At 41.8% G+C, this 63861-nt stretch overlaps 2 protein-coding genes across 2 annotated transcripts; both read left to right on the plus strand.

Moving 5' to 3' along the window:
- The first annotated feature begins 9606 nt into the window (after window positions 1-9606).
- Window positions 9607-41487, plus strand: LOC118771588 (collagen alpha-1(XXI) chain-like). The gene is made up of 27 exons (XM_036519595.1): window positions 9607-9688; window positions 11383-11943; window positions 13310-13475; window positions 14387-14615; window positions 15595-15768; window positions 16041-16118; window positions 16278-16289; window positions 16881-16964; window positions 17702-17755; window positions 18492-18545; window positions 18814-18867; window positions 19164-19217; window positions 19896-19906; window positions 20178-20231; window positions 20421-20474; window positions 30178-30222; window positions 33768-33819; window positions 34232-34285; window positions 34680-34751; window positions 34994-35029; window positions 35850-35894; window positions 36635-36667; window positions 37447-37593; window positions 37683-37737; window positions 40457-40648; window positions 40944-41021; window positions 41297-41487. Exons 1-27 carry the CDS (start codon window positions 9607-9609, stop codon window positions 41485-41487), a joined length of 2721 nt encoding a protein of 906 aa, XP_036375488.1.
- A 4887-nt stretch (window positions 41488-46374) lies between these two features.
- Window positions 46375-48040, plus strand: LOC118771315 (C-C chemokine receptor type 3-like). The gene is made up of 2 exons (XM_036519275.1): window positions 46375-46458; window positions 46748-48040. Exon 2 carries the CDS (start codon window positions 46758-46760, stop codon window positions 47841-47843), a length of 1086 nt encoding a protein of 361 aa, XP_036375168.1. The 5' UTR covers window positions 46375-46458; window positions 46748-46757; the 3' UTR covers window positions 47844-48040.
- Window positions 48041-63861: the final 15821 nt, after the last annotated feature.

The raw sequence follows: 63861 nt of genomic DNA on the forward strand, positions 1-63861 counted from the left end.
GCATTTGAAGTAGATTCTCAAAACATTGCATTTGTGTTGGACAATGACAGTCACATGTCCAAGGCGTACAATGACATTGCAAGCTTGTTGCCAGGTTGTTGTCAGAATCAATTAAAACCTACAATAAACTTGAATGAATCTAGAACACTGCCACAGCAGATGCACTGTATTGACAGAACAATGAAACGCCCAAATGTTCAAACATGCAATGGGGTTGCAGAAAAGCTAACGGCATATTACGGCTGCCATCATTTTCAAATGCGTTTCAGCAAACCAACTCACAACTTTCTTACCATTGCCGGGATTTTTTCCCCCTTCACAAATTTATTCTGGAATAAATCTTTCACATATATTTCACAGGCTAATATGGAGAGCTAAATGATACTTCCCAGAGATTATCAATTCTGTCAATGCTGAGGAACGTGTGTCTTTGTATAGGCAAGTTTTCAAACAATATCAGCACTCCATGAAAGGAAAGACTAAACCAGTTGGTAATGATTACATGTAACCAGAACTATAGGATACTGGACCCTCTTTCACTAAACTGTATATGTGACATTCCTGTTCCTCTTTTATTTGTATCTTTCATAGTCTCATGCTGCAACCTGACTATTTTTACTCTATACTACTTTTATATGCTTCCACAGAATAATATGTTACTGAATTAATTTAATACAGTCAACATTTTATCATTCCCTTAAAATACATTTACATTTACATTTATTTATTTAGCAGACGCTTTTATCCAAAGCAACTTACAAAAGTGCATACAGCAAGTATAGCGACAGTACGGGGACAGGATGTGTACAGTTCCACAATGACACAGTTCTCAGCTGAGAGCAAGGTCTGTTTGAGGACACAGTACTATCAGATTTGTACAATTACAGCCTATAGGGCAACTAATACAATGCACCTTCAAATGGCAAACTTCAACAACGGCGGAATGAGCGTCAGGGTAAAGGCGGCAACAAGAAACAATTTAAAAAGCACAGCAATTTACGACAGCACTGATTGGGGGGGCTGGCTGGCAGCAGCAATTGTGTGCTGGGTCAGTCCAGGTAGAGTCTGAAGAGATGCGTCTTCAGACCCCATCTGAAGGAATGGGGTGATGGAGATGTTTGTAGCAGGACAGGGAGTTCGTTCCACCACTGCGGAGCGATGTAGGTGAAACGCCGATGTCTGGCAGAACGAGCACCTCCTGCCTACCATGCAAGGAGCGAGGCGTCCAGTTGCTGCTGAGCGCAGGGGTCGGGCTGGTGTGTAGGGCTGGATGAGTTCCTGGAGGTAGGTAGGGGCTGTCCTGTGTCTGTACACACGTTCCTTGTGAATGTTTTAATTTATTGCTTAATAGGCCAAAGGACATAAACATTACTATCAATCTTCATGCATCTGCACTTAATTTGTGGCAATTAAATGATTAATTGAGATTCAGGTACTACAATGGAATAATTGTTTAACAACTGGCCGGAAACTGGGTCTATGGATATGTTGATTGAGACAGAGGCTATATTGATGTCTTTGTGTTGAAGGATTAAAATATATGCACTTAAACAAGAGGAGCAAAACTCTGTGCCCTAGTAATAGGGTAGCCAAACTCCTCTGGGATGCACTTGAGCGGAGTTTACATGCATTCTATTATATTCATTTAGCAGACACTATTGTCCAGAGTGACCTACATAGGTTTCAGTTTTTATGTTATCCATTTATACAGATGGGTATTTACTGAGGCAGTTGTGGGTGAAGTAACTTGCCCAAGGGTACAGCAGCAGTGCCCCAGAGGGGAGTTGAACCAGCAACCCTTTGGTTACAAGCCCTGCTCCTTAACCACTATGCTGCACTGCCACGTGCATCTCAAGTCTGAATCAACACTGCTAAATGTTGGCCATTTGGTCCTGAAACGGATCTGACGCAGATTGGCAGGTCTGGGATGTGTGCATTCATTATTCATTGTTTCTGGACAAGCAGATAGTTTTGTGCCAAGATTCAGGTAAACTCATTAAATGTGCTTTCAGTCACATGATAGGATGTGATGTTCCAAGATGTCACAAATGCGCTTTCATGTGTTTGACGCTTTAATTTGGGGTGTTCTGCAAGAGGACTTCGGGGAATTTCCATGCAGCTGCAAGAGGAGAAAGCTTGCTGTTAGCCACATTATTTCAACACAGAGATATTCAAAGAACTGAGTTAAAACATTTACCAAGGCATAGTAAACTAGGATTATTTTATCATTTGCAATTAATGACAATAAAAGTAGAGAGTGGAGTATTCAAATTCATATAAGAAAATGTATATTGTTGCACTGGGAGAGTGTAAGTGCAGCACATGCTGTTTTGGGAGGTGGGATAAACTGGTATATTTGTAGATAAAACCAAAGACAATTCCACTTAACAACACACAGGATAAGCCAAACTGCAGCACAGTGTCCCTGGGACAGCAGACAGCGCAGTGGCTTACAGGGGAATGAGCAGGCCAGCTTACAGAGTGCTGGCAGGCACACTGGGCCATCACACATCAAAGCATTTAAAGCTGCAGAAATCATCCAGAACATCTCTCTATACAGGAGAGACAATAGACGTCTATGAAGAGCTCGGTCAACTGGTGACCACTGGCGAGGTTTTGGGGGACCTTTAATGTTTTGTTCTGATGAATTAAGGGTTGGTTTATCAAGATGGGTGTGACGTTTTTTTTTTTTAATTCTCGACCTTCATTATGTTACTGCTTTCTGTCAAGAACATGGAACTCGTCAGTTAAAAGAGGATTCTTATCATATATGGCCACTAGAGGGTACTGTTTCATCACACACCACTATTCCTTCATAAAAGACATTTTTTCTGTTACTCAAAAAACACAACTAATAGACATCAAGAAATCCATCTTACAAAAAGACCAATAAGAGGGGGACCACAGTGAGTGACAGAGGAGGAAAAGAAAGAGGCACAAGACATTCAGCCAATAAAAATAGCTTTCAATCCCCAATGTATACAACTCACTGCACTCTCATGGTGAATATTAATAAAAAGATCTGCATACAGCAAATACATTAGTCATTTTCAATGTCCATTATTATAATTATCTAACTTCTCCATGTTCCCTCATTGCACTGGTCTCTGGATGATATCAGGAAGCTGTGCCTATCCTCCAAATAGCATCTGCTTCCTAGCGCACCATGAGAGTTGTGGTGTGAAAAATAGACACTGGTGTGCATGTGTATTAGAAGACTGCCCTTACTGTTCCCTACATTAATTTACAAATGCAGAAGTTGTCACAGTAAGACAAGACTAATGTACAACTGGTGATCACAAAATGATTGGTGAAAAAGTAAACAAATGAAATAAAAAAGGAAAAAATACAGCCGATTATTACAGATGTTTTTTTTTTTTTAGAACAGTCATGAATTAGTAAGCTACAGTGAATTCTGGTAAATGCACAGGGGTGAAGGTCTACATGTACAGGCCAGTGCAGTGAGTTGGGATAAAAACTCTCTCTCCTATAGAGGGCAGACATAGGAACAGCATCATCACTTACTCACCTGACTGCTGCATGAGGGGTCCTGCAGTAACAGTGTTTTACCACTAATGAGCAAAAGCACCAGCAAAGCATTCAGACAGTGTCTGTTCAGTTCTGGGTTTTGGTAGTCCTCCGCTGTTGAAAAAGATATAAATAAAATATACATCCAGGATTTGGGCAAGAGACAAGGGATGATGGATGCGTTTTTGGGTGGGGTTGTGTTATGGCAGACCAGAAAAAGAAAAGACACTTGGAGCACATTCTGAGAATAAGGACATTAAACAAATCAGCCACACTCAAAGAGTTTTGATTGATATTGTATACCCTGTTGTGTGCTTGCAGTATATTTTTAAGTGTTAGCAAAGTCACAAGTGACCATCACATTGAAATATCCTTATTAAAATAAAGCTGAAATGTGCTGGAATTGTAAGTGATGTGGAAACTTAGTGGAAGCGATGAAGAGGCACCACCTGAAAATCTCATAGTGGAGGCTATAACCTAGCGAATAATTGCTCTCCCTGAGGAGAAGAACTCAGTCTGTTACGAGGCACTACAGATTGAGGAAGAACATCAACCCCCAGGGCTATCTTTCAGTTGCTTTTGCTGCATGCGGTTGGGTTCTGAGTGACAGGATTCCTTTTAGAACTATAATTATAATTTACAACTACAGGGACGGAAATGTTTCATATTCACAGGTAAGAAATTTCTGCTGGCAGCATTCTACTCAAATACACCAAAAATAACTGCTTTCAAAGCAAGGAACATTCTAATATAACATGTCAACTAACATTTGAATTGGCTTAAGGCAAGGAAAACAGCTTTGATATTCGAAATACCTACCTTGGTGTTGCTGTGCATTTTTGTAGCTGAGGTAGTGTTACTAAGTTTATTCATCCCTCAGGTTCACATGTCTTGAAGATATTTTTGGAACCCACAAGATTCCTGGTATTCATACTTTACACATGTAACACTTAGCCTACTATTTATAGGTTTCAGATAGACTTGTTGTGACTATTCATTTAATAAATTCTGCAACAGTTTTTAATGAACTTTTCATGTTTTCATGATATTTGTGAAATACATTAAAAATGCCCAGTATTTACACAGTGAATTACACAGTAACACGGTTTCTCCAGATTTATTTTAGATTCATAAAGTACTCCAGAAGTACTGTTTTAAAGTTATTGCTGGATACGAGGGATACTACATGAGATGAAAGATTATATCGCCTTCCCAGATCCTCAGTTAAACTTATTAACATATTTCATTAACCATCTCTCCCCCCCTCTCTCTCTCTCTCTCCCTCTCCCTCACGCACATACACAGTAAAACGTATAACTTGATAAATGATAATGATAAATTTAACATATGTTACATTCAACAGAATCTCAACAGTCCTCAAACATATCTCCGTGCTCCACGACATGTTGGAGAAGTGCCAGATTATATCTATGCTATAATTACACAGTTAAGTCACGTAGTAATTAGAGAGATCAAACTGTACGAACATATTTTCAGAGATGCTACATGGAAAACATGTGGAGATAGAAGCAAGATAAATTATACGAAGACACTTCAGTGCATTTAACATCGATCAGCTATGCTCGTCGATCGCTTCGCCAGTAGCTATGTTCCGTTACTTTTTTTTCAGATTTGGTTCCTATCCCTATTTAGGGAGGGTTTTAGATTTCTTGCGGTACCTTTGATCGAAAATAGTTGAGTTAATTTAGGGGTTGTTTGAGCAGCGAGTGCGTGCGTGGGCGTGGAGTATTCGTGGTGTTTCGGCGGTGTGCGCGTCTGAAAGCCTCGCATGATGTGGTGGAGCAGGAAACCGTTGAGTAAAGCGTACCTAAAACCGCACGAACCCAGCCCATGTGTGAAGCGTACGCTGGCGTTTGCTTTCCATCTGACAGCCTAGCGACATATCCTCTCTGCTCTGTGCTGGAGAAGAGTCAAACTACTGTGAAATAATCCATTTAATAGAGGTAAACCCACCTGGTACAAACCAAAAAAGGTCAAATATCCAATTTATTCCATATCCAACCAGCACGAAAGTACGCATATTTAAGCCGGTAAACATGAAGTAGGGTTATAGCGCCGTGCGAAATGATAATGGGATAAATAGCGAAACTAAAACAATTTTCAATGATCGTGTCTGTTATTACAGATTAAAACATTTCAGTATCAAAATTTAAAGCATCCCTGAAACAACTGGTATTTGAATATGGAATGCTTAAGATAGGGTTATTAGCAACAGAAATAGTACACTTTTTTCCCCTGCAGGTGGTAAGCAGGGTCTTTCAGGGTCTCTGTCACAGCTGAAGGACCCAGCTCTCTCTTGGGTGTGGGGCTAAAGCGGTATAAAAGGGTTGGCAGCCATAAACTCTGGTTGGATAGCTGAGACTCAGCCCCCTCCTCTCCAGCGGTACCAGCTGAAGCTTTTACACCTGCGGATTGCATACCTTACATTTACTCCAAAACTTTCCGTTTTTCCCCGGACTTGCTGCAGCTGGGAACTTTAACGGAGGTGAGTGGCAATGGTTTTGACACACACACACATATACATGCTGTGTGTGTGCTTATTTATTTATAGAACATAATAATTTAGATCTGGCTTCGACATTTTTGTTTATTTCTTAAATGACAAACCTCAACAACAGCTACATTTATACTATAATATATATTATGATATTACTGCATACAATACATATTTTTTACACACCCAAGCTGATGGTTAAACCTCTGTATTTAATAAAAATAAAGAGGAAGATTCTGGCAAACAAGGCAGTCCTCTTAAAAGGAGCCCGTATCAAGAGTGGTGTTTGAGTTAGTTAACTACTTTAAAATATTTGGTCTTAAACGTTGCAAGGGCACAGATACAGTGATGGTGTCTTGATGCGATGGACACTCTGTCTCCAGTCATGTTGGATATAAATCTTATACATGGTGTAGTCATAGTTTCAGATCAGGGTTTGGTCGTAGCTTTTGATATGGGTTGGGCATTGAAGATATGCTGTGGTAATTGTTTCAGATTAAGGCATGGCTTTGGATTTGGAAGATGTCTCAGACCACTCAGCCTAATCTTGGCTTTGAGTATTGACAATACTTCTCAGTGCTGTAAGGATTATGAATGCATTCTGACAGGCATTTCTCCCACATTCTCCCTCCACAGCTTTTTATGTTGTGGAGTATAAAACGATAAACAGTATGCCGTAATTCTGTTCAGACTATACTGTGATTTTGTTTACAAAATACCATATTGCAGTTTAGAGTATACTTTAACCGTGTTTAGAATATTTGTACATCTTGTTTAGAGCACACTGTTCAGAGTCCATATTAATGTTATTTAGAATGTACCTTAACACTGTTTAGAGTAGAGCTTAATACGGTTTAGGGTTTACTTCAAATCTGTTTAGAAAGCACCTTAATGCAGTTTCATGTTTACTTTAAACCAGTTTACAGTGCACCTTAAAGCAGTTTAGAGTATACTTTAATGCAGTTTCAGGTATATTTAACCTGTTTAGAGTAAATCTTAATGCAGTTTAGGGTATACTTTAAACCTGTTTATAGTACACTTTAATGCAGTTTAGGGTATACTTTAAACCTGTTTAGAATGCACCTCAATGCAGTTTTTTTTGCCTCCTGTCACCTGTCAAGTCATGAATGACCTTCTTCTTTTTCTCTGTGTTTTTGGTGGAGGATTACCCCTCACCCATGTCAGTGTCCAACTTAAGTTTTCTGTGTTTTTGTGATTTAAAATACTAGGTCCTTATTAACTTTTGTGTGTGGTTTAATGATATTTGCAAATTGTGCAAAATAAATTATCTCCCTTGGTATAGTGTACCAATGTACCAGATGGATATTGTTGCACTTGTTCACTCAGAGCAATATTTCTTGATGCTGCTTGTTTGTGCATATTTCATGTCCTCCTCATTTTCCTTCAAATGTGTCATTTTTTTGTTTTTTTTCCACCGATGAACTCATAATTTATGTAAGTATGAAATTGATGACTATATAATCCTTTACATAGCTGAGCTGATTGTTCCCAGGTTGCAATGCCTATAGGGTCACATAACAGGGGATTTTAGCTTTAAAACAGTCTCAAAAACACTTTCAAAGTTTTATTCGTGGAAACAATTTCCGGGTACACTCCCTGCTCTTGCCACAGGTCTCAGATTAGTACAGTAACCTTCATGTTCCTAAAATGAACTACAAATCAGGACACAGGTGCCTGCATGTCCTCTTAAAATGGACACTTGAGTACAATGACAAGAATGTTTTTGTGTTGAAATTCTAATTCTTCTGAAGAAAGAGTTTGTCTTTCCACTCACTGACACTTTGCCTGAGTATTTATACATTATTCGGCTGATTGGTTCAATTTTGCAGTGTCTGAAAAAATCTTAGTCTAACTCTATAATCTAAATTCCTACAAAATGCTGAGGTCAGGTATGGGATTTCTTTGCTAAGGACTGTAGCAAGGACCACAAAGGCAAAACAAAGTCAAATATAGGCTAAATAAGAATTCATTTATTTTATGTCTGAATCAAAACCAGACACACAATCCAGGAAAATATTAATAAATATCACTGCAGATGGGGAAGGACACATGGGTGAGGAATGAAATCTTCCATTGTGATGGATGTACAAGTAAAAGTCTGTTTGCGTAGTCTTATGAGTGGCTTAGCTGAAAATATCCTCTGTGAAGAAGGGAAATATTAGTGTTTCTGGTCCACGGTTGTGGTCACTTAATGACCACAACATTTTAGGCCAGCTGGACCAGAATGGAACCGTGAGAGCCCCTCCAAGCCAAAGCTGGCTTCCTTTTGAGGGGATGTGGGTCTGTTTGCTTTTGTGCCTTAAACCACAGTTTCCCTCCATGGTGAGTCATGTGTAAGTGACATACAAGTATATGGCCATGTCCACATGCTGCAGGGGCTCTGGGGGTCTGCTCACAGAAAGGGGCTTGATGTGTTTATAGAACTTTAGCATTTTCAGGGCTTCTGCTTATGTTAGCACTTTAATCGGTCGAATGCAGTGGTGCTGCTGCAAAATTTAAAAAACCATCCAGTATATTTAACTGAAAGGGAGAAAAATAGCAACAGTACCTCAGAGCCTGACGGCGCAGCCCAGAATGAAGCCTCACCAAGGCCATTTTGACGAGGCAGAAATAAGAGTTGGCACCACGTGGCACGTCTTTTTGTCTTAATCACAAGGTGTTTTTTTTTCAGATGGGTGTAGTATTTGGACTATCCCGACATGACCCTGTGTTTTTATTTTTAGTGGCAGCTCTTTGAGGTCAGACGCCTATAGGCTGAGACCTCTGTGCTATAGCTCAAAGAGCTGATTTCTGTTTCCTGTTAACTGTTTCCTACTTGCCAAGGGACTACGGATGAAAATTAGCATTATAGGTAAATCTGGTAGCCTTGCATAGATTTGCTTGCACAAATGTTGATTAGTGTCTATTGTCCCTGTTGAATAAATCTAGCAAATAAAGGAAATAAAACAGGAGCTGGTTTCTTTTAGGTGAGCAAAAAGTTGGTTGTTCTGTACACCTATATGTAGGGTTTGAGACAGTGTATTAGCTGATGGTGTGAAAGCTTAGTATGTCAGAGGAAGCCATCTGATTACTGCGACTGATCAGCAGAGATGCAGCCATAGACCATGTGTGTGAAGTTGATTAGGTCTCAGGAGCTGCTTGGTACATCACCAGAGTAAAGGTGATTCATGTATTCCTTTGCACTCTAAGAACAGGTTGGACATTGCTGGCAGTATGTGTGATTTCACTCTGGAAGAGCAGGAACTACTGTAACATATGGCTGGTGTGCTGTTTGAAATGTAGTCCCACCAAAGCCACTTTGTATTTCAGAATGCCATATCTATACCTACTTAAGAGCGCACACAATCTCTACTGAAGATTCCATTTTTATTGCTACATAGCCACAAAGAGCATATAAAGTGCTTTTCAGGCAAACAATTTGCATAATCTAAAATGCATCATGCATGGAGCTGATATGTTATTAATGTGTAATAATTGTATGCATTAAGATGGCTGCTGTGATCTATTAAGGTTCCAGAGTTCTGCACTCCAGTGGTGAAAAGATGAAGACGTGGACGTTAGGGCCCTTACTGTTGTCCCTGCTCCTGCCCTGTATGCAAGGAAATGAGGAGGATATCCGAGCAGGTATGACGATGCATGATTCATGGCTCAAATTTCAAGGCCGGTCTTCACTTAGTGCTCAGTGGTAGATGAGACACATTCTGTACATGGATATTACATTATTTTCCAAGTATACTTTCTTATCTGTAATTCATACTTTACTTACTAAGTGTTTACAAGATTGGATATTCACTATTTATCTACAATGCCTCCTGGCATACACACAAATTTGAAGGCAAGACTTCTTTACACAGGCAAGACTTCCAAAAGTTGAGAAAAAAAAAACATTTCTGCTGTTTCAAAAGACCAAAACGAACTGAACCTGGGAAGATTTTACTCTGTCTTACCAAAAGTCGTGGGACACCTCATTAGATTGCAGTGGGTGTGGCTACACATGGTATGTAGAGAATAACATCAGAAAATTGCTGTTGCCAGCACAGAGCCCACACCCTCAACCTAAAAGAACATCTATGGGTGGAATTTGAGCACAGAATGAAGGCAATGCCAAGATGTCCTTCTTCAGCAGTGGAGTTTATTAATACTTTAAAGGAAGAGTGGAGCACATACCACCATCTTTTTCCCAGAAATCAGCAGACAGTCTTTCATAATGCATTAATGCTAAAGGTTGGCCAATGTTATGTTTTATTGTCCCATGTCCCATGACCTTTGGTAAGATTGTGTACATTAGTAGATCAATACTGATCCTGGGTAAAAAGATGCACTCTGTGTTAATTGATAATAACAGTTTGATGTTTGTTACTGAAGAAGCAAATAGGCCACACAGATCTGGGAGATTTTATCAATTAAAGTGATTGAATGGTGGTAGTCTTCCTAACCCTGGTCTTTGGACTCTATCTGCTGGTTATGATGAATGAAGTTAGATTGAGCTGTTCATTAAGTACTGGCCTGTGCTTTACATTTCTCAATAGTTAAGATGTTTTGCTGGATGTGTGTTTGGACTAAACTGTACAAGTTAAGGGAATTTCTGTATTGTTGTTTTGTTTTGTTATTCATATTTTGGTTAATACTCTCTCCCTAAACAAAGCATAGGCAGCTGTTTCAAGTAAAGTATAATTAGACTTTAAATCAGATATTTAACTTAATAATGAGAACTTAATTATTTCAATGAAAGGATGCCAGGAATACCCATTAGGGGATCAGGAAGGTGCTTGTTCTGGCTGCCAGCTATGACCCAGGCTCAAAACTGACAGGCTCATCAGCCAGTACAGCAGCAGAACAAATTGGCTTCATTACACTAGGGATAGGGGTGGATAGGTTGGCCAGGGCTTCCTTGTGTCACCACTATAAGGTGCCTTTTTTCCAACTGACACACATTTCACTGTGGTGCACTGCGTGACCTGCAGCATGAAAAACAGCCATTGTGTGCGAGTGTGTCGGAGGATGGCAATCGTCTCATTTCAGTACTTCAGCAGGAGTGCAGAGGTTGTCAGATGAGATGTGGCAGATGGAGATTCCAGATAGGGTTGCATAAAGAGGAAAAACTGAAGAAACACCTTGACACGTATCTTTCTGAGGACAAATAACAACCCAATATACTTCAAGTTTTTCCAAAGATAAGTGTTCAAAGCTGCTCAATCAAACTTAATTAGTTGAGAGCTGAGATCCAGTGGACACAGTGTATTCTTAGAACCAGGGTGCTGGCTGGGATTTGGTGTGATGGATTTACATAGATGGGTTGCCTTGGTCACGCATGGCAGGTTGCAGCACGGTGGCGAACGACCTGGTGTTCCTCATTGACGGCTCTGACAGCGTGGGCACGGCCAACTTCGAGACGGCTAAGCGCTGGCTCGCCAACATCACCAGCGGCTTCGACCTGGGCCTGCACCACACGCAGGTGAGCGTGGTTCAGTACAGTGACACGCCCCGCCTTGAGATCGCACTGGGCAAACACAGGAGCACTGCCGAGCTGGTCACCGCCATCCGCGCCATTGGCTACCTGGGCGGCAGCACCCAGACGGGCCGGGCCATCAAGTTCGCCACCGACCACGTCTTCCCCACCTCCGAGCGAGCCGGCGCCACCAAGAACCGCATCGCCGTGGTGCTGACGGATGGCCGGTCGCAGGACGACGTGGTGGACGCCGCCGCCGAAGCCCGGGCCCACAGCGTCGTCTTGTTCGCCGTGGGCGTCGGCGGTGAGGTGGCCGCCTCCGAGCTGGTGTCCATGGCGACCAAGCCGCCCTCCACGTACGTGCTGCACGCCGAGGACTACGCCACCATCGGCCGCATTCAGGATGTGATGGAGCAGCGGCTGTGTGAGGGTGGGTGTTCTCCTGCTGCTAAACTCAGGGAATGTGTTCAGGGCAGTGAAGTCACCTGGGGTTGATTTTTCCATAATCACTTACATTCACATTTCTGTCATTTAGCGGACGCTCTTGTCCAGAGTGACTAACCACGCACTACTTCACTAATGTTTATGCTATTTTGTAAACAATACTAATTACATTTGCTATTTACAAAAGAGAAGATGGAGAAGAGAGGTGGGAGGGAGAAGTACTGAGAGTACTTGGAGCAAAGGGCATAGTTGATTGTATTAAGTTGAGATAGACATAGAGATGTGACAGGGCCTCCCTTAATCAAATCCTACTGGTAGACTCTCTTGTCTTTGTACAACCAAGTCTGATTCACATTTAAATCAGAAATACATTCCAAACCTCAATCATATACAATATACAATCATATACAATTCAAGATTGAAAATTTCAGGAGAAAGCACAAGATCCCAAGATGCTTCTAAGCAAAAAGGCATGCCTTCTCAGTAGCATAAACAACCCTTTAGAGTGAATCATGGTTATACAGAAAGTCCGAGAGCGAACAGCTTTTGTGTGCCCTGTTTGGAAGATGTTCCACCAAAGTGCCCACAGAGAGCATCAACCCCGCCACATCAGAGCCATGCCCTAGCAGGCTAGAGCCGCAAGGGCTCCCAGCCAAACCGAGGACCTGCGGCGAGCAGCGAGTTTCAAAGATGCCCTCATATGTTACATGTGAGAAACAGATGTAAGAAGAACACCACAGAGAAAGAGGCGATGCTAGTTGTTTCACAACAGGGCAACAGCATCTGAACTACAGAGTGGCTCCCAGAATGCATGGGGTTTGTAAACTATGAGTAGCAGTACCAGAGTGCAGGAGCCAAGAGAAGTGATTGTGCAATAGTTCAACACTCTCAGACAAAACAGTTTTGTACGTTTTATAGAAAATAAACATCCAACTTCAAGCAAAAAAGCTTCTCTCCACATAGGAACATAACTGCACTCGTTGGGTGAAGGTTGTCTCTATAGCTGGGATGCTAAGCATTTTACTAGGGCACAGCAAACAAATAAAACCTGCTAGAATAATCTTTCTCCTCTGGCTGCTAATGGATTCTTGAAATACATGACGGTACTTAAGACAAAGACAAAAGGCTTCTTCCTTTGCCAGTTAGGTCAACTTATTAACTAGCATCACATGAACAAGCTACTAGTGTTGGTGTTTTGATTTTAAGTAAAATTTCATCAAATTGGAAATCTGTTCATCACTTTGATAGTATTTGTTAAGGATGTTAGTTAAGATTAAGATCTTGGACATCCAGATGGTTGCTAACTGATCCATATCATCTGCTATTTGACATGTTTGGTTCATGTCCTCTAGAATCGGTGTGCTCTGCACGGATTGCTGTTGGATCCAGGGATGAGAAGGGGTTCGATCTGCTGCTGGGGATGAGGATCAATGAAAAGGCCAGGAAAGTCCAGGGCTCGCTGGTGTCAGAGGGAGCATACCTGCTGAGTCCTGGGATGGATATTACCATGGACACCAGGTGTGTGAAAGCCTCTGAAAGCTGCCCAATTATGGGCCCAGAGGGAGTACCAGTTAAACCACTACCTACAATATTAGCAAAAATACCTGTGCTGTGGCCCCTCCAGAACCAGAATTGGGGCATCTTTTTTCTAATATTGTAAGGGCTCAGGCAAGGACTCAGTCGCAGACCAAGAGAGCTTCAGGTTCCAGGCGGGTTTATTAATGACGGCAGGCAAGTTGCGCAACAAAAGCAGGCAGGGTCGAAAACCGGAAGGCAGTCCGTGGACAAAAGCAGGGTCGGTAACAGAAGCAGGCAGGGTCAGGAACCGGGCAGGCAAACGATCAGGCAACGGGACAAAATGGCAGGCAAAAAACAAAGACGAAGGGCAGGCAGAGTCAAACACGGAGAAATCAGACATCCAAAAAAACTGCGGGTACGAAACACACTGCAACGAACTGGCAAACAAGACAGGAACAAGCAGGGTAGAAATAGGGCTGGGCTGATGAGGAGATGGGATGCAGGTGAGCAGGTAGGCAGGTAAAGGTAATGGGGCAATCAGGTGGGCGGGGACCAGGCGGGGAGCGGGGCGGGGCTGGAACACAAGGAAAAACAAAAAGCACATGGACAGGGAAAAACAAAAACACCACAGCTAGGGGGGCGGAGCCCTGACAAATATTAGTAAAAAATCATTATACTTTATAACCCTGTGGACAAAATGGCTGCCTAAGTCATTGCTGAGGTCACCACTACCTCCAGTTCAGGGATTATTAGGAGAAATACCTGTTGGACTGTGGCCCCTCTAGAACCAGAACTGGCATCTTTTTCTATTAGCAAAAAAAACATTATACTTTATAACCCTGTGGACAAAATAGCTGTTCAAGTCATTGCTGAGTCTCCACTCAATAACTAGCTCTTTATCTGGGTTGCAGAGAGATCTTCCCAGAGGGTCTCCCTCCCTCCTACGTGTTTGTGGCGACCCTTCGACTGAAGGCCCCGACCAATCGGGAGAGCTTCCACCTGTGGAGGATCCAATCGAGGGGGGGCCTTATCCAGGCTGCTGTGACACTGCATGGGGGGGACAAATCCGTCACCTTCACCACCACCAACAGCATCTACGAGGAAGAGCAGTTTGTCATCTTCAATGACCGTGGCATAAAGGTTTGCAAAAAAAACCTTTGCAAAAAAAAAATTGCCTTCCTCATCTGCTATTGATGCATAGTAAATGCGCTGATACATTTGCACAGTACATAGGAGGCTAGCATCAGGTCTGAGAAGATTACTGCTGTCACTTAAGAGCCGATCAAGATGGTATGGTCACATGACAGGGAGGCATACAGGGAATGTTTCCTTTTGGCAAAATTCATCTTTAGACATGCACTATTGGTTGAGGTGTGTTTGCCTTATAATTACGATGCATGCCTTATACTTAAGCTTCTGATCAGGTGAATAGCTTTTTGGGCTTGTCATTGATTTCATTCATAAGAGCACAAAATAGACTGCTGATCTCTGGTCAGTTTTTACTTGGATGTAATTTTGTTACTCATGATGTTGTCACAGCCAGCATATCTTGCCATGATGTCCAAATGCCACAGTGAATCATCGTTTTGGTTTCTCTCTCTAGGAGCGCATGTGTGGGTTGACAGAATCACTTGAAATACTGAAGCACCCAGTTTAAGACAACACTGAGAAGTTAGTGGTTTACCATGTAATGGGGATGGTGTGACTGTTGGAGCTGGATTTGGTGGAATAACGGGCGTGCCTTCAGCAGTCCAGGGCAAAATCCTGGTGGTTTATTTACAGTGTAAACACAACAAATTAAAACAAAAAATAGTTCATGGAGAAGTCACTATTTATAGTCACTGAACAATGTAGACAGGGAAGAAGGAGCAATCACAAGCATAGGCAGGGTGGTAACAGCTTTTCACAGAGACAAATTAGCTGCCTTTCACAGTTATTGAGGAAATGTTGTCTAAGCATAGACCAAGTGCAGCAGTGTCTAACTGTCCCTATGGAAAGCAGTAAAAGTTATGCTCCTTATGCAGCTGCAGGGGTGTCCACTGTAGGTCAGAGATGATGAGAGTGTTGAATGTTGGGGAATTGATGCATGAACGCGTGTCCTACTCTGATGATGTCACAGAGACTCTTCGATGAGAACTGGCACCAGCTGAAGCTACTGGTCAAGCCCAGGCGCATCATTTGTTTCCTGGACGATGCAATGATCGAGGAGCAGCTCCTGGAACATGTCCTGCCCATCTACATCAATGGGAAGATGCAGGTCGCTGTGGAAACCAAGGAAGAGACCACAATCTCTGTGAGTAGAAAGACTACAACCTAGGGCACACTGCTCAGAGCAGATGCCCTGTATACGGGCAGTGGAGTCAAATAGCAGTGGACCACAAGGTTTCAGGGTCAAATCCCAGTGGAGGTGGGGAGGGGAGATTACAGATGCGCAAAAACTTTATTTGGAACATATTTCTCTCTGTGAATGGGTAATCTAGATAACATTTCCTATGAATGTCACCCTGGAAAAAGCATCTTCCAATCAGATAATGAGCCGTGTTTTGATGTTTTAACCCTTTTTAGATTGAGATTCAGAAGCTGAGGATTTACTGTGACCCTCAGCAAAGTGAAAGAGAGACAGCCTGTGAAATCTATTCTGTGGTAGGTGTTCACATCAGTGGGAACATAAATTATGCTTTTTATGAAACCCATTTCTGTCTTTATCTTATTCTGGTATTATTTCTTTCAATGTGACACAAACCATATTTCTAATATTTCATGTTTCTAATTGAAGTTTGTTTTTTCCTCTTTTGTGAACAGGAGGATGACAGGGTAAGCATGGTTATTGGATTTTCATCAATGTAGTGTTGAGTACAGGTAAGGAACAGGCCTTTGAGCCCAAGGGTTGCCAGCTCAAGTCCCAGGTAGGGAACTGCTGTTGTACCCTTTGGTAAAGTATTAACCTAGATTTACAGTACTAGTCAAACGTTTGGACACACGTACTCATAGAACAGTTTTTCTGTATTTTACTGTTTTTCACATTTTAGAATAATAGTAAAGACATCAAAACTATGAAACACAAATGGAATTATGCAGTGACCCAAAACGTGTTATACACAAATCAATATCTAATATTTTAGATTCTTCAAAATAGTCAAAATATTTTTTACAATTTTTTTTTTGGAAGAAATGCATATATGGGCATCAACTTCATCATTTACATTTGTCTAAGACAAATTTCAAGCATTGACGCATAAGTCTTTAGATCAAAATGTCTTTGAATGCATGTTTCCCACTATCTTAATTAGGTGTGTCTTAACTTTTGACTGGTACTGTACACTGTAAATATCTGGCTATATAAATATAATTGATTGAAAGTACAAACGGGGTCTTCTGCTAAGGTGTGTTGTATGTCTCCCCCAGTGTTCCCCAGACCGCTCCCTCGGTGTGGAAGAGTGCCACTGCCCAAATGGGAGCCCTGGTCCTCCCGGTCTCCCGGGACCCATGGTAACTCCACCCCCTCTGTTCCATGCCTCACTGTGCCACAGAGAAGGGAAATGTGCACTGCGCTACTGTATGGCCGCATTGAGTTATTACGTCATAATTCATTAATGAAAATTGCAGCATAACTTATCTAGAGCTGGAAAAACAGCCATTCGGTGTACAGGTAGCGGGCGTTACTCATTGGTAAATCGCAAATTGGATGACAATATTTTATCATCCCACTCTGTCCCAGTTTTCATGGGGAAACGTGAACACTGTATCTCCTGACTGACACCGAAAAACGTAGTAATGGGGGGGGGGGGGGGGGGGGTGTGCTGTTGAGCTCATTGGTTCTTAATTTGTAATGGCAAATATGCAGTTTGTAACTGCTCAGCCTGTACAGTCTTATGTTTTGTCCACTGCGCATGGTATTTCCTTATTTTACTAAAACATTGTGTCATCTGAATTTTTTCCAAAGGTGTGAGTTTGGTAGTGCTAATGGAAACCTTGTAGATGTTGGCATGACTACTTGTACCTTTAGCTCAGATTTTTTTTTTTTACTGACACTAACCAGGAAGTGGTGACTCTTCAGTCACAGGATAGTACTTTCACTTCTGTTTTTCCAAAGACAACTTGAATAAAACAGTAGACTTCACACACACACACACACACAGGCATACACACACACACACGCACACAGACACACACACACATGCACGCACGTACGCATGCGTATTTGATGCATATTGTAACCCTTGCAGGGTTTTCGAGGTGAGAAGGGGAGGGAAGGACCCCCAGGCCCTGATGGTAAGCCTGTGAGTACTTGCCGTTACCTCGTCTGTCCTGCCTTCCCTAAATTTCCAATATCCTACCTGTGCACCTGCCAACATTTCTGTTCCCAGCTTCATCTTATCAGGCCTTCACAAGCTGCAGACTGAACCAAATTTCTATCATGTGTCTTTAATCAAGGTTAAGGGAGATTACGTTTTGCCAAAGTAAACTATCATTATTGCAGTCACAGTGTGTATTTGAAGGAATCCTCATTACCCTCTGTATAAGGCATTATATTAAATTTGTCTTCATTTTTCCTAATATTTCTATGTTAACAGCTTTACATGAAGAGGATGTTTTGCATATATATTTACAATATATTTACTGTTGATAGATATGCAAATTCACATGAATCACAATGATAAATATGTTACTGCTAGATAGTACTGGCTAGATTTAACAGCACAGTGAGGCTATAGTGTAAGTGAGCAAGATGCTGGGGATTAGTTTGTCTTCCAAACACCCACATATTCACTATTTTCATGCATATTTCCATGTTTTACTCAGCTTCAGTGACAAATTTATTCAGAGCACATATAGCTGAGAGAACTTTCTGAAACACAATATCAACAGCTGCGTGCAGTGTTGTAGACAGTGCATCACAGCGCTAGTGAAATGAATATCTGGATCTATGTCTTTCTTTCACTCAAAATACTATTTTAATATCAAATCTGCCACTCATATTGGCGCATGGTTATCCCTACTTATTTTCTCTTGAAGGGGAAACCAGGTGAACGTGGAGTACCTGGAGAACTGGGGCCATCTGGGGAGAAGGTGAAGAAATGACATCACTGGCAACTGTCTGGTTATACTCAATGTTTACCTGAATGTTAATCGGTACCATACAATGGTTACCTGTATGTGAATTGGTACCATACAATTTGTACCTGAATGTGAATCTGTACCATACAATACTTACCTTAATGTGAATCTGTACCACACAATGCTTACCTGAATGTGAATCAGTATCAGACAGTCCTTACCTAAATGTGAACCTGTGCCATACTGTGTGTTCACGTGTTTGCCTTCTGTGCATATGCAGGGTGAAATTGGCCAGCAAGGGCCAAAGGGACACCCTGGCCTGAAGGGGATGAAGGTAAGTGAGCCTCTGAGGTGGTTCATACCTACATACCTTCATACCTGGTAATTGAGCCTGCAGCTCCCTGGTTATGAGCCTGGTTATCACACTGCAAACTGATGTCCTTCAACCTGTAGGCCATTTCTCTGAATGTACAGCACTGAACTGGACTAGTTTTACATGTTTGTCTACTGCGTGTCATTGCCTCCTTCAGTAGTGGCTAGGGAATTGGGCTTTTAACCAGAGGGTGAGGTAAATTAATGAATACATTACTAACTAGTGAATTGGGTTTTCGGTTTTGACTCTTTGTGCAGGGGGACAGAGGGATGCAGGGAATGCCTGGGAAGCCTGGCCCACCAGGGCCTACGGTGAGACCCGAATTCAACACTGCCTGCCTGCCAGAATGGGCCAGGACAGGGGGTCTACTCCTGTTTTTCCCTGTGGGTTTCTGTCACGGCATCAGAGTTAGCCACTGGCTAACATGTATGGCCTGTGGCTGAGGTCCAGCCACAGTCCTCACTTTGAACACTACAGATCCTCCTGGACACATTTCAACACACCTTCCAACACATTAGCGCCATGGTCATCAAAGCTTTTAATGTCATTGATATATGTGAGTATCTGAACCTCCTTAAAAGGTCCAAGCGATCATGATGAGAAATCTGAATCCCTTTCAGCCAGTGGCACTGATTTAGTCCAGGAACCTGTGGCTTGGTAGTGTGCAATACATTTTTGGACCTCTCATTCTCTAAATTCTGAATGGATTATTTTTGTGTAGCAACAGAAAATTCGGAGCAACATTTCCAATTACGACTATGTTATAGCATACTGTTTGTTTCTAAAAATAGACTTATAGGATACTGTTCGCTTTCTTTTTTTTTCCAGCTCTCATGATAGATTAATATTGTATGTGATGTAATAATTGTATGAAACAGCAAAAATGAACAGAAACCTAATATGTGTGAATATCAGAGAAGAAACAGTTATATAGAATACATATGATCATTTGTGAAACATTGGCTTTTTTTGTCCATTGAAGGGACCAGGTTGGTCACGGGTAAACTTGGGTTCCATGGGAATACCTGGGAAAAAGGTAAATGAAGAAAATTTCACCAAAAAAATAAAGATATCTGTGTACAATATTTAGGGTAAAACTAAAGCACACTGTTAGAAATTACACTGTAGTCTAGACAACCCTTTATAATCTCACCATAAAGAGATAACAAGGGTTCACCCTATATTCTACTAAACTGTAAAACCTGGTTTCTATTTGCATTTTAAAAAAGTAGGAATGTAAGAATGGTCATCTCCTGATGTTTTTCTCTCAGGGAAGTCCAGGTGAATCAGGTGTGCCAGGACTACCTGGGCTTCCTGGACCCAAGGTAGGTTTGTGTGTGTGTGTGTGTGTGCACATTTGTTTGAATATGTGTGTGGGTGAATCCCTGTGATTATTTTGGCATGAAGGTAGGTGTGTGGGTGTGTATGTCTTTCTGTATGAGTGTGGGTGAATCAATGTTTAATGTGACATAAATAAGTGCGACTGAAAAAAGATATCCTCTTGCTGGTTGCAGGGAGAACCAGGGTTGCCTGGAAACCAAGGACCACTCGGACCTGTGGGACAGATGGTAAGATTCAGATGCAACAAACCATCTTTCAGATGCAAAAAACCACCTGACCCTGCTTTTTCACTCCTTCCGAGTAGGATCCGCTTGGTGGTGTTCAGCTGTGTCACCAGGAAAATGCATGTCTGCATTTCATGATACTCTGGCATCCACCTGGGCTTCTGTTTGTGCTCAAAACGGGCCTCAACTATCTCTGCTTCTCACACCTTTCCTCCTGTGTAAGCACAGGGATCTGCTACTTTTCCTTCAACTCTATGAGGTTGACTGTACTGTGAGACATTGAGGGTAGCCAAGCTAATTCTTTAGCATTAGCAAGTGTCACAGCACCACAGTGGACAGAGTTCTGCCCCAGTACAGGTGGCACAGGGTGGTACTGAAAAAACAAAAGGTGACACAGTAAATCTAATGCTCGCCCTACCCATAACACGAAGGCCTGGACACAAGCCTTGATGTGAACATCGACAGTAGGATGCTTATTTCGGTTCCCAGGAACTCAACGCACAGTAAGCCTGTCTCCATTCCACGACTGATGTGGCTCTAAGCTTGACTGCACAAAGATCTGGGAATGTCAGTATTTTGGCCTCACTGGTAGTTGCACCTGTAATATCACCTGCAGTGATTTGCAAGTTGGAGGAGCCAGCAAGCTTGACAATTGTTTGCAGTGAAAGGATGCAACTATAAGCTGAATAAGATGTAGGATGGGATTTGCGAAGATAGAATGAAAAATTTAGATAGAGAAGATGCAGAGGAATAAAAAGTACAAGTGATCATCCAAGTTTTGATGTAGAGCCAAAACTACCTGTCACAGGAGAAGTATATTTTATGGAATAGCTTGGGCTCCCTATTTTTCAGTGAAATGAGAGAAGCAAAGTTTTTTTTTTTCCTCAAAAAAAGATTCCACCACAAAGATTGTGGTGCTGATTTTCAGTGCCCCAAATGAGATTCTCTTATACAGTTTATCAGATTAAAACATTTTTTGAGTTTTTTGAACTTGAAAATTTGCATAACATTTAAAAAAGCAGAGTAGACACCGAGTGTAGGTCGACTTAATAGCTGACTTTTCAGTTTCATACAGAATCATTGACGCCAGCTTCTCAATCAGATATAGTTTCAGCATTAAATTTTATGTTAATTATGAAATTATTTGGATGTCTGAACAAGGACAGTGTTACCATGAGAAAATCAGGACAGTTTCTTCCCCAAAGTCAAAACAGTTGATTCAAAGAGACCAGTAATGTCTCAATCTTTTGATGTGTTGGGTAAAGATTCATTGAACTTTCTCTCTGTCTGCCCACTAATTAAAATGTTTGCAATCTGGCCAGAAAAACATCATTCATTGCAGTCTACAAGTGTAAAGTCCTCCTGTCAAAACAAGATTCACATGCCAGATAAAATTAAAATAACTTTGAAAGACACATGAAAGTTGTGAAATGAGGTTCCAGTGAAATATTTGGAAATGAATTAAGTTTTTGAAAGATTCCTATAAGGTTTGTTAGGTGGTTACTTCCTTACTTGGTTTGAGTATTTAATTTAGGGACATTGCTCATTGAACTACAAGTTCAATGCACAACAGTTTGTTTCACTAAAGGGACTTTCATGAGAAAAGGGACCAATCACCTTCATTTCAAGTGCAATTTGAAAAAAAAAAACATGCGCACGCCCTCCTATGAGAAAAAAATGTAATTGTGGTTTCAAGTGCTTGATGATATATTTGTGGCAGGCTTGTGTGGGGGAGGATTACATTGCTGCAGGTCTTTAATATTTGGTTACTGACTATCCCTATGGCAGTATATTCTCTCCAAAGAGGAGCAGGATGGTGGCATTTACGAAACCCAATATTTCACTTGCTTTAAGAACATTTGTTGAAAAGAGTGTTTGTTTTGAGTATTTTTGTGGGTTGTGGGTGGCAAGATGGAAAGCATGATTTGACTGTACAGGTAATCTTTTCAGTCATTTTGCAGTGGTTTTGCTTTCAGATTCATAAATAATTTAAATTTACATCAGCAGATAAGTTGTAGGCCCGAATAGATACCAAATTCTTTCAACTGTATTATTAGATGACACCAAACCGTCTAGCAAAGCACTTAATTTGACACACTCATATTAACCGTGAGTCAGAGTTAAGGTCAATTCCATTTCAATTCAGCCAACTCAAGGAATGATTTCAATTAACAACTTGAAAGTTGGCATTTCCATGAATATTTGACAAGTAAAGAATTTAATTTCAGTTTTGTTCATGAGTTGACTGAATTGAAGTGCAGTTCACTCCTATCTGCCACCAATATAACACAAATAAAGTGAGTTTTCTGAAGTGACAGACACAGGAAGGTCAGTCAAGTGCTTAGTTGGACATACAGTACGAAGCATTTATAAAGGAGCCCTGTAAAGGCCATTGGCTTAATGTACTGTATACTTGCCACATGCAACTGAATACTTTCTCAGCAGTGCTTCTTCAAACAATTATCAGTCTATTCCCAGGAAATGTTACATTTTGAAGCTGCAAGTATAGACAGACATGCACTCAGACATAGACATGCACAAATACACACACACACACACACACACACGTTTAAAAAAGGGACACATGCTAATGAAAAAGGGGACAAAATACTCCAGCATGTTAAAATAATGCAAAAATAAGGGTGGTAAATTATGCGGGAAATTTGAAAATCTGTGAGTGGTGTTAAGCGTGCTGTGTTTGTGTGTGCGTGTGTGTGTGTGTTTGTGTGTATGTATATGTGTGTGTGTTTGTGTGTGTGTATGTGTGCATGCATGCGTGCGTGCGTGTGTGTGGAGGAGGGGGGTCATGCTTTGCTCTCCTCCAGCAGGGGCACTGTATACTCGTACACCCCATCTCTAATTTTAGACCTTACCATCTGTCCCAGCACCTGCTTACAGCTGGAGGGCACTCTCCTGCCCTCTGCCCCTCCCCGTGTTAATAACGAGCAGATCTCTGCATTTCCACTTACACTGGCTGTGAACAATGCTTGTTACCCTTCACTGCACAACTGGAACCTTCCCTTTGGACAGATTTTCAGATTTGTATGGTTCAATTAAGCATGTTCTTGAAGAACAGCACAAAGCCACTCGTCAGCTGTGTGACATCGTTCCTGCATTATTGCTCATTTGCTGATAGGATCCTTTTATTTTCTGCAGGGTGAATTGTTAGTGAAAATGCTAGTGCTATCTAAGTTGCTTTTTTAGTACATGAGAGAGCACACAGATTCAGCCATTTGATTTACTTTTAAAAGGCTGAATTTATTTGCCTTTATATGAAACTCCCCCACTGTTTGGATTAGAGGAGAGCAGATGTACCACAGCCCCATATAAACCGAGCAAACACTGCTGTCTGACCCCAAGCCCTGTTTCCAGCTCCTCAATGGACTGGCAGTTTAAAACAGCCACTGCAGGGTTTGATGTGGCCTGACAGATGAAAAGGCCTTATGTGTGAAAGGTTGTAGCACAGGGGTGTAACTGTGGCACGAGACACTGAAATACGTACACACACACACACACACACGCAGGTAAATACATACAAGCACATGCACAGAGATACGCGCACACATACTTGCACAGACATGCACACATAAGCACATGCACACACAATCAGGCAAACACGCACACACGCGCACGCACACGCATGTGCACACCCACACACACACACACACAAACACACACACACACACACACACACTCACACACACACACACACACACACACACACACACACATACTGTACACACCCACTCTGCTTTAGGGAGGTGTTTATTGAGACCCAAGGCTTTGGTGTGGATTTCTAAGAAGTAGACACAAAGCATGACTGAAAGGTATCTCTGCTCCACTATGAAGTCTCATAAAACCTCAATAATTGGCTCTCTCCAAAAATGCAATTCCTCTCATGGAAATAATTTCAGAGCTGAGAGGTGCAATTATTGCCCGTAGTAATTTCAAAGCGCCTGGTGTGGTCCTTGTGTCAAAGAGAACACACGAAATAACACATCATGCACTCCATCTCTCAAGACCTCGCCTGTGTGTGTGTGTATGTCTCTGTGTGTGTGTGTGTGTCTGTCTGTCTGTCTGTCTGTCTGTGTGCCATATTCTTGCATGCAATGCTAAAGATAAGCAAATCACACCATAATTTTATGCCAGGGTAAACAATATTATGGTAAAAAAAAAAATTAAAAATAACTTCAAAAGACAAAGTTTAAATATTCTCAAATATGCTGATTTTTGTGTTAGTCACAATCAGATGTGAAATAACCTGGCTAAGTGAAATTTACTGCATTGCCATTGACAAAGCATACAGCTCTGCTTTGGATAGATACCATACACTGAGCTTTCCTTTCATTCTGTAGCTAGAGAAATGTTGACTTGAAAAAGGCAGCGCAGTTTGATATTAAGAAGAAGAGTTGAATTGTGCATTATTTGCACAGATCTGACAGATACTGATGCTGAAGCGTAATCACTCTCACCACTAAGAACTGTTAAAACCCACTGCCACCAAAAAGAGATGCCTTCCAAAATAAGCCTCCAGAAGCTTAAACACACTACTCGCGTGGAACCGCTGGCTTGTAATTTGGCAGCTCACGAGAGAGCTGTTCTGATATAATTTGTAGATAACGCTCATTGTGGTGATCCTGATATAATCTGAGGCACGAGTGTTCACCTTTTTATATGCAATTTACATGGTTTCCATTTGCATGCTTGTTGCAGCTTTGCTCAGTCTGTGATTGATGGCATGGTTAAATGTGTTGGTTTCTGAGGTGGGCTGTGATTCTGCTAGAGGAAGTACCTCAGGATGAAACTGATGATTAATAATATGGCTATGATGTCACAGTTTAATGTCGCGTTAAATGGCATGCTGGTGTACGTAATGGATGGAAAGCTCTATTTAGGGAAGGGTTTGATTTATGGAGAATTGTCTTGACAGTCCCCAATCCCACAGGCAGCTGGCCGTATGGGATACAAAAGGCTGCCAGCTACCACATCACAGTGCAATATTGGTCCACCCCACCTAACAGATGTGAGTGCTACAGCACAAGATATGAGCTTGCAGAGGATAGAAGAATTATCACGATCACATCAGGCTTGGGAAAGTGTGTCTTTGCCTGCTTTTTCCCCTATACAGAAAGTTATACAGCTGTTTGGCTCAAATACTCTTCAGTTTCCTTTCACTTAAGCTATCAGGGTAACACAGGAGTACAAACATAGGCCAGCACAAGAGTTCACTGGCCTGAGCATTGTTTCACCAACGTGTGTCTGTGGAAATAGATTACCATACAGCGTTTTTTCCATGCCTTTAAGATGTCCTTGTCACATTTGAGTCACAGTTTGTTTGAATCCTACCTTTCAGAACGTGGTAGTGTGACTCAGCTGGCAAGGCGTATGTGCAGCAACCAGATGTTTTTAGGTTCAGATCTAGGGTAGGATGCTTATGTTGAACCCTTTGAGCTAAAGTTTGAGCTAAATTGTCTCTGTGAATATTCGACTGTGTGAGTGGATAATGTGCAAGCTGCATATTTCACACCAGAGAAGGGCTTCCTGCATAACAAATACTGTAATATCTGGAGCCATTTTGTGGTCCTGATGCTGATGCCTCCTCTTGGAGGCCACTGTCAAAAGTGCTGTGGAGGTGTGGAGGTCCTGTGAGTCCCCACAGGATAAACACTGAACTAATGGAATCCATGAAAGGACATTATTAAACTGTCAGGCAAAACAGCATTTGGTTAAAAAAATCCAGTGGGCTTGGTTGCACCTCCTAAGCAGCCTGCAGGCCTTGTACCTTGAGGTAAATACTTTCCTATATCTAATTTCCAAATACCTCTTGACTTTTTTTGAGGAAAAAAAAAACTTTGTCTGCTTCTCTCATTTCACTGAAAAATAGGGACAGAACAGTTGATGTTACAGCGTCATTACTTGGGAGTATGTGTCAAATGATCATTGTAAGATTTGCAACTAGGACGTTTTCAGGGAAAATCCCTTGTAAGTGTCATTTTAGTCATTTCAAAACGCTGAAAAAGTAAAACCCTACTGTAAACTGTCTGACTTGTCAGATGGCGTTTGATTTGTTACTGTATTTTTAGTAACAGATGTGGCCTGTAAGGTTGAGATTACCAATGTTGGCTGAGCAAAGTCCTACATGCATGGAATTTGAATTTTAATGCAGTAGTTATGTTTAGAATATTAGGTTTTACTGAAATTATGTTTTACAACTTATCGCGACCTCCCAGTGTTTTTTCTGCAATATTGAGCTGGCCTGTTTCCAAATTTTTGCCCGTCATCTGGTTATTGTAGGTTGTAAACAGGCTACATATGTCCCATGTCCGCATATGAAATATCATCACAGATGATGATGCTGAGAACATGTGTATGTGAGCGCATACATTTTCCAAGTAACTGTCACTTTTGGATATTGATATGAATGAGGTTCCTACTGTTCACTACAATCAATTAAGTTAAAAACTGAAACTTTAAAACAAAACAAAAACACATATTGCAAACTTCAGGTATAAAAGCCAATGTTGTTCAGCGATGACTCAAGTTTACGCTGTGTGTTGGCATCCATCAAACCAAAACCAGAACTCAATAATGATTTATGACCATTTTATGCGTTCGTAGAGGCATCTTTTTTTTTTTTTGAAAATTGCAGGGCTTGTTGCTTGTATGTTTTTATATGGTCCTGAAGGCAAACCACTTCAGAAGTCACTAGTTGTGGCAAAGACCATAAATGTGTGCTTTCCTTCGCTTGAGTGCATTATTGTGAAAGCATGTAGTAGGTTGAACCTGAAAGTGGCAGCTGCACAGCAAAACTGAGCACTATCAAATTTATGCATGGATTCTGCAGCCAGACTTTATCAGTCCAATTGCACATCAGTCATTTTAATGAAGACAGACACCATGTACTGTACTGTTCTTGTACATCATTACATCAGTCTTATGAAGGTTGTGCAGGTGTTGCTGTTTGGTGTGAGGGAAGGAAAGGGCAACTCTTCATCATATTTAGAACAAAGATTTACACACTGTAGGAATATTACATATTATGTGAGAAATCAGTATGGAGGCTGTTGTCTGTTTTCATAATGCTGCTGTTTGGCAATATTCACCTCTGGACCCTTAGAAAGGGCAGCTCAATGCCAGTCACAGCAAGCCACCTTTGATATACAACACTCCAAAAAGTGCATCAGGTATTTTTTTATTCCAGAGGATGTATGTATGTGTAGCAGAGCTTAAGTTAATAGCTTGTGTGAGTCCTGCGTAAAAGCCTTGGTAGCGGGTAGCAGATAGCTGAACGGTTTCAGTGGTTACGTCACTCCCTGAGACCTGGTTAGCTAGCACTGCAGGCTATGGGCAATTTGCCTTTAGCTCAACTGGCAACGATGCTGACAGTAAGGGGTTGGCAATGAGCAGTGAGAACCGCGGTTCAAAACTCGCTCGCTCGCTGACCCCTGTAACATCTAATACACAATGCAGCAAGATCCCAGCAGTTATGCATGCATTCCTGGGTTGTTATACAGAAGAACTCTGGAAAACTACTGTGACCACACGCAAAGCCATACACCTCTTTGCTGCCCCTAGTGTTCAGAGCTCGTCAATTCCAAATTGCCACCATTATCTTGGAAGAGCAAGGCTCTTTTAGTAATGTGTGTAATATACTGGATGATGAAAGATAAAGAGTAAGAAATGAGGTTATGATAATTTTACTTCTTTCCCGCTTTTTCAGGGTGAGAAAGGAAATGTTGGGATGCCAGGGGCTGACGGACAGAGAGGGGTCCCGGTGAGTCAGCATTTAGACAAAGCCATTTCAGACCAATCAGAATGGATCAAAGCCTGCAGGTCTTTTTCGCTTACTTCACTTTTCACTCACTTATCTGTGTATTAATATAAGAGTTAAATAAGTATTGACATAAGAGTTAAGTATTGATATACTTAATTACTTTATACTTTATATTTGTATGTTCAGTTTGATTGTAAAGTAATTTGAATTTGAAAGAAAAAAGTGCTTCAGTCCTGAATGGGTGAACTACAAATGGGGGAGTTTCATTGTTGCTCCAGTACATTTCCATCATGAAAACACCCTTAAGTTATAACAGTAATGAGAGTATCTTAGATCTGAGTCTTTTATCATATTCAGTAAACATCACCCTAAAAACATCTGAAATGTCTGTTTGGTATCATGTGGTAAATTGGTCAAAATAAACAGTGCCTGATATTTGCTAGTTTTTGTTTTTTCTTCTTTTTTATAGATCATTTATAAAGCCACCTAAAAGGAGTTAAAAATGTTTCTCTTAAAATATCCATCCTTCTAGTACGGATGTTGCCCTAACTGTGGAGCTCTCTAGACCACAGTGTTTGCTCACACCAGAATACTCCTCTATGATCCAGAGCGACCCCCGTGACAGCATTCACCAATCAGGAGGCTCTTAAGCTTGATGCTTGCCTTACCTCATTTATAATCCTGTGAGTTCTAAAATACTATGCAGAAATGGCTCCACAGGACTTTATGTAAAGCTTTAACTGGAGTCTCTAAAAACACAAAGTGCACCATAGCCATCTGACACAAAGTAACCTGGAAGCAGTGATGTTGCTGAGATCTCCTCCTGTGTGAGCCAGTGTTCAGTCTGTAGTATACATGGAGTCTCAGTTTAAGCTGGTTTACACTGAATAATAGTCAACCTGTTTCAAAGAACAGTGGGCCCCTCATTTTTCACTTTAGATCAGAAGTGACAAACTTTCAAGGGCGTGGCAGCCATTAAAGGAGACAATGCAGCGTTTATCATGACTGATAATTCAGAGGTTTACATCAAAACGACGTGTTTTTGTGTCTGGGAGACTCCACTAATATTCACTACTTGTGAAGATAAGCAGATTGCAGTTGACAAAGATTTTGTTCCTACTTTAGTGAAACTTTTTGTAAAGGAGCTAATTACACAAACCCAGCCGACAATAAGCTAGGAATGTTTGTTTTCAACTTCCTTAGCAACTGCTTGACGACCACTCGCCTGGGTTTATTGTGCCACTTCTGTCTGTCCCCAAAACTGATACAGTACCTTCACTAATGCAGAGAAAGAAGTACAACCACACAGAATGTTATGGCGGATGAAAAAATAGGTCATCGCTTGAAATTTTGCTAACGTGCAACAGATGTTTTCCTGTCACAGCATCTGCAGTGGGCGTGTCCTTAAACCATTGCCATGGAGTCTGCTAACATACAAGCAGTGTGGTTCTGATGATGGTTCTGTGATTGGCCCATGAGGGCTGGAGGAGGGCTATTTCAGTAATGACTTGATTTTTATTGCAATTTTATTGTTAATATTGTTTAACATCAGTATGGATTTTAAACAATGCAAACAATAAAAATGGCTTTGATGGGAGTCACAGTAGTGCCAGTTTCTCCAAGGCAAGGGTGGCCATCGCTGGTTTCAGGGTGTGATTACCCTGTAAATGAGAGATACTTCCTCACAAGTGTGGTGAATCCCACTGATAAGAAGCAGAAGCTGAATCACATCAAACACACAAAGGAATGGTCTGAAAATACCTATGCAGATGTGCAAAAATTCCTGCATGCATATTTTCTTAATTCTCACTCAGGTGGCCTCTTTCCGGTCTTTCTGGTCTTTGAGCTGCTTTTAGTTTGTTAAAAAGATATGCTCTAAAAATGATGTCATAGTACCCAGGGACAATGATGTTGTTTGTGTGCTGTCCCCAGGGAATCCGTGGCTTACCTGGACCGGCTGGACCGATCGGACCTCAGGTACCGTGAACTCAAACAGGATCCAGCGAAGAGTACCAGCGACTGTTAAGCAGGATAGTAGGGCACCTGAGTAGCACAGTGGTAAAGGCATTTGCTCAACGATGACTGAGATCCCACAGTGGCAGAGCTTGGCTGTGTTCCACGAGGAGATGGGGTGGGTAGGCCTGCCGGGTGTTTGTCTGCCTCATCCTGCTGGTGAATCAGGCGCCCACAGTCCACGGCTTCGCATGAAGTGTCTTCCTTCCTACCTTGTTTCAGTAGATTATTAGCAGAGGTTGTGTGACCGTGCGCAGCGTATCTGTGATGCAGTTGGGCTTTTCAAATTGGGGAAAAAAAAATGGGAAAAACCGTTGGGCATTGCAAATTTAAAACATTTAAAACAGGAAAAACAGGAAGCTAGCTGCACCCACCATGTTGCTGTGTCTATGAGCCTGTAACACCCTCTCCCTGATGTATTTACTGTGGGTTCTCTGTCTTACGCCAAACCTGTTCGTGGACATCCATAATGAGACAGGAAATCACAGAACTTATAGTGTCAGCGAAGACAGAGACAGACTTTTCACTGTTCAGCACACTGCGCTGGACGTATTTGGTAAATAGAATATTTTTTGGTGGACGTTTTCCAACAAGCAACCTGTGTGTCGTGGAGCAACCTTTACCCTCCTGTTACCTTAAAAGGGACTTGGGGTATTTCTGTGACGAGTCTGTGAGAAAAACAAAAACAATGAAGGAGCACACAGTAGTTGCTCTCCAGGCACATTGAGCAAAGTTCAGGACAGCAGCCTTTGTGTTTGCACCTTCAGCACATTTATGGTCGATTTTACAGGTGTAATTTCTTTTCCCTCGCACAGCACTCATACAGTATTAGTGTTAGAACAGTGGCTGTGCCTACAGTCAGTATTAGTGTACTGCATACACTGTTCTACCAAAAGCCATGGAATACCCCACCTGACCGCAGGAAAACAGGTGTGGCTACAAGCAGTTTGAAAAGACCAACGCTGGAACATTGCAGTGCACATCATAGTTTGCCCTTACAGACTTCCTTGGGAAGCGAAACTGAGTTCAGAGAAAGTGGTTGCTCTGACAGCAATCTTCTGAGTGCTGTTTGTGGGAGAAGAAAATCTAGGCATTAAATGTGTGCATACTCAATAATTCCGAGCTTGAGATGCTAAACCTCACTGGAACAACTGAACAAGTGGATGATGAAGCCCAGTGGAAAGTGTTAAGCTGGACTTGACACAAAATTGGAACATATTTCATCCTAGTGCGCCATGAGGTGGAAAGTCTCCTAAACACAATTAACTGTGAATAGGAACATGACAATTTCTAAACTCTTCAAGCTTTGCGAGTTGTGAAAGTTATTTCCGTTGAAAATATCATTATTAGGCAATCCTGTTTCTGTAAGATTTTTCATAAAATGTTGATGTGTCTTCTTGCGACATCTAACTGAACTGAAGTTTATGATTTTATACATGAACCCTAAGTGTCTGTTGATGGTCCCCACAAATCTAATCGAAATTCATATTCAAAGCTGAACCAGCTACAGTAATGGAGCTCATCCATTGTGGATGTGCTTCTTATATTAGTATTGTTTAGTCACAGCCACATGGATAATTATGATAAAACAATGTTAATATATCCATAACCATTATCCATAACCACTATCTGCAACAGGGAGAGAGAGGCCTGCCTGGAATCATGGGACCATCTGGAGTTAAAGGACCTCAGGTGGGTGACAGCATGTGCCTGAGCAACGCTGCCTCCTGCATTATAAATACTGCCATTATCATTACTGTTCCTATCAATACTACTCCTATAAATAATAATATCACTTCTGTCAATACTGTCCCTGTTACTATCTTTACTGTCATTACAAATAATGCTGCTATCTATTGTAAGGGCTCAGGCAAGGACTCAGTTGCAGACCAAGAGAGCTTCAGGTTCCAGGCGGGTTTATTAATGACGGCAGGCAAGTTGCGCAACAAAAGCAGGCAGGGTCGAAAACCAGAAGGCAGTCCGTGGACAAAAGCAGGGTCGGTAACAGAAGCAGGCAGGGTCAGGAACCGGGCAGGCAAACGATCAGGCAACGGGACAAAACAGCAGGCAGAAAACGAAGACGAAGGGCAGGCAGAGTCAAGCGCGGAGAAATCAGACATTCAAAAAACTGCGGGAACGAAACAGATACGAAACACACTGCAACGAACTGGCAAACAAGACAGGAACAAGCAGGGTAGAAATAGGGCTAGGCTGATGAGGAGATGGGATGCAGGTGAGCAGGCGGGCAGGTGAAGGTAATGGGGCAATCAGGTGGGCAGGGACCAGGCGGGGAGCGGGGCGGGGCTGGAACACAAGGAAAAACAAAAAGCACATGGACAGGGAGAAACAAAAACACCACAGCTAGGGGGGCGGAGCCCTGACATCTATACTGCCCCGGTCATTACCAATAGTGCCATTACCAATATTGCCCTTATCAATACTACCATGATGAATACTGTCCCTGTCTTGATCAATACTGCTGTTATCAATACTGCCCCTGACATTACTGCCATGGTCAATCATTGCCTTATCAATCCTACCATTATCAGTAGTTCCATTACTGTACTGCCACTATCAATACTACCATTATCATAACGTCCATTACAAATTCCGTTATCAATTCTGTCCCTGTCATTACCTCCATTGTTGGTACTGCCTCGTCAATACTGCCTTTAAAATTACTGCCCCTAGTATTACCTCCATTACCAGTATTACCCCTATCAATACTTGGCGTGATATGCTGTGAACAGCAGTTAAGAGTCATGTGTTATTAGTAAAATGGTGCTTTTTTTATATGAATAAATGGATCTGTGGGGTATAGCAGAGCCACATGTCATATCATGCTCTGTTTCATTTTAATGATCACAGACTTTTTATAAATAAAACATATGGACATTATCAAAACATAGTAGCATGTACATGGCTAAACCTGGTACGTCTAATGGGTCCCAGAGGTTACACTGTAATCATCACCAGACATCTAAAATCAATGCCAGAGAAGTGGGTTTCCATTTTGTTTAATCAGACTTCCTCATCATCTGGGTAATTAAACTGTGCATATGCTGCCTTCTTCTGGAATATTAGAGTATTGCAAGCGATATTGAGAGATATTTCATTTATATGGAATGCATTACTGAAGTATTGCAATTTAAGTATATTTCATTTTTCTCCCCTGCAGTGAATTAGAAGTTTTTTTTTTTTTTTTCTGACATTATATTTACATTTTGAAAGGTGTAATTCAACGTGCTTAACTGCTCTCTAGCTGATTTTTTTTTTTTTTACCAACCTCGGCTTCCTTCCTTTTGAATATTCATCTCTGTATTTTTTTGTTCATAAAAACATGTTTAACCCTGTTCCCTTTGCTTGGTCTGTGGCTGAAATGGCAGCATCTAACTGCTCTATGTTTTATATATGCAGGGAATGCAGGGCCCCATGGGTCCCCCCGGAATGGAAGGAAACCCGGGTCCTAAGGTGTGCAGAAAGCCCTCTCTGGCTCCCCGTTTCACCAGCCCAATGTGTAGGGAAAAGATGGTGCAGAACCATGGGGTGTTCACAGCTCCTGTGACTCATCTGTATCATCTGTTTATCATCTGTAACTTCAACTTAAACAGTATAAAATGCTTTTGTAGTTTTTGCTAATTTAGACTAACTAATGCAATTTTAACTTGAACACATATCTTGTCCACTTGTGCACCGTATGTGCACATTGCACCAGGCATGTAATTACTGTATATTTGCTCACATTACTGACATGTTAAATATGATCCATGTATACAGCTGGATAGAGGGTACAGCAGTAGTATCCCACCTGGGAATTGAACCTGCTCCCTTCCAGTGTTATGCCCATCTCCCAAACTACTACTCCACACACCTGCCTGTATTTTGCATCAGTGGTGTGTGTACAGCAGCCTTCAGTGAGGTGTCTCCATGTGTAGGGCGACTCTCAGTGCTGTGTCTGTCTCTCCATGTGTAGGGCAGCTCAGGAGAGAGAGGCCCAGCAGGCAGTCCTGGGCAGCCTGGACCAAAGGTGAGGACTGAAGGGGAAAGTGAAATATGATGCATCTCCCCTCTCCCCTTATGGCAGGCACTATCCTCACAATCTCTATAGCTCCTGTCTTTGTCATTTCAGTCTGAATACCACAGTTCCCCTCTGTTTGAGTTAATCCCACACAAGCACTGCAGTTCCTCTCTCCAGCCATTTCAGTTCTGCTTTGACAGAACCCCTCTCAATCACTTGAATTACTTGAAGAAATCTCACAGCTCCTCTCTTGTGGTCCACAACCAGCTCTAAAATGTTATAGCACATACAATTCAAAACACATTGAATCAATGAACACTTAATGGCGTATTGAATAAGAGTTTGGCAGTAGCTCGTGTTACAGTGTGTCATACAGATGTGTCCTTTTCCCTCATTTTTGCAGGGGAACGAGGGAGAACAAGGAGCTCAGGGGTTTCCGGGACCGAGGGGGATGCCAGGATATAAAGGGCATAAAGTAGGAGTCCCTGTGTAGCTTTGCACAATAAACAGAAAAAAACACACAAACAAATGCATTTTGTATGATTTATGATTGATTTCACTCGCAAACTATAAGCTGAGTATGCATATTTTGTCGAATCGTCTGATGTCAGCTATTTATACAGTGTTATTAATGGTATGATTTGTGTTGAGAATAAACTCCTGCGTAAAATATGTGCCTACTTAAACAACGGCTGACTTTGGAGTGCTCTTTTCCAGGGTGAAGGTGGAGACCCTGGTCCTAAAGGAAGTCAGGTATCGTATCTGATCAGATTCTGTCGTGTTCGCCTGTAGTGACGAGGTGAAGTCACAGGTCAAAGGTAGAGGGATTCCATACCCTGATCTGTACCGGACCGATCAAGTCTTTCCTTGCTACTGGCAGATGACTTGCTTGTCACTGTCACATGCTGGTGTGGACGCTCAGTGGTTACCCACAAACTCACAAAAGGGGACTTCAAGTACAAATTCCTCCCTTCTAACCTGCCCAAAAAAAAAAACGGCGTTCAGCACATGCTCTTATTCAAAGAGACTTACTAAAGTGTGTTCAACAAGTTTGGGCAATGAGCGGCACAGATACTAAAGCATTAGTGGCATCCTTGAAATGCAGTGCCATTGTAGACAACATTGCCACAGTTGGAGTAAGTGCTCTCAAGAGACATACAGAACACAAACTAAGAACTTTGTGGTTTCTATAAAAATATGTTCAAGCTGCATAGGTATTTGTGACAGTGAGATTGTTACATTTACATTTACTTTTATTCATTTGTGTGACTCTTTTATCTGAAGCGACTTGCAAGTGAGGTAGAGTACAACACAAGCTAATAGCCATATGAGGAGTCTACAATATTCAAAGCACTTTTCAATCGTTGGCCGGGCAGGGTACAAGCTAGCTAGCAGAGATACAAGTAAAACCGTTTGTTTCTCTTCTAGCTAGCTTGTACCCGGCCTGGCCAGCTATTGAAACTTGTGATTAAATGACAGAGCAGAGCACATAGGTGATGAACAGGATGTAGTTCTTAAAGGTTAGGGTGGATGACAGCACGCAGCCCATTTTCTGATGATCTTGTGGTTTCAGGGTGACAGAGGAAGAGACGGTGGTCCCGGAAGCCCTGGCGCTCCTGTGAGTAACTTTGTAACTTTGACTACTCCTGCGAGTATCTCTTTGATCTTTAAAGTTTGACCTCCAAACTCTGGTGCAGTGGACCTGCAGCACATTAAGGGACATGTGATCCTGCCCACACGCTTTCAGAGATTACACAACTGAGCAGAGAGGGAGCAGCATGAGTCAAGCAGCTGTTGTGTGTGTGTGTGTGTGTGTGTGTGTGTGTGTGTGTGTGTGTGTGTGTGTGTGTGTGTGCACGCATGTTTGTGCATTCTTTCTCTGTGTCTAAGTTTGGCTGAATGTAGAATGTGTTTTTTTCATAGCCTACTCATAGACTCCTGTCAATCAGAGACAATATGTCTTTAAAGTTGCTCTTTGCTGTCTTTTTGAGGGAGGCTATAACTGAAACTGAGCATATTTACATCATGAGATATTCATTGCTCAGCCCAGCATCTGTGAACATGGCATAGCTCATGAACTTGGTCATTGTTCCAGCCTCCACAGACATAATGGGGAAGTAATGATGGTATCAGCTGAATTTATTGAGGATAATGCAATTTCTGCATTAACTGAGGAAGCAGGAGCTGTTGACACATATTATGCCTCTTACACAAAGTGAAATACTAGCCTGTAAGTGACCTAAAAGTATGTTTTGAACACAATAGCACAATATAAAAGCAAAGAAATCAATCAGATAGCCTGAGACATGTTGTAAAATGATAAACTATATAATGTAATAATGCTGTTCTCTCCAATAGGGTGAAGCTGGGCTTAAAGGAAGCAAAGGAGAGGTTAGTTTCATTTGGAGGACTGAGTCCACCACTACCCGGGCACAGGACTGGAGCATCATGGGTGTATACGTCTCTTATGACCTAAAGGGCTCTCATGTGATAGGTCACTGTTTTGATGGAGTACTTGTATATGTTGTTAATTGAGTGACATATGTAAGCAAGTGTCACCTTGTTCATACAGCATCACAAGTCTGTCTGTCGCCAAAATCATTGTGGCAATGTTATGTGCATTACATTATTGCCATTTAGCAGATGCTCTGTCCACAGTGACTTACACAGGATATCCAATAAAGTGCCATGAAAAGTTGCACAAACAAGACACCACTAACCACACATGAACAAATGGCAGTGCTAAACAGTGCCTAGATCACAAATGTGTGCCTAGATTGACATTGAAAGCAATGTGTATGACTTAAGAAGGACCATGCCATTCCAAATATAATGCCAAAACAGACCACACACATACAAGTAAACCTCCAATTTCATAAAACCCTGAAGGACACCTCCACATATATGGTTGCACATAAGAGGCACAGAAGATCACGCTTGGGTAGGGGGCTGAGGTGTAGCCTGAAGAGGTGGATCCTCAGTCTACAATGAAAGATGGCTAGTGTTTTCAGCTGTTCTGACTGAACACTTGTGTTCAACAACCAAAAGTCAATGGCTTCAACACACTGCTCAAAGATACAAATTGACTTCGCAATGCAGAACCTTTTTGGAGAAAAGGGATACATGAAGAATCTGATTGATTCCACTCTCTTGCTCTTGCCCGCTCTCAGAAAGGAGTGGCGGGAGACCCTGGAGCCAGGGGGAGTGATGGGAAGAAAGGAGATGTGGGGCCCCTTGGAACCGCCGGACCCCGGGGGTCCCCTGGCCGGGATGGGTTACCAGGGCAGCCAGGCGTGCCTGGGTATCCGGGGAAACCGGTAAGAGTACTGGCTTCATTTTAGCAGCAATCTTTATGACCTTTAACCTTTATGACCTTCCACTCATCCATGTCCATTGTACCATTCAGGGGAAGCCACCCTCCGATGAGCATGTTATGAAGCTATGTGCTGCAGTGCTGCAGAGTAAGTGTCTTCACCCTTTTTATCAAATTCCTTTTCTACTCTATGTGTTCACTTGTAAAGCATCACTGTATTTTCTATAGCTCTAATTGTCTAGTTGTAGTTCTATCAGGGAGAGAGTACTAAAGACATTGGTGTATATCTCAGTGCAGCGGGAATTACAGTGAGATACACTATGCAATTATTGCAAATATGATCATACTGGCATTGTAATTTTCTTCTAAACAAAATATGATGTTTTTAGATGTGTGTCTCATTAGGTGGATCTCTTAAAAGCCACTTAAAGTGGCTGTATGTGAAATTAAAATGCAGTGACAGTGTTTAATGGACATGTTTTATAAATTAGCCTTGTAAAGGGCACTGAAGTGGTATAAGCTAGTTACATTTCATACAAGCGTGCATGTTAACTCAGTACTCAGTACCCTTCAGCACACTACTGCTTGTGTAATAAGTAGCAGGGTCCCTGTGAGAACATAACATTTCCTTTACTGAACACACAAGAGAAACCAAAACAGGCTTGGTACAAGAGTTCATAGACAACAAGCATGACAACTCAACACTACGCGGACAAAAGGCAGAGCTTAAATAACAGAAACACAGGTGAAACTAATAACTAATTAACACAGGTGGAAGGCATTAACTAAATAAGACATAGAACACAGGAAGTTCTATGTGTCTCTGGGCAGCAGTGTAGCATAGTGATTAAGGAGCAGGAATTGTAACCAAAAGTTTGCTGGTTCAGTCCCCCACTGGGGCACTGCTGTTGTACCCTTGGGTAAGGTACTTAACCCACAACTGCCTCAGTAAATACCCAGCTGTATAAATGGATAACATTGTAAAAACCTGTAATTGATGTAAGTCGCTCTGGATAACAAGTGTCTGCTAAATGCCAATAATATAATATAATGGAAGTTATGAGGCAATCTGCTGGTCATCTCGGGAAGAAGCAGATGAATCCCTGACAGTTTGTACAAATCAGTTCCATGCCACACGTGGGTTCTTCGGTTGAACACCGGCTGCCAGTGCCAGATTTATTTATTCATTTAAGAGGAAAACCACAAAGCCCCCTTAACTGACACCGTTGCCCAATCATCGCATCTGGACAAAAAAAAAAAAAAAAAAAACTGAGAAAACGTTACTTCTGCACTTCTGCTCGGTGGTTACACCATCTCTTTTACAAATGAGGGAGAGACAGCGCCAGGGAGAAGGACAGATGTTCCACCCCCCAGATTTACCATACACTGTCCACACACGTATAGTTTAAAGTGACAGGTTTGAGATAGAGGATCTTTGCCGGGTACACTGTCAGCCACTGTCTGTAACAGCGCATCGGTATGTATTCCATGTTGGTCCTTAAGAAAATTTACAACTGCGAAAAAGCTTGCCGTACAAATAATGAATAAAATACATAAAACACATTAAAAATGAATGGCAATCATAAAAGATTTTTGAAAATGTCTGTGTGTTCTTATCAAGGTTAACGTGTCCTCATGTGTGCCTGTACACCTTTTCCTTTATTCATTTGGCAGACGCTTTTATCCAACGCGACTTACATAGGTTACAGCTCTTTACAACGTTATACATTTATACAGCTGGATATTTACTGAGGCAATTGTGGGTTAAGTACCTTGCCCAAGGGTACAGCAGCAGTGTCCCAGCAGGGATCAAACCAGCAACCTTTCGGTTACGAGTCCTGCTCCTTAACCACTATGCTACACTGCCGCCCATACACCTCATTAACTGTGTCAAAATGTAGCTTTATAATTATTAAAACATATAAAACAAAATTATAAATGATACTGAAAAGAACTTTATACAGATAGTTATGAGTCAGGTAGAGGAGAGCAGGCACCAGTCTCAGTCTAGAATATGATAAAATTTGGGTCAAAGATTCACATGTCATATATCATGTACTTGTCATTGCAATATCATATATGAAAAAAATATTTTATAAAATGACACGAGAGAAGCCTCATGCAGTTTGTGCAGGTAAACTAGCCAACTAGCCATCAGTGATCTCTGGAATCACCAACATAAGAACAAGAAACCAGGAAATAGCCTTAAATTTATGGAAACTGCTGGCCTTGTTCTCAGTGGTCTGTTCAAAGTGTTAACATTTGTTCATTGCACAATGAGACCACACAATGCTACTCTAATGCTGGAAGAATATTCAGCGGATTTTCAGTAAGTTAATATTATTGATATTACTTACATGAACTGTGAGAATATGAGCATTGAGCATATGAACCGTGAGAAATTAGCATAAATGAACATTGCAAGGATTTTTTTTTAACTTGAGCTAGCTAGCTAGTCAGCTACAAAGTTATTTTGCTTGCTACATATTTTGCTAACCAACACTAACTAACCATTTTGCTAACTAGCCACATAGCTATGTGGAAAGCCAGCTAACCAACCATCTAGGTCTGAGATCACAAGAGATGGCTGTATGTCCACACTGTACGTACGACCAATCAGGGACTAGTACAGTGGCTCATCTTTTAAGCAAAAATCTTTCTGATTATCATCTTAATGTTCTGTAAAATAACAGACCTCTGTAATTTTTTCTTGTACCAGTTATCGGTCATCGTTACATTTTTACTTTCATGTTGAAAAACTTCAGTTTTTCAATGTCACTCATTGCGGTATCAGTTTGTTTGATGGCATTTTCATGTATACAAAATGAATGTAAGATAAGAGTCATTGCGTCTGTGTTTTGCGATAGATGAGCTGCCTCAGCTTTTGCAGACAATGGCGCCCTTAAGTTGTCAGCATTGTGAGACCAAGCAGGGACCACCAGGAGAGCCGGGCCCCCCTGGGCCCAAGGGCCCTTCTGGACCCCCTGGGTACCCTGGAACGGCTGGCTCACGGGGGTACCCAGGGTCCCCAGGCAGGCAAGGACCCCAGGGTATCAAAGGTAAAAAAAAAATACTGCCTCCTCAACCTCTCGTGCATTTCCCAGATGTAGATGCTCTTCTCTGTTCAGGAAATGGCAGCAATGGAGTGATGTTTAGTGAAGTGGAGTTGTAACCACGAGGTTGCAGATTCAAATCTTTTTTGGGGTCACTGCTGTTGTACACATGAGCATGGTGCTTTGATCTATGCCATAACCCATGAGCTTGTTATGTGGGAAATATGGCAAATGTTGACCTCCTCATCTGTCCTGCCCGCTGAGCAAATTGATGATGAACTGTAAACGTTCTGCCCGGCAGGTGACATTGGACCAATGGGATTAAAAGGTTCAAAAGGAGAGGGTGACACAGGGTTACCAGGCCCTCCTGGTCCTGCAGGTAAAATTCCACCTCTTCTCTGAGACATTCTTTTGTTTGTGACACTGTTCAATCCTAACCAGACAGTTGGAGACCTGTAAAAATGTTGAGAGAATGTAATTACTGAAATTGTAAAGCAGCATTTAAGTGAAGTGAAGACAAAAGGTTCTCCTAAAACACAGGTACACAAAACTCTTAACTCTTTAAAATACAACAACCAGTTTTGGGGGACAGGTGAAGGATTAATTTAATGACATTTTTTTGAATTAATTATTTTATTTGAATGATGTTGGCAGGGCTTCAGGGACCTCGTGGCATTGATGGAGAGGGTCACCCCGGGCCAGCTGGCATCCCTGGCAAACCGGGGATGCCCGGTATCCCAGGGAAACAGGGCCCGCCAGGGCCAGCAGGGATGTGTGACATCTCCTTGTGCTACCAGGTCAACAGCCTCAGGGACGGGCGCTTCAGTAAAGGGCCCAACTCCTAGTCCTTCTGGGAAATGTAGTTTTCCTAGGGGTGGACAGGAGGAAGGCCCTCAGCCAAAGAAACCACACCCATCAGAACACCTGGAGCAGACCTGCAGTCCAGCACTGACTGTTCTGTTAACTTGTCGCCAAGATCATTAGCGATAAAAGAGCCTTTGAAATGAGTTAGACATTGCCAAAAGGTGGACTTATTTGATTCATTTCCTGAAGGTTTTTTGTGATATTTTTAGTATTTCAGGAGGGCCACTATGACTGTAATTATAATATTGCTTTACACTATTGTCATTTAGCAGATGCTCTTATCCAGAGTGATTTACAAAGTGCATCTAAGTGTTGTACAAACAGGACATCACTAACCACATGTAAGCAAGCATCATTGCCAAACATCGAGCTGAGTTCACAAGTGCATGCCCAGATCAAAATGAAAGTGCAACGCAGTATGTACAAGGGACTATACCATTCTAAATACAATGCTAACAAATACCTTGAAGTAAATGTACTTTTAAGTTCATACAAAACAAAATGTTAGGTAAGATACCTCTGTGCTAGAAACAAGGCATTGCATATGCCAGTGAGTGAGTCGTAGTATTACAATGAGTGAGTCATAGTCATTATTTTAATATTTCGGATGGTTTATTCTTAACATACATGTCTGTGCTCGTTCAGGTTCTACTGTTCAACCCGAGTAAGCATATATTTTTTATTTGCTTTCCTGCATAATGTAGATTAATGTAGATTAATGTTATACTGACAGCCACTGACACTGACATCCACTGGGACTGATGTTGCTGCTCTTTCAGAATACCTGACTCTAACTTTAGGTAATACTCACTCAGGATTGTTGTACTTGGAGTTTATTTTTTTAAGTGACATTATTAAAGAAAGAGGATTGTTTGACTGTTACTGACAACTGGAATTACAGATAGTGCCTAATAGCTCTGTAACTGTCTGTTATCATGCATCACCATGATATGACAACCATGTTAGATGTTTAAATTCATTACGTGGGCAGGAGGCCTCTGAGCAACTACTGTGTGGTCATTTTATTGCAGTTTTAATACGTCCATGTATGTGCGTACAGTTAAGAAACCAAATGGAATGAGTGGTTGCATTCACTGTGTGCTCTGAACACTGTGCTCTATAACTCTGTGGAAGTGCATTAAGACAAAATGGTGTCATTACGCTGTTAGGCTGTATATGAGTAAGGTTTTTTCCTCAATCAGAGCTCTATAAGATTTGAAGGAGATAACCTGAAGGTACACAGTGTGCTGAAATGATGTGATGTTATAAAGATGTCACAGGCCGTGTCAGTTAGAGGCTACAGGAATATTATCTGTAATACTATAGAGAGGGTTTGATTGCTCTGATCTCCCCATGCCTCAGATATGGTTTCACTATGAACCTCATTCATGCAACATGTCTATCTGTGCCTCAGTCTCACTGTCTGTCTGTCTGCCTTTATTTACACATTACATTTAGCTGCTTATGTTAATGTGTGTTCTCACCTTTCCTAAGATAAAGACAGGACCTTTTTCACCTCTAGGTCATCACTGGTCATCACGGTTCCAGTGAAGTCTGGCATTATCAGTGTTATCTAAAGGCACTTCCGTAGAGGGGGGGGGGGGGGGGGCTGAATTCTGTGAGGGGAGAGGGTGAAGTTTTGGGGGGGAGCAACAGTTTTACACAATACTGAGCCCCTCACAGAACCTCACAGAAATTTGTTAGTTTTGTTAACACAAAAATGTTAGGGAAATTCCAAGCCAACAGTCATCAGCCACAGTAGTTTATTGTTAGTAGTTAAAATGATTCTTGCTCAGGCCTTTCTGTCCTGTTATACAGTACTATCTGTGTTAATTGTATGTGCCAAAACCCCTGTTCCAGCAGGCCAAATGGAAGTCTTTGTTACTTTACCACGTTGTGGTTGACATTTCAGTTGAGCCACAGTAAAAATGTGTTCATTTTAGTTCTTCTGATAGCTTCTCTAGTTCCCAGAGTTCCTGTCAGCTGGAGCAAAAAAAAATTCCTGTAATCTTAGCTGCATTTTGAATGGTACAGCAATCATACTGGATCAATGGTGCTTTAACAAAGCGCTTTTATTTGCATTGAGATTTGAATAGTATATTCTCATTCTTTTATTGTGCTTTGTGTGTATTTGTATTGAATTTGATTATTTTGTGACAATCCTCTCTATATTTATGTATTTTTTTGTTTCAATTCCATGCAACATTTCATTCCAGTTCAATAAAATCTCAGTTAATGTTACCCATGTCCAGTGTCTCCAAAGGCTGAGGTATTCACTTAGTAGTTAAAATAGTAGTTAAAATCAGAAGGCTGTGTGTTGCTTATTGGCAAATGCTATGTCACGTCACACATACCATATTTAAATCGAATGAAATCTTACTCTACACTGAATCTGCTACATACCTCAGTACTTCTTTGAAACAGGAACTGATATGGAAACAGGAAAAGCCTGGCCTTATGTGCATAAACCACACTCTTCCTGTCTATATTCTATACACTTCACATCTGTGTTTTTCTGAAGGATATGGTTTTAATTGCATGCATGCCATTAAATGCAGCTTGAGAATTTTATGTGATTTCACGTTATTACTGTTACTAAAAAATCTTTACATCTACTCATTTGAATACTTACATTTAATCAGGGTGTATAATGCTTTAATCCTATGAATTGTTTCTACTGATATTTTTTTATATCATATATTAAATATTTTTTCCATATAGTATATTTTTTCCAGCATTAGCTGTGATATTCTGTTGTTTGTGGGGATTGGGATACTGAAACAAGGAGACAGAGGAACTAGGGTTGCTTTCCAGATCATATCTTGAGACTTTGCTTTGCATCCAAGCAATGTTCAAAGATAGAATATGTGAAGTAACCAATAAACCTAATATACATTTGTCTGCAAATAGTGACTGAAACTGAGGGGGCAGTTTCACCCGTAACTAGGTTCAGGCTAATTTGCTGTCACAGTGGCGTGTCGGCCAGGACACAGGAGTCAGGTTCCGGGTTCAGTTGTTTATTGGGGATTTGGAATGGGTGGATGAGAGGGTTTGTGTTGTATGTGTGTGGTTTCCTGCAAGGAGTAAGCAGGGAGAATAAATCAGGACTGATGGTTACATTGAATGTGCAATATACAAACAGGCAGTGTTGCAAAGTACATTGCACCGGGATAACATGTATGGGACATACAGGCTTTGACTACATTAATGGGTATGGAAACATTTATACATCAAGGACACACTATCTTAATTAGCATGTACACACACCCTTCTCTCTCTACAGGCAATTGTATTACAACCAGTTGAACTTAGGCATACTACTTACTTTGGCACAGACGCACACAACAACAGCACAATGCTTGGTCCCCAAGGGCTTGGTCTCCTCAGTTCTTCACCTCCCAGGTATTGTTGCAGTACTGGGGTGGGGCTGGGGGGCGTCACCACCACCTTTATATTGTCCCGTATCCTTGGCCCTATTGAGGCTCTGATTGGTGGCCGAAGGACACGGGCAGGTCAGAGGGCAAATGGTGACCTGGGGGCCGTCCTTGGGGGCGCGTCTGTGCCTCAGGTTACCTGTGGGGGTCCTGCTGATAAGGGGAGCAGCAGGACCAGTTTGGGCAGGTTTCAACTGAGTTGTAAACAAGTGCCTGTGAGAGATGGGGGTTGTGAGCAAACAAAGACAAAGACAAAGACAGAAACAGAAACAGAAACATGTGGCCCTTTTCTACAGTGACTTTTGGAGAGCCTCACTGCAAAAAATAGCCCTTCAAAAATAAGAAATAAAATAATTAATACAAGGTGTTTTTTTGCTAGTAATAAGTGAAAAAATCTGCCAAGGGAACTAGTGGAAATACACTTGTTAAGATTTTTTGAAAGGGATCTTAAAATTAGGTGGAAAAAAACTAATTTTGATCCATTTTTAACTGGTATTAGGAAGTGTTTTGTGTCATGCAGTTTAAAAACCTTCTGACTTGTCAAAAAGGCTTGCTTAATTTGATATACCACTCAAAGTAAGATGTTTTCAAGACAGTTTCACCAAACAACATATTCAAGATGCACCGTCCAAAAACAAGTCCTTGTAGCTCAAGGAAATTTTGCTTGTTTGGTGACTGTGTCTTATATTAAGTGTAAAGAGATATTTTGACTGAAGAGACAAATATGCTTGGTGAGATTTGGATTTTTTGCAGTGCTGAACCTGGCTTTGCTTGAGCTAGGAAAATGGTAGTCATTCACAAAACAAAACAAATTACCCAGAACTAAAAAGGAGAAGGTGCATTTGATTTCATTTTCACTTTGAATTTTACATACAAATTACCACCTTCAAAAATTAGTGTTCATATTGTTTGTGACATATCTCATATGTCTCAATCAATATCATAAACACAGTCATGTACTGTGTGGTTGAGATAGTATTAGCCATAGTTGCTAATGTGAACACAGCAGGCTTATACAAAATATAATATCTATGTCACTGACGCTGCTATGCTTAAATCTAAATATAACTGATAAAAATATGATGGCAACATGATTTACTGCACTTTATGGAGACTTTCTTACAGTACAGGTGGTTTGGGGGAGTAAGTGGCAACATTCTGAAACTAAAGCATGACACAAAAGGGCACCTCTTAAATGTATATATTGCCAACTTGGAGAAATGGAATATGGCGCTTTTTGGATAGGAGTGAAGCCCAAATCAAGGACAGTTTCACAGCAACAAGAGCGACGGTGCGGTGGCTCAAAGGGGAAGCATCACACTAGAACTCTGGGAAGGTATGACTAATGGCTGCATCCGCACTGAGTGGGTTCCTCCCCTAAATTATACCTCTGCAGCTCCCACAGCACCCTGCAGATGCAGCAGCGTCCTCAGGCTGCACACTTCCCCTGAGAGCGGAGTCGAAGCCCCCAGCGTCCTCTCTGTCAGCTGCACGCCCGCCACCGAGAGCTCAGTGTTGGTAAGTGCGGCGTTTGCGGTCAGGGAGCTGCAACTTTGAACGCCAGATTCCGATCTGACACGATGTCAGCGTAACACTGATCAGCGTTAGTCACCCTGTGAATATTCAGCTGGAGGAATCCATATTTTTGTGAGAAAACGTTATGTTTTTTCCTGGATATATTGACAAGTCTGTGGCAAATATTACATCATAAAACAGGGTTAAATTCCTGTGCTACATGTCATAACTGATCACTTGAAAGAAGACTGATATTGTTTATGCATAGGTAATAATTAGCTGTGTTTGACAGATTTGGGGTGATGGCTTCCTTTGAGGATATCCTGGATTTTTTCAACACCACGGAGTATGAAGGGACCGGAGATTACATCAAGGAGGAGCCCGTGATGTTGTGCGACAAGACGGCTGTCAACCACTTCGGCACACGGCTCCTGCCGACCTTCTACTATGTCATCTTCCTCTTCAGCCTCCTGGGCAACGGGCTGGTTCTGTGCATCATCTACAAGTACGAGAAGCTCAGCACCGTCACCAACGTCTTCCTCCTCAACCTGGTCATCTCCGACCTGGTGTTCACGTTCAGCCTGCCGTTCTGGGCCTCCTACTACTCTTCAGAGTGGATCTTCGGGAGTGGAGTCTGCAAGCTGGTGAGCGGCATCTACTACATGGGCTTCTACAGCTCCATCCTCTTCCTCACCCTCATGACCTTTGACCGCTACCTGGCCGTGGTGCACGCCGTCACCGCCGCCAAGAGTAGGCGCTTGACCTACGCCATGCTGTCCTCCATCGCCGTGTGGGCTGTCAGCATCCTCGCCACCATCAAGGACTTCGTCCTCCACGACGTGCGGGAGGACAGCCGCTACGGAGTGCTCTGTGAGGAGCTGGGCTACTCGAAAGACGTAATGGCCGTGTGGCAGCTGGTGGGGTACTACCAGCAATTTGTGTTGTTTTTCTTGGTGCCGCTGGGTGTGGTAATCTACTGCTATGTGCGCATAACCCTGAGGATTTTCCACACCCGCATGAAGGAGAAATGTAGGGCGGTGAAGCTCATATTCGTCATAATAGTCACCTTCTTCATCTGCTGGACGCCCTTCAACGTGGTGATCCTGCTGCGGGCGCTGCACATCTCGGCCAACGGCACCTCGGGCTCGATCACCGGCTCGGGATCCTGCGGGGATGAGCTGGACTACGCGCTCTACATCACCCGCAACATTGCCATCCTCTACTGCTGCGTCAATCCTGTCTTCTACACGTTCGTGGGGAAGAAGTTCCAGAGCCACTTCCGGCGGCTGCTGTCCAAGCACATCCCCTGCCTGAAGACCCAGGTGCTGACCAGCCAAAGCAGCAGGACCACCTCCCACAGGAGTCCACAGACCCTTTATGAATACTAGAACAGACTCCTCTGAGATTTGTACACAAAATTTATACAGTCTGGACAAATTGCGATATCTGAAGAAGTATCTTGACATTTTGCAAACTAATTTCAGTTGTGCAAGAAAAAAAAAAGAAAAAAAGATAGTTTCAAGGCTATTATAATGGAGTTGTCAATCTGATGTTGCCACCACTTTTTCATAACATACTGCCTAGAGCTGCCCAGTTATAATCCATTATCTTTCATTTATATGCAAAGTAATTGTTATCATAGCCTCAGATGTATTTGGAGGTTTTTTTAAAACTGTCTAGCTATCTAACTGCTGATGAATAACTTGCTATTTTTCTTCTTTGATGGTGCAAAACTGCATGAATGGTACGAAAATTATTTAGCAACAATACTGTGAATAATGTCAACAGTAAGAAAAATCATTAAGGGGAAATTATGTAAAATATTACTGCAAGTAGTAATTTTGATTTCAAAACACATCCAAAACACACAAAAAGCATTTTTGTGTATATATTTTGTGTATATAGATATTAGAAAAATTAATGATTTTATTATCCTTGTGAGAATTATATGAAGTATGACACAACCTGTCTGACAAACATTAGTAAGGTTCGCGTAAAAGTGTTAAGGTATTTGTAATAATATACTGTCTGTTAAACTGTTGTGTTCAATTGTGTATGTTCACTTATCACAAGATAGTGTGTATTTTTCTGCTTGACAGTTGTTTTTAAAATGTTTGATTTCTGACTTTGGGCTGATTCGCAACAGCTGAAAATGTCATCCCATGTGAAAACGCGATGTAAACGACAGGAAGAGAAACAGAGGGGAAATGGTGGGTGTCGATTTCTCAGAACAATGACTAGAGGTAGTGGTGGAATTAAAATGTCTGTGGCTCTGCTGTTCAGAACATTAATCAGCAACACTGCCAATATGTAAACCAAAGCTTTCAAGTTTCCACTCTATGTATACTTGTATTTTTTGTCCTTCAAAAATAAAGATTTCTTCCATTACTGCAAATTGAGTCTGATTGTCATGTCATTGTAATGTATAAACTTAACAAAAACAGGACCATGAAGGGTATTAGAGCATTGAAGAGGAATCATATTTGATTGGACATGTTCAAATACAGTATCAGCACAACCCACTCTGGAATTTGTCACCTGTCAACAGCTTTTATTATCAGATCAGATGATGACAACACCGAAGTGGCTTATCTAACAGATCTGGAGAAGGGAAACAACCGTCCCTTCTGAATAATTATGGTCCTGTTATCTTTCCAGAGAAGTAAAATAATATTTCCAGAGAAGATGACACCAAAGACCAAAAAATGCTTCAATCAAAAAAACAACAACAAAAAAAACATCAACCAAAGTAATCAATCTTTTAAGTTTTCCAGGAGAACGCATTGCAGTCTTGCAGTGTAGATACTTTAGAAAACACAACAGCATAACATTTCAATATCACTATTATTTTGGCAAACCTCTTACATGTTATGATCATACACTATAATCAATCCATCTTCTTATTTAGACTTTGTCAGCATCAAGAAATCCATCTTGTTTTCGGTGTACATATTTGCACTTGCTGTGATGTTCATCAGCTTGATGTGGTCTGAGATTTTGCCCCCCCCCCCCCCCCCCCCCGAATGTTCGGTCTCTAGTAATTGCGTCACCAGAGGTTATGGTGCACCTGAGAGCCGTTCATTAATCATTTTTATTGCATCAGGCATTGCTTCACATCTTCTGTCCAGAATTTTGATTTCATAACATCTCTTAAGTTCCTCAGACCGACGGTTATGGTGACTCACTGTGGGATGCAGTACCATTCAATCCCTTACATTGTTAAAAGTTCCACACTGGCTCTCTCGCAGCGGTAAATAAGATGCCCCTTATTTAAAGCACAAAGGACTTTAAAGGAGACACCAATGTATCTTCTATGGAACCCAATAGTTTACTTACCATTTAATTTGCATTTATCATGCATCTAATTACAAGATTAATTGATGTTTTATTTTTTAGAAGCAAAAGCCAGTTGGCAGTATAAGCCTTTGCTGTGGTAAACCTTTGCCTATAAGCCTATAAGCCTTTGCTGAAGCCATTAAGTGATCAAAACTTAATGGTGACAGAGGCATATGGTGGTACAAGATTGCTTGTTGAAAATGGTGACAGCTGTATATGACAGAACCTACTGTGGCAATGATTTCCCAAATTGGTGCAAAGTTACAAATACAACAATAATGATTCAGTACTTATATAGCAACAGGCTTCATTCTATATGCACTTTTTGTACGTTGCTCTGGATAAGATTGTCTACTAAATGTAAATGTAGGTGTAAATGAAAGAGTACATTTTGAAACATTATCCTAAAGCAAAACAGATCTCGTGGTTGACCCATGGTGTTCAACCAAATGTCTTCTTAGAGTAACTAATCACAGAGCCACTCCAGGGGACCTTAAATGGAAGCGGCCAAACTACAAAATGGAACCCTTCCATATAATGTCTCAGGCTGACAGTGCTGATGGTTTCACTCAAGCCTGAAATGGTTTGGTGAATATAATGTACAAGTTCCCCCTGGTTTTTATATGTCCCCTCAGATTTCAGAAGTATGTTTCATGCTTTCTGCAGCTGCTTTTCAATTGCGCTGCCTGGTGCGTGTTTCAGTCTGACTATTTTGAACTTACTTCCTGTTAAACAGAAGATGTTCCCTAAACGTGTTGCAATGGGTCAGCACAGAACATCTGTTTGGTGCTCCAGGAAGTCAGTTAAGCAATACCGTCATCATCACCAAGTCCTGTCCAATTGCTTGTAGCTCACATCATTTACACCACATTTTTGTCTCCTTTTAGGGCAAATATTATGTTTGCACTTGAATGCTGGCATTCAGGGATCTATAGTGTTGCTTTAATTGTTGCTATTGTTGTTTGTTTCATGCCAATTGTATGTGACCATGACCTTTCCCTCAAAAACTGTTATTTCTCAATTTGTTGAATGTTTGTCCTCTCAACAATTCCCACCTTTTCAACAACTGAACTCAAGTCAATTCCATCTGACCAGGTTAATCATTAATTGTTTAATTGTCTTTGTCTGTCTTCATATCTTGTGAACCAGCACCTGCTTGCTTGGCCCCACCTTCCTAATTAATGGTAGTTAAATTCACATTTACATTTATTCATTTAGCAGACGCTTTTATCCAAAGCGATGTACAAAAGTGCATATAGTGGGCAAACAGGCACAAGGGCAAGATGTATACAGGTCATACAGTGCAGATAGTGCTAAAATGCAGGTTAAATTTGTAATGCTTTGGTCATGAGCCTTGTGCCTTACCACTACACTACTGCAACTGGGTGATTCAGTCTTTCTTTTTTGACTCCCCCGATAACTTTCGCCCTCCACTCCTGGCTGGCATCTGCTGGACGTCGCCCCTGTCCACACGCACCGCAGACAGAAGGTGCGTGAATCGCTTCCCTGTCCGTTGCAGAAGGACCCCCGGTCAGCACACTCGACCCTGCTGCTCCCAGTCCGCCTCGGCTCCACAGTTCAGCACAGGTACTGCTGCGGTTGTTGTTTTCCAGCTTGCTTGCTGTTCTCTTTCCCCACAGTCTCTGTTCTTCCGTCAGCTAGTCATCTCCACTGGCAACAGAGTAAACCCAACACAACACACAGCGTGGCATGATGCTAACACTTTGCCCGAAACGGAGCAAGAGAGGGCGGGGAAAAACAGCAAGCTACACAAACTCACCAGCCTAAACCCAGACTGCCTAATTCCTGTCATCTTTCTGTTTATATCCTTGCGGCTGATTGCCCCCTCAGTAAAACAATCATTCAAATGATCTTTGTTGTGTGTTTTTACAAGTGATTTGTCACAGTACATGCACTTGATGACAGGTTCTAAACATTTTTCACAATATGACCCCTTTCCAAAAAAAGGCAATGCCCATACATTAAGAGTTTGTAATTGTAACCAGTACTTTGTACCAGTTTTTGTAATTTGTACCAGTTTTCCCTATCACTACAACTGGCATATTAACATGCATTTTTCAGCAAAGTGAAAAAAAGGCTACTCATTTAGTAGGAGGGGTGTGCATGCACCGATGAACACAACTCCTTGTGAGGCTGAGCAGTGACATGGTGATACCAACCAATCAGCAATCATATTGGGTATATTCAGCAAATGGCCACAGATTCTCTTGTCTGTGGCATGTAATCTACAGCTGGCACGTGAGTAGCGTGTATTTGTATTTGCATATTCTGCTTGGCCTCTATATGAATTGGTCTACATCATAACAACAGTGTATTTACACTGGTTTTAAAAGTTATTTGAACCTCTCGTGACCCTAAATGGTGGTCTAACCGCTAGTTTTACCACTGTGGTGAATGAAAGTGGCCCACTGATTTTTGCGTCACCCTGTGCTTCGCTCACTCACCCTCAGCCCCACATTCTTGCTTTTAGCCCAGTCAGCACCTGGTGTGTCTTCTTAAAGCTTTTTCCCCTTTATGCTGGTTTCACTGCGACAACCGCTACGCTCACGCAGGAGCCCTGCGAATGCAGTCCGCCAACATCCTCACACACCAGCCACGACTGTTTCTCATATCTGTAAGTCACGGACTGCACCGCGGCGAGCGGAACACCAGAGGGAGGAGGGGCGCAGCCTCACTGACATCATCTGAGCAACCTCCAGGCAGGGGTGCCTGAGAGCGGCGAGACGAGCAGCCCCTGCCCACACACCTACCCCAATCCCCGCTGGAATGAGGACAATGTGCTCCACCACAGGGGAGTTCCTGGTCATTGTTAACTGAAGACATAGCTGCGATCAAGCCTGGACCTCGAGGCGAAAGCCTTAACCGCTGAGCCACTCCGGTGCAACGATATCTGACATGCCTAAACAGTTCCCTTTTTTACAATTGTGTGTTTCATCATCCCCTTTTAAATGTCTATGGCAAGCAAAGCCCGATGTATAACAAGAGAGGCCAGGTCTGAGGGGCAGGGGCGCTGGTAGGAATTTTTGGCCCCCTGAAAGGTTAATGCACTGGGCCCCTCTATATATGTAACAAAAATATATGTTAGAATCTTTGAGGGCCCCTGTCTGCTGCGCCCCCCCGCCCTTACGGTGCCCCTGCTGAAAAGCAGAAGTGGCAAATAAAAAAAAATGTAGTCTAGAGTATACAGAAATGGCATGAAAAGATTTACTCTCGTTTAAGGACTGTTGCTTTGGTTTGTCTGAATTCAATTCCATCAAAATTGGGTGACATCTGCAGGCATCGGAAAACCAAAATGAGATTAAAAGCATGAAAACACTCTGACCCCACTGAAATCAGAGGTCAGTTGCGTAAGGAATGAAACCTCTACCCTATACAATTAGGGCAGAAGTACGGCACGGCAATGTCTTTGCTGGGTACAGAGCCACACTGACCCAATGCTGCCAGCTGAAACAGGACACGGGACACATACCCAAGGCTGTGTGTCTCCACCACTGGCCAGATGTTCATAGATGCATTTGTCATCTGAGAAAAACACACCTTTGCTTGCCTTGTGCTTCTATTTCAGAATTTGTCTTAGTCAGAGTTTCCATTAAACTTCCCTTCTCCGAAAAGGCTTTACCCTCATCTCCTCTTAGTCACCGTCTGCTGACGTGTTAGCAGGCGGTGATGGCCTGGTGCCAGATTTGATTACTTTCATTGTGCGCAATATTTTTGCCAGGGTTTGAGGGTTCCGTGTGGCAGCACCAACAAGCAAAATTCTCTCACAAGTTTACTCAAATTGTTTTCTAGAGGGAATAAGAAAGAAAGGAGTTTTTGTTCAAACTGGGCAGAGCCTGCATGCAATCCAACACATTATTGACACTCAAGCGCAAACCCCGCCCACCTGGGGTACACCAGGGTGCAAAACAATGCTCTTAAAATGCATCAGGAGGATGTGTCCATCCTCCGACGGCATTTCGCTCTTGGTACACTATGGGGTGTGCTGTGTTACAGTCACAGTACTCAGCATGTGTATTGATGGATTGTACGCACCTTGCCCCACTCTTCAACATAGGTTGAGCACTACTGCTACTTTGAAAGGTTTCACTTTCATGTAAACTATACCTCTGAAAACCCACGGTCTCTTCACCTGCTAAAATGATAAACCACAGGTTTCAAACTGCTTGTAATAACAGAGGAAACACTGCATAGCATTCATTTCAAAGAGAACCTGTTTAATGCGTGTGTATGTGCTGATTCAGCAGCGTACTGATAATAATAGTTTTGATCCTGGAACATTCTGACACAGTTTTGTTTCTTCTGACAGTGTTTTGTTTTGACAGAGTACAATTTGCACGTGACTAAATCGTTTTTGTACAGAAAGGTTGTTTCATGGGTTCTTCTCAGAGATATCAAAGCAATGATTGGTAGACATGTTACCGCAACCATGTGCCCAGTATGTATGCAACTGAAAAAAATGCGTTGTTATGTTTGAAACAATGTAAATGAATCAATGTTTCTGCATTATGTTTCTGCCCCTCACTACCTGGTAAGTATCAGAACTGTCAGGGTTGAGTATAAGTATAAGAATCAGCCTAGAAACATTTCTTTTGTCAAAGCCATGGCTCTGGGGTGGCAGGTTACTGTTGTTATTGAGAACACATGGCCTACCAAGGGTACAGTGGTTAAGTTACAAAGAACTACACGGCATTTACCAGAAACCCAAAAATAGGGCAGTAGCATGCATTGCTCTTTTTAAAATTTTGTTTGAGGCCTTGTTATTGTTGCTTAAACTCCTTAGGTTGTTGGTGAGATGGAAACTAGTTTCCAAGAATGGTTTACTCACCATATGGTTTACTACTCAGGTTAGTAAACCACTGGTGGAAAAAAAAGAGTAAAGTGCTGTTTAAACCACTGCCATCTGCCCTGGCATGAAAGAAATGGGTGTTAAAACTGAAGCAACTATTTTTGGAATGATGATGGTCCCGCTTTTTGCCAATTAATTTGGTTGAGAATAAGAGTTTGCCAAAAAGAGTTTCATTGAATTATGAAATTCAAATACGCTTTGTGCCATTTGGGCTTTACAGCTGACCAAAATGCTAAATATGCATTTATAAAACGCAAAGGAAATTTAACATTAGCATTACTATTCTAGGTGAGGCACCTCTCAGCAGCTGATTGTCAATCATGTATTACATGTACAAGCAGCCAATAAAGGGGTCTTTGGTATTATTGCTGTCTCTGTGTTTATATCCATGCTGCTTTCTGTGCATACATAACTAGCAAGGACAAAATGGTAAGACAGCAAAGACAAAGTAGGGAAAACATTTATTATTGATACTATTTCCACCATGTTATTGGATCTTAATGAAGCATGTAATGGGTAAATGATTTGTATTTATTAGTGGCCAATTAGATGGTAATATGTCATGTACTGAAATGGCAGGTCTGCCATGTGTCAATTGTTTATATCTCTTTGTAAGGGCTCTACAATTATAACAGAGAACAGCTCAGTGTGTGAAATTGTCAGGGCTCCGCCCCCTTAAGCCGCGGTGTTTTTGTTTCTCCTTGTCCATGTGCTCTTGTTTTCCTTGCGTTCCAGCCCCCGCCTGGTCCCCGCCCACCAGATTTCCTCATTACCGTCACCTGCCTGGTGACGGTAATGATGCATCCCATCTCCTCATTACCCCAGCTATTTATATCCCGGCTTGTCTCTGTCTCGTTGCTAGTTCGTTTCAGTGTTTGTCCCCGCTTTAGTTTCCCTGAGCGTTTGCCGCATTGCTGTTCCTGCCTGTCTCCCGACTTCGATTACTGCCTGCCGCTTCGGATCCGATTGACACCACTCGCCTGCCTGGTTCCTGACCCTGTCTGCCCCGACTCCCGATTCTGGATTTGCCCCTGGACTAGTTCTCCATGTTTTGAACCCTGCCTGTCTCTGAATTACGAACCGCCTGCCGATTCAAATAAACGCCTGGAACCGAAATACCCTGTGGTCCGCGTTTGTGTCCCTACCACCGTTCTAACAGAAATGGCAAACATTACAAATAAGGAGACTGAGACTGTCTCAGTACTCCGGCCCCCTAGCTGTTGTGTTTGTTGTTCTCCCCATCTGTCTGTATGGTCCATGTGCTTTTGGTCATTGTTTTTCCTTGTATTCCAGCCCTGCCCTGCTCTCCGCCCCGTCCCCGCCCACCTGATTACCTCATCACCTCCACCTGCCAGCCTGCCCACCTGCTTCCCATCACCTCGTCAGCCCAGCCCTCTATCTACCCTGTTTGCCTCTGTCCTGTTGCCGCTTCGTTGCAGTGTTTTGTGCCTGTTTCATTCCCGCCGCATTTTTTTTCCTGACAGCTTTCCTGTTTCGACCCTGCCTGTGCCTCGACGTCGTTCCTGCCTGCCGCCTTGTCCCAATTGCCTGATTCTCCTGCCCTTCTGGTTCCCAACCCTGCCTGTTCCTGTTTTCTGCCCCGGTTTGCCTACGGTCTGCCTGCCTGGTCTCGACACTGTCTGTTCGGTATTTGCGATTTAGTCAGACGATTTCATTAAAGCCGCTTGGAACCTGACGCTATCGTGGTCTGCATCTGAGTCCTTGCCTGAGCCCTGACAGAGATAGAGAAGGAGATGTAGATTGAGGAAGAGAAAGAGTGAGCAGAAATTGATAAGGAGGAAATGAAGAATAAAAGGAGTTGAGAAGATGAATAATAAGGAGGAAGGGGAAGCTGAGGCTGAGCAGGAGAACGTGAAGAAGAGTCCTACCAAGAATAACAGTAGTGTATCGTATGAAAAACAGTCATGCATGTGTATCTGAGGACTGCATTCGCTACACCCCAGCTCTCCTGTGTGAGTGCAGCGGATGTCGCAGTGAGATGAGCATAACACATCCAATTGACAATTCTAAAAAGAGGGCTGCAGAAAGGGGAGAAATCATATGAAATGTTATCTTGATACATGGGATCAAATAATCAAAAAATCAGAGAAAAAAAATAATTTGTCCTTGGAGAAACATGTCCTTGGAAGTCCTGTAAAGCGAGTGTCTATAGCATCTGCAAAGAATTCACTCACCTACACTTAGTGTCTGTGCTGTTTAGTGCTGACCTATTATTGGGGTGCAACCTAGTACTGTTCTAGGCTTAAATGATGAGTCATTTGTGCTGATGTCATGTAAGCAGACCGCAATGACAACTGTGTAGCAAGTGTCACAGTAATAAATACTGGAGGACATGTACTGGAGGATGGCATTAACGTATCAGGTAACACCCACAACAGGTACCAGCTGTTGCCAGGGCTGTCTTCCATTCCCTGGTGTTTTACTGCCACCGGGGGTTAATCCTATGGGTGGTCATTTGCTGGGACCGTATATCTTCCCTCCTCAAAACTTCAGCTGCCTATCTGATTGCTTATTCCAGCTCCTCATATCAACCCCATTCTTAAAGATGTGCACTGGCTCCTCTTCAAAACTAGAACTGAGTCCAAAATTCTACTTGCCTATAAAGCCATGCCCAGTGTTGTCCCCACCTACCACCTACCACAGACCTGTCATGTCTGGCCTCCTCTATACCCCATAATCATGTCGCCCTCAGTGACCCTGCTTTTTTCGGGGCTGCCCTACAGCTTTGGAATGGGTTCTTTCTTCTTCCTTTGACTCATTCACACCTCGTCTCAGAGCTCACCTCTTCAGGTTTTCCTATGAGTAATAATCCAGTTTCACTCCGACACCTCCCGCCTACATATTGCTGTGTACATTCGCCTGTTCGCCTCTGTATGTCTGGTTTTCCTTTTTTGACTCTCTAAAGCATCTATGATTGCTTTTAATTGTAAACTGTTATTATTGTTAGTATAATGTACTACAATGGTGAAAGCCTGACTGTAATTGATATGGGCAGACATAGACCTTGGAGTGTGATTCAGGCGTTCACATTCTCCCGATGATATGGCATATCATGAGGCGTCACTTGTATGGAATTTCTGCTGCCTTGGCATATTGTTATGCCTTTGGTTCAAGGCATTTTAGAGCCCCCTAGTGGCTCTTGTGATGCACATGAACTTACAAGACCATTTTCTTTATCATGTTTGTTGATATTACATGAGTGTATTGTTAGCCTGACTTTTATATGCACTATAATATGTGCTTGTGAAATTCTGTGTGCATAAATTAAGTTATACTGGGATTTTCTAATGTCATCCAGCAGACTGAGATTATTGCTTCAGAGACAGGGTTGATTCACCAGTGCAACACAAGAGTCTCTCAGAATTATAGTTTCACTGCATATTATATACAAAAAAATAAGGTACCCAGCCCACACTTCTCAGCAAACTATGTGACAGCCTTATCATATTCAGTATCAGTATATTTCTGCACAGCTGGAGACATCCTTGAGGCTGGCACTAACTGTCTCCCCACTCCTTTGGCTGGGTTTCCAGAACATTGTCACAAGCTTACCACAGACTTATGCACAGCACTGAGCAGATACTGAAAAATGAGTTATTTCCTCATAAACAGAAACTGGATCATTAGCCTTCAGCTATTCATGCCTACATGTAGCTTGCTGCGGCCTTGGCTGCTAAGCTTTACTTATCTACAGCTTAGAACATTATTCAGTGGAACACGTTTTAAGCAGCATTGCATATTATTGCTCTATCATGCCTTTCAATGTAGCCTGTAGCCATGTATAGCATATGCATTCCTGACACAATATGTCAGAGCCTTTCTGTTGAAGTATCTCCCAGGACAGTAACATGCAGCAATGCTCATTATGCTGTCTACAGCATCTGTTTCTTTCCGTCTGAATCCAATACATTTCATGCCTGCCTTTATTGACAAATAAATACTGAACGATTGATTGCCATCCTATCTCTCATACGGTTTATCTGTTTGCAGAACAACGTGGGGGTTAACGTATAGCTAACATCTTTATATATGGTATATTATATTATATATGATGACATAGCTGTATCTACAAATAATGTATCTGTGGTATATTGATATCTATATGTAATGACAGTTGAAAGTTGTAGCAGACATATTCGTTTGGTAATCTATTCCAAAAAATTCAACTGTTGTGTTGATATAATTTAAATTGATGATGTATAACCTGTATAGCAATTTGGCACATTTCAATATTAGTAGAGGTGTCAGCCAATCCTTGCTGATCTCAGAAAATCAGAGGCCACAGCACTATCTTGAAGACATAGATAATTGCAGTTTTTTTAATGGGAGTCTGCAGAAGTGGGCGCAGGATAGCAGCCATAGTACAATAAAAGCAATCAATCATCATTACAGTCAGAATTGATCATTAAATACACAGGCAGATGTGAAGACAGTATAGCAGCAGGGTTGGTGTATGTTACCACCTGAGCACATTACATTACCGGTATTTCACAGACGCTCTTATCCAGAGCAACTTACACAGGTTACAATTTTTTACATGTTACCCTTTTATACAGTTGGATATTTACTGAGGCAATTGTGGGTTAAGTACCTTGCCCAAGGGTACAACAGCAGTGCCCTAGCGGGGAATCGAACCAGCAACCTTTTGGTTGTAAGTCCTACTCCTTACCACTATGCTACATTGCTGCCCAATGAGTGAAATTTTGATGTGGGATGTGGGAGACTTATGTGGGAAGTAGGAAAGTAGGAAAGCTGGGAAAAGTGGCCAAAAAAATATTGAGACCAGCACAGGGGACACACTTGAAGCCATTTCTTTCCCCTTGGGGTAAGCTGAACATAGGTGTTCCATTTACACATGAGTCCTGTAGCTCAGATCTGGGTGTTATTCTCAGATCCACTCTCTCAGAGAGTCTGGGTGTCTCATTACACTTTCTCTTTGAACACAACTGTCAAGGTCCCAGAGAAATCCCCATCTCCTCAGTCATCGCAGGCTAGGTACTCCATTTAAAAATGAGTCGCAGAGTGTGTTAAAAAGAGATGAGCAAGCTCCTTTATCACTCACCCTGTCTCACCTTCTTCCTGACAGCCAATGAGCTCCAGAGATGTCAGGACTGTGCCGCACATGGAAGGGCAAAGGACAAGAAACCAGAGGGTCGGAGAATTCAGTTTCAGGTAGGAAGAGTACTGTTGTACCCTTTAGCAGTACCCTTAACCTGAAATGTCTCAGTAGGTATTCAGGTGAATAGTTCAACTGTCAGGATTTGTTTTTTACACCTGTTATCATATTCTTTAACAGAACAGGCAATGTGTCAATAACTTAATGTTCATCATGAATATCTACTGTATATGGAATAGTTTCTTTTTGGTGTGAACATTTTGACTGTAGAAAATGTGTGCAATAGCATGCTAACCTACTATTATACTATTTTATACTACTCCAAAATCAGGAAAATTCTATCAATACACAATGCTGAAATGTTAATCCATGCTTTTGTTACATCCAGATTGGACTACTGTAATGCCCTCTTGGTCAGGATGTGCAAATGTCTCCCTAAAGTCCGTTCAGTTGGTTCAAAATGCAGCTGCTCGTATTCTAACCACCTTATAAAGCGCTTTGAGCATATCACGCCAGTATTAATCTCTCTCTACTGGCTACCTATCAAATACCGCATTGATTACAAAATACTTCTTATGTTTAAAGCTTTTAATGGGCTTGCCCCTTCCTATATTAAGGACCTTCTTCGCCCATATTCTCCAAAACGAACTCTACGTTCCCAAAGTGCAGGATTGCTCCTTGTTCCAAGAGTGGGTAAAAGTACTATAGACGGTAGAGCCTTTTTGTATCGAGCCCCCTTTCTGTGCAACAATTTACCCACTGAGGTTCGGGGAGCAGACTCTCTCTCTGCCTTTAAGTCTAGGCTAAAAACTTACCTCTATTTCAAATCTTTTAGTTGAGGGACATAGCACGGTGCTGGCATTGATTGTAGAGTCTCTGGTGGACTAAGTGGTCATTGCTGTCACTACATCATGGCCTGATTACTCTGTGTTCACCTGATCCAGCTGTGGTCTGGTTTTGACTGCCTTAGGGTTGCCCTCATGGTCATGGTGATCCCTTGCCTCTCGTCCCCTAGGTATGCTGCCATAGTGCTTATCTGTCAGGATTTTTCCTTATTACACACATGCATCTCTCTTCCCCCCTCTGCTCCCCCCTTGACTTTATGCCTTTATTTTTTCATTCCTGCAATTAACATCCACTATTCACTGTTTTCTATTTGTTTCCTGTCCCTGCACCGGACTCCTGTATGGAGCTGTAGCTCAAGCACCACATCCCGATTTCCAGTTCAGCTACCTTGCTGCCCAACTGTGTGCCAAGAACTGGACATGCTAGGATTACATTTTGTAATTACTCTGTTGTTAATTACTACTGTCTATCAAATATAAATATCTTATGTACATTATACAACTTTAAGTGCTCTCTGTAATGCTATCTGCCCAGTGCCGGCCAGAAGCAGATGGGCTCCCCCTCTGAGCTGGGTTCTGCTCAAGGTTTCTTCCTGTTTATTAGGGAGTTTTTCCTTGCCACTGTTGCCTTAGGCTTGCTCTCAGGGGGCCTCAGGCCTGGTAACAATGTAAAGCTACTTTGTGACAACTTGTATTGTAAAAGGCACTATACAAATAAAATTTGAATTGAATTGAATATGTAAGTCTGTTAAGATAAATGCACGAAATACAAAGGGGGTTATGAATAGCATGTATAATTCAATGGTTACAGCAATCCCAGGCTATCTGCGCACCCCACCTGAGTTCCAAATGGTACCCACATATTAGTCTTTGTTCAGCCTCCTCGTGCACCTCATGTTACCATGAACTGTGCTTCAACCTGCATTATTTTTCCCACTTACACTTACAATGGTATTGATTTTTATTGCAATGAATGGTGCGGGTATGAAGCATTCTTTTCGTGGTGCTAGTGGAATTGAAGTGAAAAAAAGCAATTACTCTTGAATAAAAAGTCAATTTTCTAAAGCTGTATGAATGGAACAAAAGAACATGTGACATCATTCATCAGTGAGTGACATTATTAAACTAGTAAACTAGTAAACATAGAAACATGAACATGAAAAAGACTTACAATTACATAACATACTGTAAAGAGAACAATCAGTCATATTCCTGTTTACTGCCCCTTAACTCCCTTATTTCCCACAGAATCCTGCCAGTCGTTATAACGCAATTTTTCCATAATGTGGGGTTTTTCAAGAACGCAGCTATCAGTTTATAAGAGAACAGATTGTAGTTGGCACTATTACCATCTGGAGTGAAAAAAGAAGTCTGTAATTGTCCTCCTAAATTCCACTGACTTTGAATCCAAAGGGAAGGATAACAATATCTCCTTATACATAACACTTCTTATCGAAGATATCAGCCACTTCATATGGAATACCATTTTGTGTTTTCTCTGACCTTGGCACTACCAATAATCTCAAAGGAGCTGAAGAAAATGTCAAATTTCCTGATGGTGAGGAGTTCCTCTGAATAACTTTTCCTAGCGAGCATCGGCAATACATTTCATCAAAATCATGGGATACAGCATTAATTGAAATTCAATGCTGAAGAGCCGTTCTTAAAGAATCAAGGCTGGGGACCTTGCAAGCAAATTTCTATTGTAAAGAATGAATGCAAATTAATTATTCAAATTCCTCGTACTTCACTGACTGTTGCCTTTATTTTTATTCATTTATTAATCTATTTATTTATTTATTTACTTACTTACTTACTTACTTATTTTCTTATTTACTAACTTATTTAGTTATTTCACCACATTTTCATTAGTGTGGCTCTTTCACTTTGGTTCGAGTTCATCTTATTCTTAGAAAAACATTAAAATACTGAACAGGCTTGGTAAAAGCAATCATAGCTGAGAAGCTGCATATAATTTCAACAAAGGTTAGCATTATTATTAGTAGTAGTAGTAATAGTAGTAGTATTAGTAGAAGCAGTAGAAGTAGAATACAAGGATATAGTTCTACTACATTCCCCTACTTTTCAGTATGATTTTGATGAAGGTTGTTATTATTAGTAGTAGTAATAATAATAGAAGTAATATATATGGACATAGTTCCACCACCCTCTCAGTTTCTGCTTTCGCAGAGAGAACCAGACTGTTCTGTTTTTTCACACTCATTGTTCTCACCTACGTGTAATGGCCATTTGCATTAATATATTCATATTTGGGTCCAAGGTAATATACATGAGAGTTTGTTAAATGATGCTATTCCACTCTATTTGCTCAATTGTACTCCCTCTGCTGTGTGTGTGGGGGGGGGGGGGGGGGGTGTTTGTGCGAAATGAGACGCATTAACGTAATGACATGATGTGATGTGTGTGTTTATTTTTACGTTAATTGGGATTTCTGAAGTGCCCATTGTTTAAGCATACAGATGTAATAAGCTGCCCAGAGAGCTTGAGAAATCCAGCCTGCCTCATGAGAGCAAAAGATTACTTTGAAATTCAATTTTCGTTTAAGCTCTGAGAGGAACTCTCATACTCACTCCTTCAAACTCATCTCACATCTGCTATTTGGAGAGCTACAGTATGTTTATAACTGTCCGATGATCCGTTGCCTTGAAAGTGCTCTCACATTCCCTCTTTGGAGTACTACAGTATGTTTACAGCTAGCCGATCCTCTCTGACCTCTAAAGTCCTCTCACATTTCCTACTTGGAATGCCACAGTACTATATGTTTACATTCATCCAGTGATCCCTGACCTCTGAAGTTCTCTTGCATTTCCTAGTGATTCAGTATGTTTATAACTATCCCATGATCCCTAACCTGGTAGTATTAGGCCAGGGCTCCACTGTAAAAATCATATGAGGGTTCAGTGTCCAACAGATTTCCAGCAGGGGAAACTCTGTGTGCTCCAAATCACAAACTTGGGCACATGTGATGTCAAGATCCTGTCACGTCACAGCTAGCTGCGGCTACTGCATCTTCAGCGCCACCCAGCAGACAGCAGGCTGCCTAATACCCCAGCTACTGAATAATGAATTAGCTCTCTCAGGTTTGCGTTGCTGGGACTAATGTGTTTTATTTTTAAATCTAAGTCTTTCGAAAGGTCTCATTATCTCCCGCTTTCTTTGATGAGTTCTCGGGAGGTTTCGTTATTTTGATCAGACACGTC

The sequence above is a fragment of the Megalops cyprinoides genome, chromosome 24 (genome assembly GCF_013368585.1).
Source record: "Megalops cyprinoides isolate fMegCyp1 chromosome 24, fMegCyp1.pri, whole genome shotgun sequence".
NCBI classification, from domain to species: domain Eukaryota; kingdom Metazoa; phylum Chordata; class Actinopteri; order Elopiformes; family Megalopidae; genus Megalops; species Megalops cyprinoides.

Bases quoted from the DNA above. Each gene is read 5' to 3' on its own strand.
- LOC118771588 (XM_036519595.1), top strand. From the start codon at position 9,607: ATGAAGACGTGGACGTTAGGGCCCTTACTGTTGTCCCTGCTCCTGCCC. The intron at 35,895-36,634 runs GTGAGTAACTTT...TCTCTCCAATAG, and splicing joins CCGGAAGCCCTGGCGCTCCT to GGTGAAGCTGGGCTTAAAGG. The intron at 40,649-40,943 runs GTAAAAAAAAAA...TCTGCCCGGCAG, and splicing joins AGGACCCCAGGGTATCAAAG to GTGACATTGGACCAATGGGA.
- LOC118771315 (XM_036519275.1), top strand. From the start codon at position 46,758: ATGGCTTCCTTTGAGGATATCCTGGATTTTTTCAACACCACGGAGTAT.